The sequence below is a fragment of the Tachysurus vachellii genome, chromosome 4, assembly GCF_030014155.1.
Source record: "Tachysurus vachellii isolate PV-2020 chromosome 4, HZAU_Pvac_v1, whole genome shotgun sequence".
NCBI classification, from domain to species: Eukaryota; Metazoa; Chordata; class Actinopteri; order Siluriformes; family Bagridae; genus Tachysurus; species Tachysurus vachellii.
The window spans coordinates 6,915,568-6,987,656 of record NC_083463.1 but is presented as its reverse complement, the minus strand read 5'-3'; the positions used below and the strand labels follow the sequence as shown (position 1 = coordinate 6,987,656).

General features: G+C 38.2%; 2 protein-coding genes across 2 annotated transcripts; one reads left to right on the top strand and one right to left on the bottom strand.

Annotated features, from left to right (window-relative positions):
- The first annotated feature begins 22,733 nt into the window (after nt 1–22,733).
- rgs4 (regulator of G protein signaling 4) lies at nt 22,734–26,039 on the top strand. Its single transcript, XM_060867500.1, has 5 exons — nt 22,734–22,843; nt 23,050–23,154; nt 23,605–23,666; nt 24,217–24,380; nt 24,908–26,039. The coding sequence occupies exons 1-5, from the start codon at nt 22,800–22,802 to the stop codon at nt 25,151–25,153; spliced, it is 621 nt and encodes a 206-aa protein (XP_060723483.1). The 5' UTR covers nt 22,734–22,799; the 3' UTR covers nt 25,154–26,039.
- A 17,243-nt stretch (nt 26,040–43,282) lies between these two features.
- Nucleotides 43,283–62,741, bottom strand: rgs5a (regulator of G protein signaling 5a). Its single transcript, XM_060867499.1, has 5 exons — nt 62,583–62,741; nt 59,767–59,880; nt 55,585–55,646; nt 45,597–45,763; nt 43,283–44,989 (listed from the first exon to the last, which is right to left on the bottom strand). The coding sequence occupies exons 1-5, from the start codon at nt 62,624–62,626 to the stop codon at nt 44,828–44,830; spliced, it is 549 nt and encodes a 182-aa protein (XP_060723482.1). The 5' UTR covers nt 62,627–62,741; the 3' UTR covers nt 43,283–44,827.
- Nucleotides 62,742–72,089: the final 9,348 nt, after the last annotated feature.

Below are 72,089 nucleotides of genomic sequence, written 5' to 3'. Positions count from 1 at the left end.
TATTTGCATTAATGTGCAAATGAGTGAGGACTTAGTGTTAGTGTGTTAGTACTTATCCTCTGCTGAAAAGGTCTCTGCTGTTGAACAAAATGTGTTTACACTCTCGACAAACTCTTGGCAACGTTAATCTGTGGCGTTGTGTCAACACGGAAAAAAGTCATTTTATTCTGAATGGTGTCGAGTGTTTAAACTGGAAGTTTACTATAATTAGAGCTATACATGTTCGATGTGCTGTGCTCAGGTTTAGTCATCGTTTAGCATCATTTTAAATAACAATTGACGAAGGTCAGGGATCGAGCACATGCACATGCACACAAGCCAAGCAGACACTGTTGGGTCTTTGAGCGAGGCCCTTAACCCATTCTCTGCTCCAGGATGCTGTATCATAGCTGAGCCTGTGACAGCCATATTAACAGCCAGACCTTCTCCTTAGTGCACACTCCACTGGTCAATCCTGTTACATTTAAGATGCAATAGTTGGTTTTATTGCATCTACATACATCTTGCTTTTCAAAAAATATCCTAAAATAACTATACTTACCTAAAGGATAGTTTAGGAACCCATTTACCAAACTGCATTAATGTCTGGAGTACTTGTTTGTGTTTGGATAGATGTCCTGACAGTCATTTAATAAACACTCCCCCATGGCTGTTCACACCATCCTCTGTTCAAAAATGAAAAAAGACTGAAATTGGAAAGAACCCCAATGCAGCCAGTCTATTTTCCTCTGAACAAAAAGACCATGCTGTGTTGAATAAACCTACACCTGCACCTGTTGACTAAAACCTGAATAAAAACTGAAAGCTTTTTAATGTATTCCTGATTTATCTGGACACATTATCCACATTTTCGACTGGAAATGTCTGGTAAAAACATCAAGCAAGGTTCTTTTTTTATGCATGGAAACAAAAGGAATGCAGGGTCAAGGAATGGAAAAATTATATAAATGTTTTTGAAACAATTTCTTTAAAAGTTTGAGCTCTAATCGGTTTATTTTATCAAATCTTTCCGTATCCTCATTTAACCAGAATTTACTTTATTTTCTGGTTGCTGCTGGTGACCATTATGTTAACAGCGTACTGAACTTGTCCACTTAGCAACTGTGTATATATATTTATAGCCTGGACAAATAACTTGGTTGTCCCAGGCTCTCAGGCTAGTGATTTATCCACTTGACAAACTAATATGTAAATTTCCAAGCTCAGAAAGTTTCTTGCACCTTATATTTTGTAGTACAATCACCCAAATTGGATTTGTTTGTACAGATGAGTCCTGTATCCAGAGACAGATGAGAAACTGAAGGAATAATACAACATAAGTCAGGTGTTGTGGACCATGAGATGCCAGAGCGACTTCAATTTACCTTACGATAGATTTCTACATATCTCTGGACTTCTACTGGAAGCAAGAACATCATTCTTCAAAAAGACATTCGCTGAGATTGAGATCTGCTGAGTGTGAAGGCCACAGCATACGATCAAAATCATTTATCCTTTTCAAACCATTAAACTTCTTGTGCCCTGTAAAAGTGGGGCGGAGTCATCCTAATAGAGACCACTCCCATCAGGATAGAAATCAGTTATATATTCATTAATTCATTCATTTTCTACCGCTTATCCGAACTACCTCGGGTCACGGGGAGCCTGTGCCTATCTCAGGCGTCATCGGGCATCAAGGCAGGATACACCCTGGATGGAGTGCCAACCCATCGCAGGGCACACACACACACTCTCATTCACTCACGCAATCACACACTACGGACAATTTTCCAGAGATGCCGATCAACCTACCATGCATGTCTTTGGACCGGGGGAGGAAACTGGAGTACCCGGAGGAAACCCCCGAGGCACGGGAAGAAAATGCAAACTCCACACACACAAGGCGGAGGCGGGAATCGAACCCCCAACCCTGGAGGTGTGAGGCAAACATGCTAACCACTAAGCCCCCCCAGTTATATATATTATAAGATAAAATTCAATTAGAAGAATTTAAATTGATTAAAAGTGAAGCCTGTAAAGTGACCCTTCACCTTCTCCCCAACTCGTGCATATGCATTTTTCAGATAAATAATACAAAATAATCAAATCTACAGCAATTCACCTGTGACTGCTTACTATGAAGAGATTTATATCCTCCATTAATGTGTAAATCCGTCTAAAACCTTATACTGGAAACATCCTTTTCCATGAGTCATTCATTACAATATTCTTTTCCATTCAGTTCCACAATATTCACTCAACTGGTTTATTGAACACATTCACCTCGCTGAAATATTTTGAAGGTCTCTCACGTCACCTCATGTTCAGTGGGAAAATTTCTAAAGAGGAAAAAGCTCCGTTTCTATTAAGTGCATTCAATGAAATTGTTGACTGACGAGTTCTCCTGTCACCGTTCTATCTATAATAATTCTATACAAAATAAATAAACAAAATAACATGCTTTCACATAGATCATTTAAATGTCTTTGAGGTTCTTAAGCTGTTAGCATGTTAGCTTTAATCAGACATTTTCGTATTGGCTAAATCTATGCTAAAAAATTGAAAAATCAAAAACCCAGCTATTTACAGCACCTTTTAAAAAGAAACCTCGCTAAAAACCTTTCTTTTTTTCAGAGACATTAACACATCATCTTTAAATGTTAGTTTAGAATGTTTTTGTAAATACAGAAGGAGGATTTGATGCTTTCAAATAGATTTCATGCTTTCAAATAGAAGGTAAATTCTAAAAGAGTAAGGACTAAAATGCACTGCATAATGTAGAATCAACCATGTTCGTCTATCTTTTTTTAATTCAGCTTTAACACTATTCAGACATCCACATACTTTTGACCACGTCATGCACAATGTTTTGTGACATTTGAAGATGCTCTCAGTTAACCCAAGCCTACACTTCTAAAAAACGTATTATTATGCCTGCATTTGTATGAAAGCAATCAAAATCCAATCATACCAACTCTTCCTCCGATTCATGTTTCAGGTGAGACAATGCGAAGTTCATGTCCATGACCGGTGTGAACCAGAAAGTCATGGATTCAATCTTACCTGTAACTCAGAACAACTAAGGAATTATTTCACTATCTTACAAAGTAAGAACAGGAAATGTAAACCTTTTAACCAGGCATTCGAACTTCTGTTTGTCTTCATGATTACTTCATTGTTAAGTGAAGCTTTGTTGTGGTGAATAGACTTTGAATGGTACTTTGATGAATCTCAGCTCTTTGTAACTGGATATTCAACCTCTCACATTGGGTGAACAATTGCATCTAAGACCTAAACAAAAATAACTTCTATAGGTAAGTCTGCTCAATAATACTTTACTGATACACAGTGCATGTGCATTTATTATGCACTAATGAGGAGTTAAGGCATGTACTATAAGGTTAACATTAACTACCTGAGTCTTATGAATTAAAACGTAAATAACAACCACCTTAAGTACATGTTAGTATATGATTGTTAGTTAATGTATTAATTACCACATGGGGTAAACTAAATTAAACATGCTTTATAAGAAATAATATGAATTAAACGTGAATAATTGATTATTTCTCATATGCAGCATACATAAACATCACTGGATAGCACTGGATTATTTAAAGCATCCTGATTGAATTTAGATGTACTACAACAAAACAACAAACATTTCAGCTCAAACTGTTTTGCATCGTTCTCTATCCATAATATCCCACTGTAGTACTAGTATGTGCCCTGGGTGGCTCCGGTCCGAGGCTCGGCCGCTTAACACGCAAGTCTGAAATCAATACAGTAATATTTATTCATTAACTTATCTACTTAAAACAGGATTGTTCACATACTGTTATTGTAAAGTGTTATTGTCTGGGCTAAACTTCTTATCTTGTTTCCACTGTGACCCACAAAAGGATACATGGAAATATTGAATCAATCGATAAGGAAAGGAACATTTTGTATGTCAGTGCTATTAATCAATTAGTGAATCACACTAGCATACATCCTATGTCACTGTAAGTAAAGCAATAAGCCCACCTTCCTCCCGGGTTTTTAGTTATTATAAGCTGTTTGCTACTATAAGGTGAGGTAATGTTTTGGTTCAACCAACCATCCATCCATTGGTAGTTGAGAAAGAATGGTGCTCAGTGACTGATTATTGAGAAACACTCTTTGTCAGTAAGGGTTTTTGGAAAATATTCTTAATCTGTTACTGTCATGGTGAGCTCACCGCCCACGCCCACCGAACACCAACACCGAGAAGCGTCTCCAGAATACTAGCTCTCCCGGACTACACCTCCCAGAATCCACCACTGACTCTGATTGCTCCACCTCATCAGCCGCTTCCTATAAAGACTGAACGTGAACTTGACACCAGTGCGAGGTCTTGATCTGTTCCGGCAATCATTCTGAGCAATTCCCACGTTTTCTCTGTTCTGGTTTCGGTTTCTGCTTCTGTGTTTTTGTTTTGTGATTGTTTGCTACCTGCCCTGACCATCTGTCTGTCTTACCGTTTCCGATTTCTGTCTTCTCTCTGAGATTGTGTTTACTTGCCCTGACCTTGCCTGTACGACCACGAGTTTGTCTTTATTAAAAGCTGCAAATGGATCATCCACCTTACGACTCTTCGTTATGGTTACTTTTTTTTTCAAAAGTTGTAAATAGTGGGAAAAATTAATGGGAACAAATGCTAATAGTTGTGAAATAGACAAACAATGGAGGACAGTAATTTTATCTGTTGAGAAATGCTTACAAGTTAAATTAAGCTTCAATTAAGCTGCTAAATGGGTCTAAAAAATGGCGAATCTAATGAAAAAGTAACATCACTGTCAGATATTTTCCCAGTGCAAGAATTAGAAATGCATGAGACGCAGGCCTCTTGACCTTGTGATTACTATTAGCTGATTTATCCCTTTAAGTTACAGCTTACCATTAAAACTCTAAAAGGCAGAATGTACAGAATGCATTTACATATACATACATATTAATGTCCATCAGTTTGCCTTGCTTGGCTCTATTCAGAACAGCTTTCTGTAGTACAAATGTTTTAGCAGGTTGCTTGGAATGACTGTACAAATAGCTGTCATGAGTATTTCCCCTTGCTGTTTGTGGTTCATCACATTTTGATGTCAATTTCCTGAAGTGAATCAGCTCTTTAATGGACACCTTAGGGCCATGGAAACTGGAAATGTGATGATTTAATTGGACTATTAAAGCTATTAAATATTGTCAAAATTTTCCATTTGGACTGGATGCATTTTTGCTGACACACCTTGTCTTGTCATCTGCAATGATTAAAAAGATGCTTGTGAAACAGTGTCATAGGTGTAATGAGCATCAAAAAGGTGGATATTTTTTTTCAATTTTATCGTCCTTTTATTTCTGTCAAAAGAAGTTAAAGCTAAACTGAAGTTGAAATAGACAGACTAAGAACTTACTGTCCAATCAAAGTACATGCTAGACAAAATGTCAGAGAGCAAAATGTTCATTTTAGTGATTTCTGTTTGAATTAATTTACGCTGCCATTTGAGACTGCAATTGGTTTATCATGATGGACTGACCCATGCAATAAAAATGTTCTCAGTGATGTAAAACCCTAACACATATTAGACAAAGAATAAGAATTCACCATATTGTACTAAACTGACGGTAAGCTTTTACTTTATATGTGGAATTTCCCTTTACCCTTGTCCTCTATACTGTGCAGTAGTGGAAAGAAACTGACTGGAAGGAAATATAAGAATGTGACAGGTTTCAACCTTGCTTAGTTGTCACAACAATTTGTGATGTGTTGACTGTTTTGTGTCTGTAATGTGTTCAACTGGCTTTTCTTTATTCTTTTCATATGATTCATATTTACAATAAATCTGCTAGAAAGAAAGTGAAAGAAACTGGTTTTAATTATTATTATTTTTTTTATGTTTATGATTTCTATGACAAGCAGGAATGCTAATCCAAAGCAGAGTTACTGTTATTATTTTCCAATACAAACACAGTTTGAAATGTTTTATTCTTCTCATTCCATAGCAATTTGTCAGTACTGACATTTTTAAAGAATTGTCATTATTTATTCTATATTATTACCAACGAGGCATATTTTATATCTGTTATGTTTAATGTTGTCGAAAATCCTCTGTGCGAGTTCCTGTAGCCACTTTAGCTACATTCACACATCGCCAGTTGTACTACGAAGTCATTATTAAGTGTTCCTACTACTTGTAGTTGTAGCGATAACGTTGATCAGGAGGTGGTGCAAGTAGTAATTTTTATTTAGTTTGCTTGCCTCTAAAATGAAAAATTCTGGAGGGAAATTTGGCGTTTGTATGTAAAAGTCATTAAGGTATATAGGTTTGACATCATGAGATGAAGGAAAGCATTGTGAGCTCTTGGCCACGGATCACTTACGCTGTACTGTCTTCACTCCCATTGGTAGTCACTGCACCAATGTTGCTTCACATTTGCATGAAGTTAAACTTCCCAACTTGCCTATATCTAGTCGCCAATAGCTGCTGTCACTGAAAATCGTCAGCTCTCGTTGAAAATGAATTATATCCAGTGTCCCTATATTATAATATATGAGCTGTAAACATACATTTGTTTACCTCCCCCCTTTTCTCTCTTTTAAAGTTATGACAAAGTAAGAAAATGCAAAGTCATCCATCCTGAAAACTTCCTAGTGTCAGAAATCTTCAAGATTTTAGAAGACATAAAGAAATATCATCTAACATCTCTAACCAGAACAAGCATCACACATGTTGTTAATCAGTTTATAAGAAGATGCTACAGTACATGTGGTTTGCCTTGCAGCTGAACCAGGGTTTGTCATCATAATGGAATCCACTGTCTACTAGAAAGTTAGAAAACAGTAAACATATAACTGGAAGCTACATAAATAGGGGTCCCATTGTGTTTCACTGTAAATAATAATAATTCACCTTTCTTTCCTAATTCAGGAGTAAAAGCTGATCATAAACAATATGGTGTGTGATATAAATCTAGTATGATATAGTGCACACTATACTATACTATACTATACTATACTATACTATACTATACTATACTATACTATACTACAAAAGTACATGTGACTGCTGTGGATAGTATTACTTGGAGACAATGGCCACAGTCAAAATTGACTCAGGTCTCCATCATTGAACATTTGATGGAAGGATTTGATGGAACATTTGATTTCACCAGGAAGGAATTTATAGTAAAACTATAGTGAATTCTGAAATTAGGCTGATGCTCATATTTATAGCCATAGACATTATTTATAATTACGTTCTGGTGTCACCCTGATGAGGGTGAGGTTCCTTGACTACACTGTAGGATACTAATCTATACTTTACACTACACATAGTACAGTGCAGTGCAGTAAGGTATAGAGTAGTATAGTGTAGTATAGTATCACATTTACTATACTATACTACACTATACTGTAGTTCACTACACTTTACAATACTACTTTATGCTATATACTATTACACAGTACAGTAGTATAGTATAATATAGTATAGTATAGTAGTGAAGTGTAGTATCACATTTCTATACTCACATAGTATCACATTTCTATACTATACTATACTATATTTTACTGTAGTTCACTACATTTTACAATACTACACTATGCTATATACTACTATACGGTACAGTAGTATAGTATAGTAGTGAAGTATAGTATAGTATCAAATTTACTATACTATACTATACTATAGTTCACTACACTTTACAATACTACTATATGCTATATACTATTACACAGTATAGTATAGTATAGTATAGTATAGTATAGTATAGTATAGTAGTGAAGTGTAGTATAGTATCAAATTTCTATACTATACTATATTTTACTGTAGTTCACTACATTTTACAATACTACACTATGCTATATACTACTATACGGTACAGTAGTATAGTATAGTAGTGAAGTATAGTATAGTATCAAATTTACTATACTATACTATACTATAGTTCACTACACTTTAAAATACTACTATATGCTATATACTATTACACAGTATAGTATAGTATAGTGTAGTATAGTATAGTAGTGAAGTGTAGTATAGTATCAAATTTCTATACTATACTATACTATATTTTACTGTAGTTCACTACATTTTACAATACTACACTATGCTATATACTACTATACGGTACAGTAGTATAGTATAGTAGTGAAGTATAGTATAGTATCAAATTTACTATACTATACTATACTATAGTTCACTACACTTTACAATACTACTCTATGCTATATACTATTACACAGTATAGTATAGTATAGTATAGTATAGTAGTGAAGTGTAGTATAGTATCAAATTTCTATACTATACTATATTTTACTGTACTCACTACATTTTACAATACTACACTATGCTATATACTACTACACAGTACAGTAGTATAGTATAGTAGTGAAGTGTAGTATAGTATCACATTTACTATACTATACTGTAGTATAGTATAGTATCAAATTTACTGTACTATACTATACTATACTGTAGTTCACTACATTTTACAATACTACTCGATGCTATATACTACACACATACTACTATACACACATATATCACAGTACAGTAGTATAGTAAAGTAGAGTAAAGTGTAATATGGTATCAAATTTACTATACTATACTGTACTATGATATACTATACAATACTATATGATACTATACATATAGATACAGTATAGTATATTTACTACATAGCGGAGATGATGGGAAGGTGATGAGAAGGAGGAACGTGACTGGTCAAAACCTCACTTAGTTGTCACAACAGTTTGCGTTGTGTTAATTGTTTTCTGTCTGTAACTCACTCAACTGGATTTCCTGCATTCTGTCGATCAGCTATTTACAGTACATATACGTGAAAGAAAATGACGTCTGGCTGGATTTTTAATGACTTCATGATGTTCAGGGTTTACAACAGTTTACAAGCAGGCTTGTGATTCTCTAACAACTACCACACTTTGTTATGTGAATGTTTAACGTAGAGGTCTGAGATTGTGGGGTTTCACAGGAAAGGATGATAATCAGTGATCAACCTGTTAATTGTTACACAACCAAAGAATTTGATTACTTTCTAAATACTACACATCCTGAAGGTTTATTTATTTTTTTTTTTTAAATAAAACAGCATTTTATTATCATTTTTTTAATTGAAGAACCACATGCTACATATATTCTTGGTCTATAATTATGTTTAATGATCAGATAACAGGTCAGTTCCTGTAATCACTTATGTTATAGCAGTGAAATATATTTCTCTATTTTGAAGTTAATATGACAAAAAGAACAACTTACTAGGTTACAGGTCCTCTAGACATTTAAGTGGTGGCAAATTTGAAGAAATAGTGGTTACAAGCATCTGACACTGGAGACTCCTTCCAAAATAGCAAATAAACCTGAAATTCCCTTTTAGTTAAACTTTACCATATCACCATTTGATTATATTGAACAACTGCCATGCAATGCTCTGTGTAAGCTATAGAAATGATAGAGAATGAGAACAAGTGCAAGTACCAGCATTAAATAAATCAACACTTTCTAATATATATATATATTTTTTTAGAAATAATATTTTTGATTGTTAAAAACAAAAATAATCCACATCCAGAGACAGAGAGTGCTTACCCACTTCCAGCTCTGGGTTTGCTCATTTAGGAATTTTATTGACAAGTGTGGAGGCCGGATAGCTTGCAGACACATGTGCATACACACACACACACACACACACACACACACAATCACACACACGGGAACACCAGATATGAGATGAAAGGAGGCAATGAGTCTTTATGCACCGTCTGGTCAGATATGAATCTCAGGAAAAGTACAGGAAAGCACGTAGCTCCAGACTCTCTAACACTCCCACATCTACACCAACCCCTCACACACACACACATGCACACACACAGAGTCTCACACACACTATTGTTTTCGACAGCTTGTGTTGATCTTTACTTCATTTAAACCTCTCCAGAGATTGTCTCAGCTTTATAAAAAATTGCAGTTACACAAGATGTGCTAATCAGTGTAAGCTGTGTTACACAACTGGCATCAATTGACTGTCTCTAAGTCAAGGAAAACAATGTTCAGCCATGAAGTCATTATACATTTCTCTTTGGCTTACAGTAAAAAAGGACAAAATAGACCATAAATCATGAGATATGCCAGACGGAGAAACCGGTGCTTGGCACCTGCTGACTTTATAGCACAGATATTACTCAGAGTCAGGTCCTTTGTACTTGAATAATAATGTCATCAGGAGGATTTTCTTTATCAGCTCCTGGCATGATGTTAGTGCCCTGTAATAGCATGCATCTGTAAATATAACTGTCAAATTTCTTGGAGGACCTGCGGATATGCTACCGGGATGTATTTCCACACAAACAAAGGAGTCTAATGTTTTGCCCGTATGAGAAAACTCTTTGCTTCTAGAATAGACCCATTACACTATTACACTACATTATGGGAAATGGGAATGAAACACGTGCTTTCGCTTTGAGTCAAAATGGTGTGAAGTTCAGTAATACGAAGTGCTAAAATGTCATTTAGGTCTGACGCTGACGGATGGACAACCTTTCCTTATCGTATGAACTCGGTGACATGTTTGTTATAAATTTCATTTTACAGATGACAGACGCACACACACACACACACACACACACACACACACACACACACATGCACGCATAATAAACACACAAGAGACTAAAAGACTTGCTTCTAGACAGGCGCGACGCAATCACTGAACATTATGGCCTTGACAACACTTGATTAATCGAGCTCTCTCTCTCTCTGGTGTGTTTTTTTAGGCCGAGGCAGAAAGACGGTCTGTTGATAAGCCCAAACACCTGCTGCTCAGTCAAGCTGCTGTGTACTGTGTACAAAGTATCACCTATTCTTAGCGCTGAATAGCAAAATATAAAGCACCACTTTTTCAGATTGAGCCTTGATACCAACAACTTGATTCTAGTTTAAATACAACGAATGCGGAATAGAAATTTTACTCTCTAATTTTGCTCACTATTAAATCACTAATAAATAGTGATTATCAGTACTCCCTAAACTTAGCCTACCTCATGCGGTATCTATCTACCAACTTTGTTTTTATGACTTCCTCTTTTGTCAGCAGACCCCGTTACACATAGCTCACGTACCGCTCATCGTCACATTTAATAGCTCCTGCAGCCATATTGCGGTCTATCAGGAGTGTCCGAAGTTTGTTTTGGCAGAGCTGCACTATATCTGTTCATTTTCCCACATGGTCTCACATACAAATGTTTGGATTAGCATTCATGTTCTAAATATGAGCACCCACAATATAGTATGTGTGATGCTCTGGGAAAACCCATTGGATGGCAGAATTCTGGAAAAAATGATATAAAAGTATATGGTTTTGGATATTATTGGATTTTTCTGACTATATGCTCATTAAATTTTTAACCTGGTCTTAGTTATCACCATCCAAAGGTCATGTTGTGTAAACAGCCAGTTTGCTAAAAAAGCCTGTTAGTCTAAAGATGTCTATAACCTTGTTAGGTAAGTGTGATGTTCCTCACACATCATGCTGGGATAAGGTTTGATAGCTACGTGCTGTAGAGAAACAGAGACAATCCTAATCTAGTCAGTTTGTGATCAGATATTGATTGTAAAAATGTCCTTGAATCTCCAGAGCTGTTGTGGTGTGAAATCTTTAAATGTATATTTCTCTCTTCCCCTCTCTCTCTCTCTCTCTCTCTCTCTCTCTCTCTCTCTCTCTCTCTCTCACACTCTCTCTCTTTAGTTTTGGCTGGAATGTGTTTTTAAAATACTACAACTTTCCTTTGAGTTTTCAGAACAATATTTAGTAGAAAGTGTCTGAATGTTACCTTATGAAGGTTTTTTCCGGACCATTATAAACACATATTCTAAAAAATACGAACATGATATAATACATAGTACATAATTAAGACTAAAGTATTATCCATTTAGCTTCATCACTCTATCTATCTGTCTGTCTTTGTCTGTCTATCTATGTCTGTTTATGTCTGTCTGTCTGCCTGTCTGTCTGCCTGTCTGTCTGTCTGTCTGTATATGTGTACCTAGCTGGTGTGTACCCCCCCCCCCCCCCCCCCAAAACTTTTTTTTTTTTTTTTTTTTTTTTTGACACTCGGAGCTGTTTTTCATCTTTGTTTTCTAAAGGGAAAAAGGGAAGGGAAAAGAAAAGGAAAAAGAAAAGAAAAAAGGAAAAAAAAAAAAAATATATATATATATATATATATATATATATATATATATATATATATATATATATATATATATATATATATATATATGCCCCTGGCTGGGCAAATAAATAAATAAATAAATAAATAAATAAAGTATTATCCATTATAATAATTAACTGAAAAGTACAATATATGTTACCTTTCTTCTTATCAGGAGAAAAAGCATGATTCCGAAAGATCTGGCACCCTAGCAGTTTACAGACAGTTATAAAGGGCACAATTATCTGGTATTTACAGAGCACAAATGTTTGATATCTGACCTTTCTAGATGTATATAGTACTGATTAAAACCACCTGACTAATATTGTTTAGGTCCCCTTGTGGTTTGAGTTTCTCGCACCAAAACTCTGGCAGAAAAGCTTTAAGCCCTGTAAGTTGTGAGGTGAGACCTTTATTGGATGGATTTGTTTGTCCAGAACATCCTACAGATGCTCTATCAGATTGAGATCTGGTGAATTTGGATGCCAGTTCAACAACTTGATCTACTTGTCATTCCTGAGCATTTTTCATTTTTCTTGTACATTATCCTGCTGAAAGAGGCAACTGCCATTATATAATACTTTTGCCTTTGAGGGGTGTATTTGGCATCCATTTTTAGGTATGTTCTACATGTCAAATTAACATCCACATGAATTCCAGGACCCAAGGTTTTCCAGCACACTTACCCTAGACCATGTCACCACCTCCACCAGCTTTCCTTCTTCCTATAGTGCAGGGGTCGGCAAACCACGGCTCCGGAGCCGTAAGTGGCCCTTTCGTCCCTCTGCTGCGGCTCCCTGTAGATTTGGAAAATAAATATTTTATTTAAATTTATTTTATTTTAATTAGTTAGTTTTTTTAAAAAAATGTAATTCTAAATTCTAAGATTATGATGCTCTTGTAACATTAAAATAAACCGTGTTTAATTTTTTTTTGTCGCTCAAAATATGCGTCATAACTGCCGACTTGCGAAATCCGACACACAGAAGCAGGCGCATTTTTGGTTTGCTGCAGACGGCAAGTTAAAATTTTGATGTCATGAATACGAAGAGGACTCATTTAGACATTGAACATTTTATTTGAAAGTAACCTTCAACCCAGCGTCTTTTTTGTTAAGGTTAGTTCAAACCGTTCAAAATATTTTTTTTGCCTGCAGAAATAAAATTTTGTTTACTCGGTAGCAGTTCATTGATTTTATAAATGCAACACACTACAGTTTTTTCTACACTTTCCATAAAGGTAAAAAAACGATATATGAAGTGTTATCTTCATTTTAGATGTCAAAAGGGTTTTGTGGCTCTCTGTGTTTTTTTTTCTGTGGGAAACGGGTCCAAATGGCTCTTTGAGTGTTTAAGGTTGCCGACTCCTTCTATAGTGCATCCTGGTGCCATGTCTTCCAAAGGAAAGCAACACACACACACACACACACACACGCACACACCTAACCATCAATATGATGTAAATGAAAACCAGGCCACCTTCTTCATTTGCTCCATGGTCCAGTACTGATGCAGGTCTGTAATATAAACTGCTGTAAATTCTGAATAGTGTGGAATTGAACATTAGTACAGTAAAGAACGGCTGCTGTAGATTGTTTGACTATTATTTTTTCCAGGATAAAATTAGACTAAAGTTAGAATATAGAGTTTAAAATCTAGAGCAAAGCAAAGGATCAACAAAGTACAAAATGCTGCATATCCTGGAACATATCATAGAGCAAGGAATCAATAAAATACAAAATTAGCATAAAGGTAGAATTATACAACGTTCACAGGATGACAGACAGCCTGATAGCATAATGATAAACTAGCATCTTGCTGGAATTTACAAAGGCGTGTTGGCGATATTATCTAAGGGATTGAAGTAATAACCTTAAATATGCTGACAATGTCAATAACATACTTCTAATTATGACATTGGAACACAATGATCAAATCAACAATCCTTGATTTTGTTGTCTTGAGGGATATCCTGTGGGAGAAAGAGACATAGACTTAGGAAGCCAAAATATGTCCAGGGAGACAATCGTGGTCCTTAGAGATACTGAGAGAACATGCAGGAGTACACATATTGCACGTGTCTCTATGTGTTAGCCACCACAGTTTCGCAAGCTTGTTAGGAATCTCTAATAGATAGAGATAGACAGGTCCAACTATTGACTACAGATAATTCTACTTCTATTTTTATATTTTTATCGTTTCCATTTGTTACTTCTGCAGAAATAATGCATTGTATTGTTTTTACTTTTATTATTATTCTATTTCTATTTTTATTTTTACAACACACTATAAAAATGTATCGCTCCATTAAGTTATCTGAACTTGTGAATTTCTTCTCTGTAACTCCTATTTTCATGACACGTTTTGACTGCTTAACTCAAGTTTATACTTTTTTAAACCTCACACGTAAATTAATATGCTGTCTTGACTTCTGGTGAGTTGAAACAAAGCTTATCTTCAAGTTGAGTTTGATTCATTTTTAAGGCATTTATTTCTAATTCTTTAGACCCTTCAGAGTTATTTGGATAGTTAAATAGTCTTTAAACATTTTCTCAGAAGGAAATCTTGTTATAGAGTTCTACAAACCTTTTCAGAAATGCACAAAATAAACTTTTAAGATGTTATTTTCACTTACAGTGCAAATAAATAGTCCATAGTCAGCAGGTTATTTTTGTATTGTTATCTACTAGATACAGCGTTTGTAGCTACTGCGTTTGTTTCCGCTTGCGTGCTATGAGGAATTAAATTGTATACAATAGAATTTTTTTTTAGATGTTCCATACAAAACATATTTTAGCGAAACATTTCCAACAATGCATTGTGTATATTCCCTGCATCAGTTCCCTTTGAGTGACTCTCAAGCTATGATGCTCGTCACCGAAGCACTAACTCTTATCTCTAACTTTAATATAAACAGCTGTGATTACAGAATGAATATAAATAATGAGCAAGGTGACACAAACTTTCCTACGTGTCTTAAATCAAGGGATAATTAACATGACACGATATGACCTACTGTAAATGGGAGCATTATCATTTGTTAAGTGATATGCTATATATGAGGCCGTCATAATACAAAAAGCACACAAGAACCAAAAGGTTAAATCATTAGTATGTGAAACAAGGCCCTGACGATGCGTATATGGTAATTAAAGTATTCTGATTTAATTCATCACACACGTTAATCTGTGTCTGAAGCCTTCGTGCTTGAAGTGGTTTCTCTATTTTTAGTCTGGATTAGTGCACAACAAAATAATTAAATGGTAAACAAGGAGCTAACATTAACCTAAAACATCAGGGAAATCAACATAGCAGCAATACTTCATTCTCTTTGTCTCTGATCCAGACGTTGCATAAGAATGCAATTTTCCACCAAAAGATCCATTCTGGGGGTTTACGTCATTTTACCTCCCATTTTGTACCAGGATCAGGTCCAACATTTAATCATCTCCATGTGTAGGAGTTAAAGGTATTCAGAGCCTTTAAGTATTCAGCCCTGATCAAAGCGAGACAGCCTGATTTTCATGACCTGCCCCAATTGAATAGAAATGTTAAATACTTGATAGCTAAAGTTCATCAGTTCAGGATGGGATATTAATGACTCAAACAAAGTAATCGCAGAATGTTTTGTACTAGCTGCGAACACGTTAAAAGAGCATTACGTAATCTTTCTAGTTGGCATCACAGAAATATTTCCGTTTGCTTAATGTTTGGACATGTCTGCTTTGAGTACAAATTGAAAATTTCATTTCAAATTCTGCTTTTAGAACATTATTATTAGCTGAACATATTCTGTCACTTCAGCTGATTATCTATTCAGTCAATATTGACACGTAGACTCATACACATTCACTGTACATTTTAGTGTACCGTCAAGGAGCACTTGCATCCATCTATTACACAGTAATGTAAATGCAGTATTATTTACATAATAGTCATATAAGTCTTTATTTTTTCACATATACATTACAGCACAGTGAACTTCTTTCTTTGCATATCCCAACTCTGGAGGTTGGGGTCAGAGCACAGGATCAGCCATGATACAGCAACCATGGAGCAGTGAGGGTTAAGGGCCTTGCTCAAGGGCCCAAAAGTGGCAGCTTGGCAATGCTGGGGCTTGAATCCCTATCCTCCAAGCAGAAACCCAGAGCCTTAATCATTGAACCAATGCTCCCATAGCTTGAGCTTCTTGAGCCACCAATATCCCTATATCTTTACTAGCTATTCGATATGTATATGTATAACATTTGGGCCCAATTCTGAGGTGGAGTGATGAAGCTAAAGCTGAGGAAGAACTCAACACAACTCAACATCTAGGTCATGCACGATCCATGTTTAAATCCAAATCCAGATTCAGATCAGGATATTTGGATCTCTATATACTCTTATTGAATAGGAAGTAGTCAAAAAATCATTTGACGTTAACAATTTTTCCTGTGTAATGAAAAAGTGCTGCATCGCTGCTCCGCACCTTAGCACTATGTTTCCATGCTTAAAAATCAAAGCCAATCAAAGACCTTCCAGACTGCCTGCATTACTGAGCAGATACAATGTTCTTTTCTCACTAATGAGAACTCATGAGTTTTATTGGCCAGAACATTTGTCCATGGACATCAGATGATTCAATATTACAGTGCAGTAATGAAATGTTGTGCTCTGTGAGACGATATATATCACTCTCCTACCGGGACTTACAGGGACGACATGCTGATCATGTGATTGATGATAAGGTGAAGGGAGGATAGACTCCGACCGTGTGTAGATGTGACACATGACGTAGGAGTTTCATTGCCACCACCACCCACTCTCTGCTATCACACTGTTTCATTATGAGCGCAGAAAAGATGAACTCCGGTGACAGAGACATGAAAAATAACTTCTATTTCTAAAATATTCAGACTGATTGTAATAACTTTACTATTATAATTAACCTTTATACCCCGTGTTAACTGGATCGAAAAGCTCTCCATCTGATCCTGGATTTATCTTCAATTTGTGTCACACTCGTTACCAAGACAACGTGAACAAGTCAATTTAAACAAGATTAGATTGCACATTTAGAAGCACTGTCTATCCACTCCATCACTCATTTCTATAAATATTCTATTATCCGCCATTTTATTAGGAACGTGGTCTTTTTCCAGTCTTCATTTGTCTAGAAGACTGCACGACCCTGTGCCCGCTTTTTTCTTTTTTAGGCTTAATGTTCACAGTGTTAGATGTTCTGAGATGCTTTTCTTCTCACCACAGCAGTACAGAGTTATTATATAAGTCAATGTAGCCTTCCCGATAGCTTGAATCAGTCTAGCCACTTCCTTTGACATCTCTTATCCACAAGGTATGTTTTCTGCATCTCTGCAAGGTACGTTTTTTTTTTTTATACTACTAAAATTTGAGAATATTCAACCATTCTGTGTGACTGTTCAATCTCTGGAGATCTGCTGTTGTTCATACTAAAATACTCAAATCATTCATATTCAAAACAATCGATATGAGAGTCACAAAGGGCACAAATTTCTCCCATTTCCAGATATTTGATGTGAATATTAACTGAAGCCTTTGTTTTGTATCTGCAGTATTTTTTGGAAGTTTGTTGCTGCCACATGATTGACTGATTAGATAATAGCATGAATGAGCAGGTGTACAGGAATTGCAATTATTGTTGTTGGTGTGTGTATGCTGCATGATTAATAAATCAAGATCTTCACACAATTGCTATTCCTTGTCTCTGCGTTAATTAAAGTTGTGCTCTTGTCTAAGGAAAAAGTGATTTAAACAAGCAGCTGTAGTAAGTTTCCATTATTCAGTATACATGATATATTAGCTTGATGATGTGAGATATTCTTCATTATTCATATTTTGGATGTGAAAATTAAACACCATGTCCATAAATAAGTCTTTCACACAATTTCTGAATAAAAACAAACCAAAAATTTTGCTATTTAAAATAGAAATGCAGTCTTTATGACAATTTTGTAACTGTGCATGCCTTGCTACCTTGTGTGGAAGGAAAAAAAAAGAAGCTTCTTATATCGGCTCCAGGCTTTCATACCGTTCGCGTTAGCTAACTTGCTGATAAATGTTTTGGGTCTCAAAAGTTCTGCCCTTTCCAGAACAAATAGCACTTTGCAATTATCTCAAACAAGTCCATCCTGCTTCTAATCCAGTTTCCAGATGCGTCTAAAAAAATAAATTAGCCTGTTATAAATGAGCCCAAATCTTGTATGCATCATTTGGTGACCTTAGAATTATAATGTCCTCTGTGGGATAAAAAAATGAATGGGAGTTCAAATCTAATAATAACAAGGCCATGATTTTATCTTGGACCTTGGACATGTAATAATAATAATAATAATAATAATAATAATAATAATAATAATAATAATAATAATAATAATATGAAAATAAGGTTTTGAACCTGTTCACTTACTAATAAAATATACAAAGTGTAAATTGCTTATTATCCTTGTGTGCTCTGAAAGACAGAAGGAAATGACAATGACAAGGCACATCAGTGATTAAACATGATTTTTGTTATCCCGGCTGTCTCGACTATTCATTTGCTCAGAATCAACATTGGTCTGAGAATGTGGTAATAAAGACACCGTGTTCTCAAATAAAATGGTAGAAGTCTGTGTCCAGGTCACGTTAGGACTGAGGGCTTTTCTGAATCACCACCCACATGTTTTATCATTCAACACAACCTTTCGCATTGAAAGGATGGAGCGGTAACATGTGAGTCACCACATAGGTTAATTCATAACAAAACACTGCTTATTTATTGTCACTTATTGGACATTACCCTGAGGTAATGTTAGTGCTCGGATAATGACATAATCTCCAGGTGCCACCGAGCTAAAATAATAGCACTTAGGCTAACCCTCCCTGAAGGCCAGAGACAAGGGACAATACTGAGGCCATCGGGTTCCTTCTGTGAGAATCACTGTCGTCATATCTGACCTAATGACTAATATAGCTTTGCAAGGTTATTGAGAAGAGGAAATACACATATAGAGACAGCACAGCAAGCATAGAAGTAAAGCTCACTGTCAAGTTTAAGCCTATATATATATTGTCTGAATATATAAGTTCAAATGAAGTAAGGAAGTACATGAAGTACATTTTAAGTTTACATTGTATTAAGTACAATGTGCTAGCATGTACACTTAAGTACATTCTAGCACGTTTGCTAATGTATTAATTAACACATGGGGATAAACTCAATAAAACATACACAAACAATAGAAAACAATCTTATAGAACATTGGTTTTAACTGTTAATTTCACCCTTGTGGGTAAAGGAACCATGGACCCGAGCCACCAAAGTGATTTGAAGAGAAATGTTTAGAGAACGACACAAAACAGGTTGAGATGAAATGAATGTGTTGGACATCGAAATTATTACTGCGTCTTTCTAAATTCAATAAAGAAATAATATAAAAGAATAATAATAAGAATTATGAAAATAATTTACATTGATGAAACAACCAAAGAACTTTGTGCATGCAGCTGCATACAGTAAGTTAGAACAGAGAGAAGAAACCTTTATTTGTGTCACATATTTATTACAACACAGTGAAACAGCATCAGTTATGATACAGCACCCCTGGAGCAGAGTTAAGGGCCTTACTCAGGGGCCCAACAATGGCAGCTTGTCAGAGCTAGGGATTGAACCTCAACCTTCCAGTCAACAACAGCCAATTGATTTTGACTACTTTATAAAGTCTACACACACATTCTTGGCATTTTCCATCATTTTTTTATTCGAAAGTTCTACAGTATGATTGTTCAATTCGGAATTAACACTTTAGGACTACAAAAGGTTTATATATACACACACACATATATATATATATATATATATATATATATATATATATATATATATATATATATATATATATATATATATATATACTGTATATATATATATATATATATATATATATATATATATATATATATATATATTTTTTTTTTTTTTTTTTTGAGTGTAAGACTTTTTTCCATTGCCAGTTACATTCATTCTTATGTAAATAAGTAAGTTCCTGTTATCTCTTAAGCAGCTACAAACTTTTTTACTATCTTATGAAGTTATAAAAACTAAACGAGATTTAAATGTTAAATAAACATATCATCAGAGAAGACATGACCAAATTAATGGCTACACACACGTTTAAAATCTGTTTATGTTCAGCGTCCACCAAACAAGTCCCTGAGGATGTTGTTACTATAGAAACGATAACAATTCCAAACAAGCACTTTAACCTGACCCTGTGATTTGTAGCTGCACTGATGATATAATAGTGAACACTTCACTTAAGTGCCCTGTAGTATAAATGTTACAGGTGATATATAGACAATGTCTTTCTGTATGCAATATTTTGATCATCCAATTTACAGCTCGTGATTTTTAGTAGATCATCTACGTCAGAACTCATCCTCTGTGCTGTTATCATTTTAATTTAGCTCCTGATGTGTCTATTAGATCTTCAATATGTGCTGAGAGATACTTAAAGGTTTAATAGACTCCTACGTGACAGGCACCAGATTGTTTGAACCATCTGCATATAAATAACGTGTTACTAAAGAGGTCATACACATTAAAATCTTTGCATGGAATGAATCCTTGAACATTTCAAACATACAAATTTGTAACCAATTACACAATTTAGTTTATATGCGAAGCTACAAACATTCAAGATGATAGATTCAATTCAATTCAATTTTATTTGTATAGTTTTAACAGTGGACATTGTTTCAAAGCAGCTTTACAGAACATAAGAAATGTAGCACAAGTATTATACAAAGATTAATATTATACAAATATTAATTATATAAAATATAATTTTGTAAACCACTCAGTAGTTTTAATCTGAACTAAATAAACCTAAATCTCAACCAAAATCAGACAGACTAAAATAAAATTGAAAATAAATGAATTAAAAAGCGAGGGCACGGTGGCTTAGTGGTTAGCACGTTCGTCTCACACCTCCAGGGTTGGGGGTTCGAATCCCGCCTCCACCTTGTGTGTGTGGAGTTTGTATGTTCTCCCCGTCCCTCGGGGGTTTCCTCCGGGTACTCTGGTTTCCTCCCCCGGGCCAAAGACATGCATGGTAGGTTGATTGGCATCTCTGGAAAATTGTCTGTAGTGTGTGAGTGAATGAGAGTGTGTGTGTGCTCTGTGATGGGTTGGCACTCCGTCCAGGGTGTTTGATGCCTGATGGCGCCTGAGATAGGCACAGGCTCCTCATGACCCGAAGGTAGTTCGGATAAGCGGTAGAAAATGAGTGAGAGTGAGAGAGTGAATTAAAAAGCTGGATTTTCTAATATTACTGGTGCAACCTGAATAAAAATTATTCTGAAAAAGCGTATATATATATATATATATATATATATATATATATATATATATATATATATATATATATATATATATATATATATATATATATATATTTACATATTTTTAAGTCTGTTTGATAAATATATAGTTTAAAAGGAATTAGAAGGATTAAAATAATTCAATTCAATTCATATTTATTTGTATAGCTTTTAACAATGGACATTGTCTCAAAGCAGCTTTACAGAACATAAGAAACATTCATTCATTCATTCATTCATTCATCTTCTACCGCTTATCCGAACTACCTCGGGTCACGGGGAGCCTGTGCCTATCTCAGGCGTCATCGGGCATCAAGGCAGGATACACCCTGGACGGAGTGCCAACCCATCGCAGGGCACATAAGAAACATAATACAAAATATTATACAAAGATTAATATAAAATTAAAATTCAAGATTAGTAACAATAGACAATAGAAAATCTTTATTCACTGTCAATTAACTAGGATTATTAGATATATAAATTCTTATAAGTTAAAAGAAGAAAACAGTGTAATCGGAATTTAAAATATATGAGAATTGGTTTTAGGCCAAGCCACTGTTGACAGAGTTTCCTCTTGAGGTTCATGTTTAATATATTGATTGATTTGTTGATATTATTTAATACTTTGGACTTTCTTTGACTTCCCAAAACAAGAGTTTGTGAAAAGAAGCATATGGTGGTGATGGGAGATGGTAGATGGTAGTGCGTGTGTTTGTGTGTGTGTGTGTGTGTGTCTGTGTGTCTGTGTGTGTGTGTGTGCAGTATATACAGTGCTTATCTACAGTATCTTTATAATGTTTTGAATTTCTCAGAGTATTTTACTGTGAGTCATTTTTGCACGAATAAATGATTCCTTATTAAACACCACAAAGCAAAACTAATTCACTGTTTCTGAAAAATGAACATGAATAATTTTAATGCAATTAAAGGAAATTGTGTGTTCTTTAGGGAAACCTTGGGACAATCCGTTTTTTTTTTTTTCAAGAAGCCCATAAAGGCAAAGAGTTTTTTGGTGCCTGCGTCACAGTGTAAACACGCTCTGGCTCCTGATTGGTCAGCCAAGCTGCAGGCAGGACAGAGCCGTATAAAGCCAGACAGAGAGGAGGAGACTGCTCTAAGACTGTAGCGATCCTTTCCTTGACAACTCCTACGTGTTTCGGTGTATCTGTTGGATTTGTTTTCTCTTCACCGCCACCATGTGTAAGGGGCTCGCAGCCCTACCAGCAACCTGCTTAAAAAGGTATGACCTTCTTATTCCACTCAATTTACTTGCAATCTAAATGTAATTAATGCTTATTAAAACATTAGATTAGGATGATGAAGTAGGTGATGTGTCATTTGTATAAGAACACCAGACAAAGCGAGCTTCTTTTATTCGCACAAATTAGTGAGATTTTTTTTATTTATTTTTTTCGGCAAATGATTTCACATACATTTCCTTTACAGCGCTAAGGACATTAAGCATAAGATTGGGTTCCTGCTTCAGAAGGCTGAGCCCATTCAAGAGCAGAAGCCTGTTAAGGAAAAGGAGAAGCCTGCTGTGGAGAAGAGGTGAGAACTGAAAGAAGACGTCTTACTGTGTGATGCAACACGAGCTTTGTAAAATTTCATTCAAATATTTTTAAGATTTAAGACTAAAACGACTTGAACGCTTAATTGAAATAAACACGTTTGATGGTTATACAATTTGGGTAGCTGAAATTTTCCAAAAGGTAGAATTTAGGGTAGATTTATTTATGTAGAATCTAGAACAATACATAATCCTGATTTCCTAATTGACTTTCATTTTAGAGCTCAACTATATACACGCAGATATACATATTAGCTGAATAATTAATATAATACAGTAGTAATTATATAATTGAATTACTATATAATTACTACTATTCTGTATTTATACTGTAACAATAGATTTTCAGGAATTCTCTAAAAATCCAGAAAACCTAATAAAAACCAGACCTTCCTATAATAATTTGTTTTTTTTTTCTTCAATAATTGCAGTTCTCCTCCGATTGACACTGAGAAATGGAAAACCTCATTTATCCACCTGATTAATCATGATGGTAAGTGAGACATTTTATTAGATTAAAGACATTAAGTTATGAGATTGATGTGCCATTTTAATTCTACCATGTTCCATCAAGAAAAAAGGAAGTAAAAGTCACAGCTAGAGTGAAACTTAGATGAAGTTGGAGTGTGAGCGCTTCTGAGACGGGGCCGACCTTGCGGCTACGTTCTCATGCCTCTAGACGTGTGCTACGTGTCCACATCTTGCCCTCAGTGGCCTCCAAACAGTCCTAGTGTTCTGCTCTGTTAGTCCTTAAGAGGTCAGGCACCACAGGGACAGAACTGAGGAGAGGGGTTTTCTGGGAATCTCCGCAGAGACGGAGCAGTGACCTCTACATTTTGAATGTCGTTAAAGTCCTTCGACCCTCCCCACTCCATTCTCCAGAGACTGAAGTCTGGAGACGGAAGCAAAGTCCATTCAGCTGACATAAAGTTGTGCAATCTGCATTGAGTTATTGAGAAGGGCTAATCGACTGAGATAGTGATATCAGATACACCTGACTCAATCACTGACGTAACAATACGTCTTTGTTTTTCTCTTTCCAGTTGGACGGGCTGCCTTCACTGCCTTTTTGAAGTCCGAGTTCAGCCAAGAAAACATTGAGTTCTGGGTTGCGTGTGAGGATTTCAAGAGAACTCCTGCGCCACAGATGCAAGCCAAAGCCAAGCAGATTTTCAAACAGTACGTCGACGTCGATTCCCCGAATGAGGTGAGACGGTATCCTTTACTAAACTATAATATTATTTACAAACAGGTGAGGTATAAAAGCTCTAATTTGTAAATCCACACTCATTCCACAGAATGAGAGCAATATGTAATCACACGTGACTAACTAGTGCATCATGCCTTACACCTTATGCCTTGAAATTGTGCGTGTGAAATTTCAGCAATTTGTGCCATCATGGGAATAACTAAATGACAACTAAATGACCTATATGTGAAAAATAAACATGAAAAAAACAAACAAACAAAAAAAAAACCAACAATGATAAATTATAAATGAAAAATAGAAAAACACATGCTCAAATAGGTATAAAATTAGTGTTGGAAAAAATAATAAATAAATAGATAGATAAATAAATAAATAAATAAATAAATAAATAAAGAATAAATTAGAGGTTAGCAGCTATCAGCTGCTATCAGCAAAATCAGCTATGTGAAACACTTGCGCATGACCAGGTGTGAAATTGAGGTACGAATGACATTTAATAATTCAACAATCTTCAAATCTTCTAGGTCAATCTGGACTCTGCAACAAGAGAAGAGACACGGAAGAATCTGGAAAAGAGTGACGTGAGCTGTTTCGACGAGGCTCAGAGTAAGATTTTCAGGCTGATGGAAAAGGACTCGTACAGGCGCTTTCTGAAGTCCAAACTGTTCCTTGACCTTTCTCAGCCGCACAGAGACGAGAAACACTGCGGTCTGGAGAGAAAAGCGACCTTTACTGAGTTTAGCCAGTGTCTCCTGTCTCATTGTGCCTAAATCTAAGACAAAGAGCTTTCTTAGGCTTGGAGTTTGGGGGTCAGTTCACTTCTATGAGTTGAGTTGGAAAGTGAAAGGTTAAGGGTTAAGTCAGTGAGGTAAACACAATCGGTCTAACACCAGGAACAACCAATACAAATGTGTTTGAAATGTTTTTCAGGTGTATTTGGCTTTAACGTGTTTAGAATGCTTTGTGAAAATTATTCAGAAGCTCTAGTGTAGCATTTCAGTTTATTTTGGGAATTTTGTACGCAGACAATAAGAAATAAAAGACAAAAAAAATAAATAAAACAAGCCACTTTGGAAACCCTGACAAATGACTAGATTGTGGTAAGAATAAAGCTTACAGTGACTACAGTAAGTGAATAACTGTTACAGATAAAGATGAAGAAGACCTGGGCTGCATAATTATTTAATCTGTGTATGTTATATGTACGTTTGCTGCCCAGTTAGGATAGATCTAGTCTTAGTAATACTAAACGAAGCTCTGGAATATTAACGACAAACAAATGTGATGAGATATATTTATGAAATTCTAGCTGGTGATGTAGTTCATTTGTTACAGTGCTGTACATTTTAAGTCTGTCCTCTTTTAATGTCACTTTGAGTCTTATTAGAATAAATGGATTTAAGCTGTTTACATATTTGTTTACTTTCATGTATTACACCTATTTATTGTTGTATTTATGAATAAAATGTCACATAAAAATGGTCTCTGAGAGTAAATAATGTAGAAAATCTACATTAATGTAGAAATGTTCTTGAGAAGTAAAGAGCGTGTTCGATTGATGCTCGTGTTACGATTCAGAGATGATCGTTGTACTGTGATGCATTTATGAATGTGAAACACAACCAAATAATAAAAGAGTCCTATATCACAAGTCCATACCCTTTAAAGCTTTTCACATTTTCACATCTGTTTATTTTATGGGAATTTAAGAATTTAGTGATGCGATGAGTAAGAACATGTGGAAACTTCTGGACTGTGATACAGAGCAGGAAACTATACATCACCTCCTACAGCTCTAAGCTCTGGGAACATGAGATGACTCTTTAAATAGCCCACTATTTAAATAAAGATGTTGTTATTTGGTCTCCTGAGAAGATTTCTGTCTTGCTTGGGAGGAACACTTGTAAGAAGGTTAAGAGTGTTTCCAGGTGCAAGGGATGTGTGTGTTTTGTCTCTTTTCCAAACCATTAACAAAGTGCACAGGTATCTGATTTAAAACAAGAGTCAAATGTATTCACATAATAAGTAATTATTTATTATCAGCTTTGCGATTTCACTGTATTATTATGATTCAATAGTTTTTCTATATGCATTGAAGCATTCATGCAGAGTTAAAGAATAGTATAAAACAGTATACTGTATACTTGGACCAGTATATATATTTTAATGATGCTTAATGATGATGATGATTAGATTAGAATAGATTTCACTTTATTGTGTTATCATTGTACAGAAGTACACGGCAATGAAATGCAGTTATTATCTATCCAGAACATATATATATGTGTGTGTGTGTGTGTGTGTGTGTGTGTGTGTGAGTGTGTGTGTTTGAAAGTACAATAAAATCAATAAGACTAAATGCAAGGTTACAAGTTACAAGGTAGAGAAGCAGAGACCAGCTCAATGCATGGTAGATAGATGTATAAATACAGTATAGGATATATGATAGATATACAAAAAACATTCCATTTATAAGCATTGACATAACTTTTAAACTTGATTCAACGTCTTTGAATACAACCCTCAAAGACTATGTACAGTATATGCATAAAAAAGAGATGAATCACAGACTGTTAAGTCAAGGCAGTCTCCCATACTTGTTTACTCTACCCAAAACATTCATGAATATGTGGTGTTAATGTTCCAGTGAAATGGGTAGTTAGTAACCAAGCACACAACAGACAGGAGTTAATTGCTTGGTTAATGGTGCACAGATTTCTGGGAAATGTCAGCCCAAATAAGTGACTGAGCCCAATCCTTCTTGCTCTTGGGGCCATTCAACCTGTCTAATTGCCATTGTGTGGTAACCAGATGTTAAACTTATAGACGTTTCGCCATAAAGCTGGACCAAACCCTTGATGTGATCTGAGTGCCTTCATTTACAATGACTTCAGGGTTTTCATACAGTAGTAGCACAACAGGTATGTGAAGAGTACCTCAAATCACAGTAGGACAAGATTTAATCAATGAATGATGACCGTTACAAAGGTATTTGCTTGTGGCTGGGAGATCAATGACCATGTAAAACCAGGATTTCTGGGGGATGTGGGTAAGCGTGAGTGTTGGTGACCTGGCAGAGTGTGTGGTACTATGGCTTGGGCATGTGCAGTGCATAAAGAGATGAATCTCTGGATGTCAGTTAACATGTATGTCACAAATATTTAATTAACAGGTGGCACATCCTGTGTGTGCCTGGACCATCTGCTGACTTCCTTTTCAAACTTGGAGATTTGTAGGTCATATGGAAATCCTAGAATGATGTTGTGCTTAGCAGTAACAGTCATTAGAAATGAATGTAAATGTATTCCTGGTGCTGACCTTGAGAAGGAGGGGTTTAATGCACAGGGTTACGTTTCTGCTTATGGGTGCATCCTTGATAGTGTGAATTTAGGTTCAGAGGATGTTGAAGTGGTAGTGATACAGTATATATGATATTAATTTTCTCTAAGGTGCAATCTGGTCCATATTTCCAGCATTTCAGGAGTCAGTCAATGCTGGGAGAACGGCCAGAATATTCAGGATAAATGGCTGTTAAGATAAATGAGATGGACTCGCTGTAGAGGACCCAGGTGTAGGTTTTGGTACTCTTTGCAAGGACGTGCCACAAAGTGGATAGGGTTACTACGGCACTTCTGTTCTTCTCTTTCTCTCAGTGGCAATTAACTTGACTTGACCCAGCTGTATCAGTTCAGAATGGCTGCTCTTGTGCTGTAAGTTCATTTCCTTAGGCACTTGATGGTTGTGAGTGAGGTGAGCCAGATAAATAGCAAGAACAATGAATGGAGAGGCATTTTCCCATTTTGGCAAGACAGATCTGCGTGGACTTCTGGGTTTAATCCTTGGCAAACCGTGGCCTTGAATGCTGACTCATTTCTTTCACATCACACTGCATTAGTACAGAACTCTTAATGGTCCCTTCATCAGGGATCATTTGAAGACTTTGGAAGGAAGGAATTAGTGTTAGTTCCTCAGGAGCTCTTGGTTGCTTAATTCCATTCGACTACAAACTCTTGTAGCAAGGACATATTTACATTTACATTATTTACTGTCCAGTGTCACATACTGTAAATGAGGATGAGGTTCACTTCTGAGTCTGGTTCCTCTCCTGGTTTCTTCCTCATATCATCTCAGGGAGTTTTTCCTCGCTACCATCGCCTCTGGCTTGCTCATTAGGGATACATGTTAGAGATCAATAGTAACTTAATTTTAAACTTTAAACATTTTTTTATTATGTTTCTATACTTACGTAAAGCTGTTTTGAGACAATGTGAATTGTTATTGTGAATTTATTTAATGAATACTTAGCTGCAGCTCTTTGCTTCTTTTTTTATGGTGAAAACAATTCTTTGCCCTCAGGGAAATGATATTTAGAAAAAATACTTATACAAATTCCATGAAGAGGTTGAACAATGACAGAAGCTGCCCTCATAAGAACCAAACCACTATAGCCCAATGAGCAGACTGATTATTTCTACTGCTGTTATTTATTTGTCATTCTGAGAAATCCTCCTGACTCGACAAGTGGAGTGAGGACTGCAAGAGAAAACCTTTTTGCTGGCTGGTCTCGCTTGAGTACTTGTCTAGATGGGAGATGAGAGAACATGAAGGCACAGCTGGAGCTCTGGTGGGGGGAGATGGCATTAATGAGCATTGTCAGCTATGCATCCAGCTCAACCTGGTGTTATTGATGTTCTCCAAAAGATTTTCTTGGTGTTTCGCCAGTACTGCTCTCCTGCTCCAATTACGTAATCCATGAGAGAAAGCAATACTTTGTGATGGAAAGAGAGACTCATTCAAATGCAGATCTAAAATGTGAGGTAATTTGAATAAAAAAAACAACAACAAATAAACAGGCAAGACGTCAGGTGTACGCAAATAAAAAAAAAAAAAAAATCCAAAAATCCCCAAAACAAAACAAAAAAATATTTTTTTTTGGTTTGGTGAGTTCAGAATAATGGCATAATAAATATTACTTAGCAAATTTTATTTGTTGGAAGTAAATATTTGAAGGTTGTGTGTCATCACTATGACAGTGATGGTGAAATGTCATGATGGGGATTGTAGCCCATTACAACCATATGTTTAAAATATATACCAATCTTTACCGTGGGAAAATACCTTTTATTTAGCATTAGCTCACTCAGACGTTTTCTAAGCAGTCGATTCATATAATCAGAAATTACCAGCATGTAGTTTTAGAACGTCCAAAAGAGGCTTTCATTCATTCATTCATTCATTCAATAATTCATTCATTCATTCATTCATTCATTCATTCATTCATTTTCTACCGCTTATCCGAACTACCTCGGGTCACGGGGAGCCTGTGCCTAAAATAGGCTTTCAAAAAGCCCAAAATATTTACACCACCATTTTTTCTCAATATTTTTTTCTGAACAGCTTATAAATTAGCACTTGATCCAGTACAATGTCTCCCATTTTTTAATTTTAATTTAATTATTGTTAATAATTTTGAAATATTTAACTGTGCACAAAACATAAAAAAATCAAGTTCACTAATGTGTGTACACAATGTTTTCTATTTTATCTAATCTGTCTTATAATTCACTAGTACAACATTTCGAGCTCAGTAACATAATGATGATAGTTTTGTTAAACTCTCCTGTAAAAAAAAAAGGATCTAAACCAAGCATGTCTACTAAAATCTACTAATTTTATTAGAATTGTGATTAGCAATGCTTTATTATTATCCTCAGATGGCATCTTATACTTTCTATGAGTGTTTTTACTGCACAGAACATATATTTCAGCAAGAAAGGCAAGAATTATGTTCTTACTGTACATCATAATATCAGACTATTGCCCAAGACATAATGCAGGTCCAGAGGCAATATTGCAAGACAATTTAAAAATGAAAGTTGCAGCTCTGAGGTGAGAACGCTACCTGCTGTGCCACCATGGTTCTAGTTTTAACCTTTTCTTTTCAAACATAATGCTTCCTGAGGAAGTGTATTTTTCCACAAGATGTGGCTTTCAAGCTTATTCGTTCCCTGCAATTTATATTTAGCCAAGAAAGCAAACACTGGGCCTCAGTTATTTATTTATTTGGAACGTTGTATGTAAAAAATCTTTATTGGCATATAAAATCAAATTTTCAATCAGAATTTCTACCAAAATTACAAACATTTTCATAACAATGATTTTCATCTTGTGCGTATTTTGACGCATGCCGATCATCCATACTGTAAGTGTGTACGCTTTACAACTCGTTTGCACTGAGTAGAATTTGCATGTAAAGCAAGTGTCCCTTTCTCTTTTTCTTGGAGTTCTTTCTTAATTATTTTGAGCCTGAACCGGTGTGATGCAAATGTATAAACTATTTATAACATTCTATGCTATAAATCCTAATAAAGTCACCAATGTACACTCACCTGTAAACATGACAATTTATGAAGTTAACGAACCAGCCAATCATGTTGCAGCAATGCAATGCATAAAATCCTGCAGATACTGGCCAAGAGTTTGGGTTAATGCTCACATAATATATCAGAATGAAGAAAAGTGTGATCTCTGTGTATATATTTAACGTATATTTAAATGTGTTTGTATGTATCCCCAATGATCAAGCCTGAGGTGACTGAGGCAACTATGGCAAGGAAAAACTCACTTAGATGTAAAAGGACAAAACCCTGAGAGGAACCAGACGCAAAAAGGAACCTCATCCTAATTTTGGTGAGACTGGAGGGTGTGATTATAATATACAGTAGAGACTGACAATTGCTTTGATGGGGGGCACGGTGGCTTAGTGGTTAGAACGTTGGCCTCACACCTCCAGGGTTGGGGGTTCGATTCCCGCCTCCGCCTTGTGTATGTGGAGTTTGCATGTTCTCCCCGTGCCTCAGGGGTTTCCTCCGGGTACTCCGGTTTCCTCCCCCGGTTCAAAGACATGCATGGTAGGTTGATTGGCATCTCTGGAAAATTGTCCGTAGTGTGTGATTGCATGAGTGAATGAGAGTGTGTGTGCCCTGCGATGGGTTGGCACTCTGTCCAGGGTGTATCCTGCCTTGATGCCTGATGACACCTGAGATAGGCACAGGCTCCCCGTGACCCGAGGTAGTTCGGATAAACGGTAGAAAATGAATGAATGAGGAGGAGGTTGTTGTCCACAAAGACCACATGGAGTTGGCATCTCCTCTTTAAATGTCCGAAAACTTCATGACGCGGAATCCAACTGGAGCTGGTACATCTCTAGATGCCTTGGGATCCTCACAGGATTGGCCTCATTTCAATAAAGGTGTGAAAGCTTAATCTCTGAATGCCTCGTGATGGGTAGGAAAAGAAAAGCAATGGAGAGGAATTAAAGTAGCTGCTGTTCATAATATTAGCAAGCACTAGATGATAATGTGCATGTACTAGAGCACAAGATTATGAGAAGTATTATGTTTAACACAACTGCATAAATATCTAGGTGTACGGGTGTTCCTAAAAACGTGGACAAGAAGTGAACTTCTTCATACAGACATCCCACAACCCCAGTGTTCTCTCACGTTGTCCCAAATATACACTGGGACATAACAAGCAATCCAAAATAGTTCAGTCAGCTTGTTGCTGGGAAGAAAATGTTGATCTGTTGATTTGTGAATGTGTACATAATAGGGAAATAGTTATAAACCATAGTGGGTGGCAAACCTTTGGGAAAATATCATGTGTGGGTGAAAGAAACCGCAAAAACAAATAATTTTCAAGAAGAGAAACTCACAAGGTTACAGTAGAGCATCCTGATCGGACCGTGCCGTTCATTTGATCGGCGATTTGAGACGGTGACAAAATAAGCAATGCTGTATAATGAGTCCATGATGCTGGAAATTTATTTTGCTGGGAAAAAATGTTTAGACTGTAAAATAAATGAATCATAAGTGTTCTATTGTGGTCAACGGCATTTACTTGTTTTTTCCCAAATAGTACAAAATTAGAATTGATGAATTGCGAGTGAAGAAGTGAACATGCAATACATTATAAATATGCTAATGAAAAACAAAACAAAACAAATAAACAAAAAAAAAAAAACAACAACAACAAAGAAAAGAACCCCATCAGGAATGAAGTGACTAATTGCACATGTACTTAACATTTGACACTGCTAAATTTAATTTCTATTAAATAATCTAATGAGTGCAGGGTATGTTAGTGATAAAAACTCCAATTAAATTATTTATAAAGTTCTAGGAGTGCATACGGAGGTTTCATTAAATCAAGCATTGACATTTTCAATGAGGAGATTGCTTTTAGGTCAAATACTGTACAGCTTCAAAAGAAACAGGATAACCTGTGGTGGTTAAGTGGATGAATAAATAAGGTTCTGGCAGAGCAGAGTCAGATTTTTTTTTCTTGAATGGTTTATCTCTGTCTGTTCTCTGGTTTCTCTCAAGGCTGGATGTTGTGAGCAGACTGCAGGCTACTCATTATAGTGGAACACTGGCCTTGATGCAATTACATGCTGCCCTGTAGCTTTAGGTGTGACAGGCCCTGATAGAACATTGGACTGGCTAGCTTTGTAAATGTCAGACTGACACACACACACACGCACACACACACAGACGCATGGATATTCTGGTAACTCACACTCACTTTCCCAATGAGCAGAACTGTAGTCTAGTTCATAATTAATCAAGGCTTATAATTTCTTGAGAAACTTGAGAACACTCATGTAAATGTTAACGCTGACACATGACAGGGAATAATTCCAAGTAAATGAAAGCCAGCTAGTCTCTACTTAGCTAATCCAGTTAAATAAATCTACATAGGTGATTACAGATGGGCAAGAGAAGCTGAAAAATCTTCTTCAAGCTCTAACAATGTTATCCCTTATTAAATCTCATTACTATAGCATTTAGCCTTAAGCATTTTGTCCTTCTGCACTATACACAATGTAATGTGCTATGTAACATGTTACTGCTGTCTCAACATCAGCTATAATGGAATTAATTGTAGGAGGGGTTTCATGTTAATCCTCGTCATCGATTTAGCCACTTATCTAGTCTATACTAACAAAGTATATTTTCTCATTAAAGTGATTATCAAACCACTTTCGCAGTTTTCACGTCAGCCATTTTCCTACTGTAGTGACACCACACTCAGCTCTCAGAAATACTGGAGATGTGGAGAAGTATACTGTACCAAAGCATGACCAGTGTTCAACACTGATCTTTAAATGTTGAGGATTTTGTGCAGGTTTGGGAAAAACCATCAGGTATTGGTGTAGTTGGGTTTTTTCTGCCAGTCACAGACTTTGACAGCCCTAATGTAAGAAACCACAACTTTATTTCCTAAAAATGATGTGAAAATTCCGTTTTTAATCTTGCTTTTGCCAAGAAAATGACAACCTGCCAAAGGATGTCAGCCACTTAGAAACCATGGTGATGGTTTTAGGACTACAATTTCCAACTGTTGAGTGCACTCAAGTCAAACAGGTGATAACTTCAAAAGGACTTCGTGTTAAGAACTAGAATGAATCTTGTTTATTCTGCGATTTTTTACCATAAACTACACACGTTTAGAAGGGAATCGATCTATAATTGCGCTATCCGGTGTCATCCAGATGAGGATAGTTTCCCTTTTAAGTCTGATTCCTCTAAGGTTTCTTTCTAATATCGTGATCAGATGCAATCAAAAGGCAGCTGTCAGAATGTCTATGGAATTTCCCCCAAATTCACTCATTTAAAAAAAAAAAAAAAAAAAGTATTTTAAAATCCTGCTTGTGGCTCACAAGATAAATGTTGAGTAAAGTCATATATCATTCAGAACTATGTGTATTTTATTATAGTGCGTCTGTGTCTACTGTAGCCTCAGATCCTTGTACTTGGATTGTATTTGTGTGTTCTGAAATGCGTTTCTGCTCATGGTTGTTAAGGGTGGTTATGTGAGATACCTTAGGAAGCTTTAACGTCAGACCTCTCTCATTAACAAATAAGATTGCTGTGGATAGAACCACCCAGAGACATCATGCTTTCTTTAAACTGACATTGCTTTGGTCAGTTTTGTGCTCGGTTCTTCATCAGTAAACATTTGAAGACTTCGGCAGGAAGAAATTAGTGTTAAGTCTGTAATGAACTCACAAATTACGCTGACCTGTTAGTTCCTCAAAAGATCTTGGTTACACAATTCCACTTGACTATAAACTGTCGTAGAAAGGACATTATTTACTGTCCATTGTCATTCAAATGAGGATGAGGTTCACTCCTGGGTCTGGCTCCTCTCAAGGTTTCACCCTCAGTTCATCCCAGGGAGTTTTTCTTGCCACCATTGCCTCATGTTGATTAGGGATAGACATATTTTAAAACTTTAAAATTTTTATTCTACATTTACATTACATTTACAGCATTTGGCAGATTCCCTTTTCCAGAGTGACGAACAGAAGTGCTTAAGTCTCTATCATTGGATACATTAAAGGTGAGGTGCATGATGTTTGAAAGCCAATGCTGACATTTGAAATCACCAAAACAAACACGCCCCTAACCCAAATGGGTCCCACCCCTGTTTTGATAGCTCCACCCCACACATACACCAGTCAAGTATAACCCAAGTATAACCCAGACAACTATTATGGTGGAACCTGCTGGGGCGGCTGGCCGAGGGTATATTTTTTATCAATAAATGAACACAATGAGTAATACTATGGTAATACAGATGTGTTTTTGTAGTACTGTGTGTTGTACCGTGAAAGGTTTAGCTCCGTTTCACGCGGAAGACGACGTTCAACACCTAGAACCCGAGGCAGAGCTAATGTTAGAGGCAGAGGTCGTAACGTTGCTGCTGATAACATGGAAACAGAAGATTTGGAGCGTGTATGCATGTTTCAGGCAAAAAGACTTGCAGTAATGCAAGTAAGTGTATTGATTGATTTAATATTCTGAACTTTAATTGATAGAAAGCCGTATTCTGTTAGTCCTACTTCTTGCCTTATCGTAAGCCTTTCTTTGCTTTCTTTCTTTGTTTTTATCCTCCATGTCAATGTTAAAACCGCTTTCTGCTAATGTCACACATGCGCACTGAACACTCTCTCCGCCCATATTGACAAGACCCGCCCCTTTCGGCTCATTGGCTACACGTTAGTTTTGTTTTTCAATTCAATTCAATTCATGTTTATTTGTATAGCGCTTTTTACAATAGACATTGTCTCAAAGCAGCTTTACAGAACATAAACATAGAACAGAAGGAAAACATAAGGAATAATATAAATAATTAATATAATAAATAAATAAAAATTAGATATATATAGTTCACAATGTGTATGTGTTTATCCCCAATGAGCAAGTCTGAGGTGACTCAGGCAGCAGTGGCAAGGAAAAACTCCCTTAAATTGGTAAGGAAGAAACCTTGAGAGGAACCAGACTCAAAGGGGAACCTCATCCTCATATGGGTGACACTGGAGGGTGTGATTATAAATATACAGTCAAACAAATGCTGTATTGGTGTAAGGATCCCATGGAGTTCAGATCTCTTCTTTAGTATCACAGAGTCCAATTGGAGCTGGTAGGTCTGTAAATGTCTCAGGATTATCACAGTCTTGAAATTCTATGCTTCTAGAAAGCTGCTTTAAGACAATGTCAATTGTTAAAAGCCCTATACAAACAAATTGAATAGAACTGAATTAACCAGGTGGGTATATTTGCAGAACATCCGCTCATCGACTATTTTTTTTCTTCATACCATCTTGTGTTAACTCTAGAAGACTACAATGTGAGAAAATCCCAGATGAGCAGTTTCTAAAACCATCACACCAACTCATGCCACAGACTCATACTCTCTGGTTCATCCTGTGTTTCCTAATTCTGCTGTGTGATATAAACGTTACACATAATTCCATTAATATCCAGGTGTAGAGGTGTAATCATATGACATATTAACTCTCTCTCTCTCACTCTCTCATTTTCTACCGCTTATCCAAACTACCTCGGGTCACGGGGAGCCTGCGCCTATCTCAGGCGTCATCGGGCATCAAGGCAGGATACACCCTGGACGGAGTGCCAACCCATCGCAGGGCAGACATATTAACTGAAAACAAAAAAAATGTGCATGCACCACAGTGCATTTGGCACAAAATGAGTTTCAGGCAACAAACATGTGAAGCATAACATTATCCCAACAAACCCAATCATTTGCTAGCACTTATTTATGACACGCAGAGTTCATCGCCCTCGTATGCAGCTACTTTGGATGTAACAGCCGAAATCTGGTGCACGCTTTTTGACCTACTGACTTTGATAAGCTGCACTGTGACGCACAAGCCCAGTCCTCTCATTAAACAGAAACATCTTGTGTGCTTTTACATGCTGCATTCATAAAAGCATTACTGAATGTCAAATATAAAGAACACATGTGCTTTTTCCTGTTCCATGTTAATCAATTACATGTAAGGTGAATACAATATGTTTTGTATTGATCTGTCGAGCTCAATAATGGCATGGGCAAGGACATTTACAAAAATAAATAAATAAATAAAAATAAGGAAGGGCACCGAGACATTGCATTTATTTGAACCTGATGCTCTCTGTCTGCACACTGAGATCTTCTACAAATGGGTTGTTTACAAGGATTTATATGTAAGGATTCACTGAATGCACTCTGGTTCAGGTTTTTTTTTGTACCTGGAGAACATTCGTTTCCATTTGTGAGGTCTCATAATGGGCTGGCAGTGCACTGTTGTGCTCAGTTTGAGGGTAACGGTTACACTCTTACACCCATACACACATCGAGGAAGATCTCAGACCCAATCCTTCAACAAGGGTTAGACAATTTTCTGTAAAACTTGTTTTTTTGCTTGCTTTGGAAATCAGCCTTCTTGCTTGGAGACTGAGTGTCTGTGAATGTGAAAGAAACAGACCTTTATAAACAAATAGTTTTATTGCTTTGGCTATGATTTGTGTTAGTATCAGTTTGCATTAGAAAATAATCAGGTTTGGCTCCACAGAATCAGGTTTGTCAAGATTAAAGCAACATATAAAATGTGTTAGTCCATCATGAAAGTTCTTAATTTATTGAGATCATTTTGAATGTTCAGTAGTAACAAGTCTAGTTGTACAGACTTTTTCATTCATTCATTCATCTTCTACCACTTATCCAAACTACCTCGGGTCACGGGGAGCCTGTGCCTATCTCAGGCGTCATTGGGCATCAAGGCAGGATACACCCTGGACGGAGTGCCAACCCATCGCAGGGCACACACACACACACACTCTCATTCACTCACACAATCACACACTATGGACAATTTTCCAGAGATGCCAATCAACCTACCATGCATGTCTTTGGACCGGGGGAGGAAACCGGAGTACCCGGAGGAAACCCCCGATGCACGGGGAGAACATGCAAACTCCACACACACAAGGTGGAGGCGGGAATCGAACCCGACCCTGGAGGTGTGAGGCGAACGTGCTAACCACTAAGACACCGTGCCCCCCATTGTACAGACTTCAAATTCCAAATTAAAATTTTATTTGTCACATACACGCTTTAAGTATTCGCATATCCCAGGTTATTATGAGCCTGGGGTCAGAGCGCAGGGTCAGCCATAGTACAGCGCCCCTGGAGCGGGTGAGGTTAAGGGCCTTGCACAAGGACCCAACGTTGATGTCTCGGCAGCTTGTGTGCTTGAACCCCGACCTTCTGATCAGTAACCCGAAGCCTTAACCACTGAACCATCACGTCCTCACAACTTTGCATATGCATTATAAAGTGGAATTGAAGCTTCACACTTTCCTTGTGCATGTTCTTTCTGTCAGTTACAGAAAGAACATGATTTAACCATGATTCATCAAAACTGCAGCTAATAGATGAAATGTTACGATGTTATGTATTTTGAGTCGAAAAAAGAAATTTTTTTTTGACATATGAGCTGCGTTATTATTATGTAAATTACACAATAAGCCCAAGGACAAAGAAGTACAAAAGTGGTACAAAATGTGTTTCTGTTGTTTTCATTATTATTCATAATAGTTAGCATTTGCTCTGTGGATTTTTTTAGTCAAACGTGAGCCAAAAATGTTGATCAGATTATAAAAAAAATCTATGTTAACAGAATCCAAAACTTGGATTTCTCTTTAAATATTTTTGCATTTCTTGTCCATTTAGAGAGAGATGCCTGTAGGGCAGGTTGGTTTAAACTCGAACTTAAAATCAGTGGAACAGGCTGAAGTCTGGCGATAATAGATAAAATGAAATCACATTGGGGGGGGCACGGTGGCTTAGTGGTTAGCACGTTTGCCTCACACCTCCAGGGTCGGGGTTCGATTCCCGCCTCCACTTTGTGTGTGTGGAGTTTACATGTTCTCCCCGTGCCTCGGGGGTTTCCTCCGGGTACTCCGGTTTCCTCCCCCGGTCCAAAGACATGCATGGTAGGTTGATTGGCATCTCTGGAAAATTGTCCGTAGTGTGTGATTGCGTGAGTGAATGAATGAGTGTGTGTGTGTGCCCTGTGATGGGTTGGCACTCCGTCCAGGGTGTATCCTGCCTTGATGCCCAATGACGCCTGAGATAGGCACAGGCTCCCCGTGACCCGGGGTAGTTCGGATAAGTGGTAGAAGATGAATGAATGAATGAAATCACAAGAACTTCATGCAAAACAGGATCAGAAACCAGGTAAGCTGAGCTTAAACTGCAATGTAAAAATGAGTTAGAATCTGAAGTCCTGTGACTATGCACATAGTAGGTGTGTGTATTCTGGGAAGTTAATTGTCGATGTGGCTATGTTTGTAGGCTACGGTGTATGATCGGAATTTGAGGTTGAGGATTCAACCTACCATGCATGTCTTTGGACCAGGGGAGGAAACCGGAGTACCCGGAGGAAACCCCCGAGGCACGGGGAGAACATGCAAACTCCACACACACAAAGTGGAGGCGGGAATCGAACCCCGACCCTGGAGGTGTGAGGCGAACGTGCTAACCACTAAGCCACCGTGCCCCCCCCCAATGTGATTTCATTTTATCTATTATCGCCAGACTTCAGCCTGTTCCACTGATTTTAAGTTCGAGTTTAAACCAACCTGCCCTACAGGCATCTCTCTCTAAATGGACCCCCTGGTAGATAAATCAGAAATTCATTAATTCCCTTTTTCTACCCATTCCCGAGGCATCCAGAGATTGTACCAGCTCCAGGTGTGTTTCGTGTCATGAAGATATTGGACCTTTATTGAGATGAAGCGAACCATGTTAGGATCCTGAAGCATCTAGAGATGTACCAGTTCCAGTTGGACTCTGCTTCATGAAGTATTCAGACATTCTAAGAGGAGATGCCGACTTAATGTGGACAACAACCTCCTAATCAATACACAATTTTCAGACTGTATATTTTTAATCACACCCTCCAGTGTCACCCAAATGAGGATGAGATTCACTTTTGAGTCTGGTTCCTCTCAAGGTTTCTTCCTTTTCCATCTAAGGGAGTTTTTCCTCACCACAGTCGCCTCAGTCACCTCAGGTTTGTTCACAGGATAAATACAAACACATTTGAAAATAAGTCTAATATTAATCTTGAATTTTTGTATTATATTAATCTCTGAAAATTCAAAGAAAAATGACCCATTCGGATTAAAACAGAGAATCCTGTGGGACTTGTGTGGTGTGACTTCTGGTGTCAGACAGGCAGGTTTTAGAAACTGCAGATTTCCTAGAAAAACAGAGATCACACCGAACTGTGTGAAAAAAAAAAAAAAAAAGAATGAGCTGCTAATCTGCAGGTTCAAACACCTTGTTGATGAGACAGGCGAACGGCCAGATTCTTTTAAACTGACCAGACGGCTACAGTAACTCAAATCAGAACCAATCTTTACAAACATGGTGTCCAGAAAACCATCACGGAACATGCTGAATCTTTATGGGCTATAACAGCAGAAAGCCATACTATGTTGCACACTTGGATTCCACAAGCTAGTGTTTTCCCAGTGACAACAAACTGACATGTAATTGGCGTATTGGAAAATTGCATGAATATAGAGGTGTACAGGTTCTCCATACATTGGTTGTTCCTTGTGTCAAGTCAAGAAGATTTTATTGTCATTTCAACCATATATAGCTGTTGAAGTACACAGTGAAATGAGACAACGCTTCTCCAGGACCATGATGCTACATAAAACAAAGACAGAGCTAAGGACTTAGTAAGTAGTCCTAGATACATCAAGTGCAACTGTGCAACCTGGTGTAAACAGTGCAGGACAAAAGACAAACAAGACAGTGCAGGACAAAAGACAAACAAGACAGTGCAGGACAAAAGACAAACAAGACAGTGCAGGACAAAAGACAGTGCAGACATAAAATTACAAGACAATACAAAAAAGACAATAAACAGAAACAGCATTGACCAGTGTAAATACTGTATGTTCAGACAATATTACGTGTGCAGTAATACTAGAATGAACACAGTGTTATAGCAGCAGGTCCCTAAAATAATGTTAAGGATTGTACAAAACAGCAAACGACTGAAATATGAGACAGCATGTGTAAAGGTCAAAAACAATGTGCAAAACAGCATGTAAACAGGTTGATGGATGTACATTGGAAGAGTGTGTATTTGGTGTAGGTCTGTGCAGTCCATACAGTCGATGTGCGTGTGTGTGTGTGTTGTGTTCAGTACAGTTCAGTTCAGTTATTAAGGAATCTGATGGCTTGTGGGAAGAAACTGTTACACAGTCGGGTCGTGAGGGCCCGAATGCTTCGGTACTTTTTTCCAGATGGCAGGAGGGTGAAGAGTGTGTGTGAGGGGTGTGTGGGGTCATCCACAATGCTGTTAGCTTTGTGGATGCAGCGTGTGGTGTAAATGTCCATGATAAAGGGAAGAGACACTCCAATGATCAGTGTATGTTCCTTATCTTCTCCTGATGTTTCTGATATAGCATATCATCCAAGTTGCCTCAAAAAATATCAGTGGTATAACCTTTTAGCTATTAGCTTTCTTGTTCTTTTTTTGAATTTGGTGGTTTGGGCAGATTTCACTGTGGCTCTTGACCTCCGGAGTTTGTGACTCATCTCCTGTTGCTAAGGATAATTTCTGGATAATAGCTGCAGTAAACTTAGAGCTCTTATTATACTTCCTGTCTTCTCTTTGGATTTGGCTCAAAGTGTTTATTAAGAATAAATTCTAAGTCTAAGTCAGTGTTTAAGCCATTTTAAATGTATTTTTCTTTCTGTTTTCTGCTCACTGATGATAGGTGATAGTTCAGATGATGAAAACAGCGGATGTATTTAATGCAAAAAGCTTTTTGATGTTCTTTATTTGCAGAAAGTAATTGGCAATGCCACGGGTTCTCAAACCATATAGGCACAAGTTATACATGAGTCTGTGTTTACGAATATGTTCTATAACGAATGTAGAAAACATTTTTACGTCAGACAGTGTTTGTATTGGCAACGTCTTTCTGTCCTTCTGCTTCATCTCATTCCCCCTTTCTCTCATTCTGTTTTCCACCTTAGGTCATTTTGTTTGGTGAATAAAACCCTAACAAAAACTCACCTTGTTAGTATAGGAAATTGAATAGGCTGTAAAAAAGAAGGCATGGATTCAGGAAGCATCTGGTTTGTTCCTTGTCAAGCTGATGTTCCTTTTCTAAAATTGCTCTTTAATGAATTGTGAGATCTGGAAATAAAATGTTGTGCCATCCATGTACTTCAAGCAATGTGTTTTTTCATGAGAGAAAGGAAATACATACATCTATTTCTTAGGACAAAAGAGTGAAAAGAGTGAAGGGTTTCACATGTTCTCTCTGTGTCCATGTGAATTTCCTACATGTTCTCCAGTATTGAAAAAAAAAATCCGGAAATTGTCCTTGGGATAAGTTTCGGATCCAAAAATATTATCCATTAAATTACTGTCCATTCACGATTCTGCTATATGCACAACCCTATGATTTTAAGAAACAACTACAAGTAAAATATCGTTAGAACCCTAGACCAAATCTTGACTGCTGGAACTCTTAAATATTCTAAGGCCTGAGTGTAGAGAGAAAACTACTGTATAAATATAAATATATATATATATATATATATATATATATATATATAGCAACAGCTGCGCATGATATAAGATGAGAGAGCAAAACTCTAATATCTTCTGACAAGACTGGAACAATGCCCTTAATGCCCTCCTGGGTTTATTATACAAATAAACCCAGGCATTATAAAATAATAGACAGATGGTTCTGTCATCTGTCCTTTGGTGTAATTTATTCTTTCATTGGACAATGTCTGTTTAGTGTAGTCTTTATTTTTTCCTTCAAAAAGGAATGTTCCATACCTACTGTCACTGATAGGCTGTATGACCATACACCCCCCCCCCCACCCCCGCCCCCACCCACCCCAGCACCACACATATTTATACAATTCCATATCAGTCTTTTCCTCTTGTGACCACTGGTGGTGATGTGTGTGACTCCAAAATAATCCACTTTAAAATATCTTAAAATTCCATAGCAACGAATCTGTTGTCCATAAATCCATCCTTCCATCCATCCTTCCATCCATCCTTCCATCCATCCATCCATCCATCCATCCATTCTCTACACCACTTATCCTACTGGGTCTCGGGGAACCTGGAGCCTTTTCCACAAGGCTTTTTCAAAGGCACAAAGCAGGGTAAAATATGTGCAGGATGCCAGTCTATAGCAGAGCACCCAATCTGATGTTTCTGCCAAAAACTAAACCTTTTACTGATATTATTTTGACACCTGGTATAAATTTCGCTTATTTACACCAGTCGCCCTTAAAAAAGGAGCATTCAGAGTGCTCAGAGCATTAATCCTCATCATTCATTCATCTAAATAATAAATAATAAATTGGATAAATTGGACAAAGAAACAAGCCTTCAGACTCCTCACCATTATATATTGACAGAAAATGAATTGTAAAAGATTAGAAAAAAAAAACCTGTAAATTATTTACATCTGAAAATTAAATGTGTTCATAACTTTAATGCACTTATACAATTTATGTGTGGCTACATTAGTACATATACATGTATTTGGTTTAAAAAGAGGTGAGCTATAAGTCCTTAGTAGCCATTTGAATTTAATTTGATGTGATTTTCTCTGACAAATATTTAGTACCCATACTCCAAAACGAACAGAATGTTTTTACTTTTTAAAATGTAGAATAATTTTTTATTTTTTTTTATTTTTAGCTGACCTGCAGTGTTCTAATATTTTATTTTATGTAGCATAAAACTAAGGACTTATGGACCACCTATTGTTGAATATAATGCACTATACTTTATACGATTTTAATGAACAATAAAAAGGTGAGCAAAAAAACCCCAAAAAACATGCAATAATATATTGTATGTGCATATGGTGAGATTCACACATGCAAAATTTAATAAGGGAAATAATTTCATACATATAGATAACATGAATTTGATACTTGGTACTTGGTGGTAAGCAACATGTCTAGAAGTAAGATTAGCTGCTCATGTCAAGAGCATGGAATAATAATAGTAATAATAATAATAATAATAATAATAATAATAATAATAATAATAAAGAGATAATGAGATATATATTTGAGTGATTGTAATTGTTTTGAAAGAAATTCATCACTGCATTTTGCTTAATTCAAGAGGATTTTTTTTTTGGGGGGGGGGGGGGATTATCCCTTATACTTCCTTGGGAATGCTGTTCCTCTGTATGGGAAAAAAAAAAAAAACAAGTTTTCTAATGCTTTACGGAAGATCCACTCCTACTTGATTTTCCCATCTTAGCAACGTACACACCACAACAAGCCTCGTCTCTGGTTTTTCCCAGGGACTCGGTGCATTTAAACACGTCCCTCGCTTCTTTTACTGTGAATGATGATAGGCATTCAGGGCTTAAGTGTGTACCCCTCCTCCCCCCCACCTCCCCGTCCCTTTTATACACGAGTGTTAACATTAATGTGGACGTTTCCAAGAAAAAGCACTCGTCGTTCTCTCCCGTCCCCACACCAGCCGTATCTCACTTCACGGCAGACAAACGAACACTGCGCGCAGATACTTCTTGCATCTCGGAGGCCAGGATGTCCTCTTCAAAAAACATGAGCCACTTGTCTAGTCTAATGAATTACAAGCGGGAATTAGTCTGACTAAGATTTTCCATTTTATTTAGTCGACAGGGAGCTAGAAAAATTCTGTCCCAACAGTTTATGTAAAACAAACTGAACGGTTCTTCAAAAAAAGTCGGCATTACACATGAGTACAATTTGAATGGCTAACAATGTCTTGCTTTTTTTTTTTTTTATTAAGAATTATCAGTAAAAGGTTCTTGGCAAAACTGTAGGGAGACAATTTGGGTTTACAAATTTTGGAAGATTCCAAGATAGTTTTTCTTGTCTGGTTGATTTTAAGGCTCCCAAAATGCTAAGTAAAAGAATAATTGTATTTTAGATGTTGGATTTCTAAAATGATTGCCAAATCCAAACGATCAACGAAGCTTTTGTGTTTTTGTCCCCCTACAGCTGGCGAATCGCCTTTACTTGATGAGCTCTTGGTAATGCTCGGATCTGAGGAAGCGGCCGAAGGAATCCTTCTCCATCAGGGTGTAGATGCGGCTCTGAGCCAGGTCAAAGCTAGCAGGTGAAAGGTCAACCAGGTTCCTCAGAGTCACGTCTTTGGTGAAATGGTCAATGTTCACCTGAAGGGTGAAGAGCACAGAAGATGTTATAGCTAGGGGCACCTTGTGAAATATGATTACAAAGATTAGGAAGGAAATGAAAGCAATTACCTTCGAAACAGAACACGATTTCAGTCTCTCATTAAAATTAAGGTTTTATTGAATAAAATCTTTATTAAGGATGTTTACAGAACGACAATGGAGGATATAACTATAACAGACAAAAATGACATTATCCACATCCATTTATTGAATATTGAAATACTTTCAATGACAAAAAATCTTTAGAAGGACCGACAAGGATTATACTGTGCATCACACTTGTTAAGTCTCATGCTTGACGATAATTGGTTCAATTGGGTATCAAAGCTAAAAAAAAAAAAACATTTCCACACTCTCAGGTGACCTGAAAAGCCACTAGGTCAGCTGGTTTAATGTTCTATGGACAGGAGGAGGCCAGAACTTGGAGGTTCAGCAAGCAGGAAAATGTTTACTGCTGAGAAACTAGACAACTTTCTATTCCTTTATAGCAGGCTTACATACTGCACCACCGATAGAGGAAAACTCTACATCCTCTGGCATTTGTAAAAAGTGAAAAAAAAAAGTAAACTGAATGGAACAAACAAACCTCTTTGTGTCCACCAGTCTGAATAAAGTCTTCATAAATCTTCTTGGCCTTGGTGGTCATTTTCAGTGGAGACTTAGTCTTCTTAAAATCCTCACATGCCAACCAGAACTCGATATTCTCCTCGCTGAACTCAGATATCAGGAAGCTCTTGAATGTAGCAAGGCCATCTGTATAATAAAAAAATGACAGAAATAAATATATACTTTTTTAACACATAATGACTAAACCCTGTGCGCATTATTAAGACGTTTCCCAGCATGTTCCTTGTATCGGCGATGTAGGCGCCTATTCAATAATCAGCGTGAAATCATTGCCTGCAGTGACTGACTGCAATTGGGGGGAAAATGGCTTTTATTGTTTTGCCGTGCTGTCTTTTAAAACCACAACTAGCCTTTAATTTCGCTGAAGTGAATTGAATGCTTTTCTGCAGAGTGCTCCGGATTTAATTGCAGTCCAGGAGGAAAAAAAAAAGGTCTGACAGGAGTAACGATGACAACAACAAAATACCCATAATCACAAGCCAAGGCATGTGTTTAGTCTTTCCAAATGTATACGGCTTCAAAAGCATTTCAAGCATTTTACCGTGTCCCTATTTCATTACACGGGTCTTGCAGTACAAATCTGTAGATCTCAATACATGCATGCGTTATGTATTAAGACACGTCGATTTTGCACTTAATTAATTACACTGTTCATTCTTTATTATTTAGCTATTGATTATTAGACACAAACTTTCTTAAAACGTATTTTATTAGAAACACCAACAACGTTGACACAACAAATGAAATGGCTTGATTATATAAACATTAGGCCCAGGCTTTGACTGGCATTAAGAAGCTAAGCACTTTTTTAAAAAAAAAAATAATCAGCAACTGTAAATATTTTGCATCATGGGAATCACATTGTCTTATTTTCTATTAACACAACAGTATATGAATTATTATTAATATTAGTATTATTAATAGTATTAATAATTAATACATTTTATGTCAATAGACCCTGGAACAACAGCACTACCAACTACCACTATTTTGTTAGTAAAAATACACCTGCAGCTGATTTCTTTCTATTCCAGTGTGTAGACTAATAACAGCTCTTTTTTAAGGTTATAAAGGCATAAAGCTATTTAGCTTTTTTCAGTGCCATGATCACATTGATTAGCAATTAGCAACAGACTGCATGTAGCTTTACTACATGTTTACTAGAAGTAAACACTGTCCAGTTAAAGCAATGAAAAGAAGAAACACATGAGAAAACTGTATATTCTGTGGATTTTGAATAAAAATACTAGTTACTAGCATCCTTTTCTCTTGTTATTTTTGCTGTTTTGGAAGAGACACAGCATGTAAAAATAGTTAGCACAAATAGTCTTTTGCTGATGCTTTTGTATGTGTTTGTGTTTCTATGCTGTGTAAGCCTGTGGAGCATCGTGTTATCACAGGGTTATTCTGTAACATTTAGTATTTCTGAAATAAATATAATGATTAGAGGAAACAGGATGCACCTGAGCTCAGGTTTGAGTGTCATGGCGAAGGCTGTGAATACTTATGTACCTGTGATTCATTTTTTTTATTTTTAATACTTTAAAAATTTCAATCAAACATTTTCATATTGTCATTATGGGGTATTGCTTGTAACATTTTGAGAAAAATAATGAATTTATTCAGCTCATATCATATCAAATCACACACACATATGATCATTCAAACATTATGGTCTATTTAGAAGCCTAAAATAGGTAACGTATACATTACAGCACAATGAAATTCTTCTTCACATATCCCAACTTTGGAGATTGGGGTCAGAGCGCAAGGTCAGCCATGATACAGTGCCACTGGAGCAGAGAGGGTTAACAGCCTTAATCAAGGGCCCAACAGTGGCAGCTTGGCAGTGCTAGGGCTTGAATCCTGATCCTGAACAACCTAAAACCACTTTAGTGATGCCAATCAACCTACCACACATGTTTTTGGACTAAGAGAGGAAACCGGAGTACTCAGAAGAAACCCCCGAAGCAGAGGGAGAACATGTTGTCTCAACACACACAGGGCTTAGGTCATGTGAGTCAAATGTGTTAAGCAGTAATCCACCATACCCGTTTCCGAAACATATTATTTTTTCCTGGAAGTGGTAGATCAGTGGTTAAGCTGTTGGACTACTGATCGGAAGGTCAGGAGTTCAAATCCCAGGACCACCAAGCTGCCACTGCTGGGCCCCTGAGCAAGGCCCTGAACCCTCAATTGTTCTGTTGTAAAAAGTGAAATAGAATCTAAGTAATTCTGAATAAGCAAGTCTGTGAAATGTAATTTTTTTCCTATATATCTTTTTATCCCCTTCTCCAGTCCTGTAAAATATCAATATTTTTCTCTTGGTATTGTGCTAACTGTTTTTCTAATCCAATTTCATCCTCAGTTTAATTCTGTGTGCAGAAAATTGTGCACGAACACAATTTACAGAGGTCCATTTTATTGTATTAGTGAAATATTAAAACAATAAATCCTAAATTAGTTTTCTTGCTATCGTTTTTGATCTTTAAAGATATCAAAATGTTAGCATAATGTTTAAGATAAACACTTCAGCTAATTTAAAAAGCATCTGTAATATATCTAGTACTTTCTTTTAGGGCAGCACAATATCCTCAGTAAGAAGAGCTTTTTGAAACCCTGATGGTCCTTTGAGAACACGGATAAATTTAAATAAAGAAAGGATTAATTAAACAAATCCCAATTCCCATAAAGTAATGTGAAACAATCTCTCCGGAGGTCCTGACATGACAGCTGGTATTCAACAGTTTGACTTCTGCTGCTTTATTAATAGCAGTGCAAAGTTAAATCCTGGAAGGCAGCTGTTAAAGCACTGTTGTTAAAAAAAAAAAAAAAAAGTCATGCAGATTATTTTTCATCTTCCATTTAAGTCAAAAAGCAGACTTAACAGATAAAACACTTTTTTTTCATTTAAATGAGATTTTTTTTTTTTTTTTGGGGGGGGGGGGGGGGGGGTTTTAAGAGTTGTATTTTCAGATCTCTTTAAATTCTAAACCTATAAGCATTTCCTTAGTTTTCCGGGTTTCCAGAGTTTTCCACTGTGCTCATTTCCTAGCTAAATACTCACAGCACGGTCCCTACTGTGTGATATGACCTTGACCTCGTTTGTGTAAACTATAAAAGGCTCCAGTTACATCACGGTCATCCCGTTTCCCATTCTCCTTTTTGCCAAGGAACGGAAAGGGATGATTAAAGATGCTGAATAAGCATGCAGAAATCCTTGTAAAATATTAATGTTCATTCTTCTTTAGTAAGCAATTTATCTTGATCTTGGTTGCTCTGGATTTGGAGTCTATCCTTGGAACACTGGGCATGAGGCAGGAATATACCTGGATAAGAAAGCCAATCTGTCTACATACTGTATAAATTCATTGAAATGGAGAGTGCACTGAGATGCACTTTGGATGAGATGCACTGAGATGCACTTTGGATGATGCCATTTTCCTCTATTTCATGGTACGGTGCTACGTTTTTTGTTCTGCAGTGCCCCAAAGGAATAAGATGACGGACAAGATAAATGCTTAGGTTTCTTGGGATTGTATCGTCGACAAGTGCTCACATAGCCTGGCTTTTACCGCAGTATAATGGCTGTTGTGATGCAGGAAGTGCACCTTTCAAGGCTGCAGAAGAAATGTGGCCTATTAAGCAACTTCCCTCGATGCTACTGTACAGGAGACAGCATAAAATGAAAGAACAGGTGTGACCGCTGGGACAGAGAAATGTTTATGCAAATTGTTAGACTTCATAAAAGTCTGTGCCGTAGGGGTCATCAATTAGAAATGACCTGCAGCACAAAAACAAACCAAACAACATCATCCAAATGTGAGCAGCTAATTTCTCCAGACATGGGGTGGGTTGATAATTCAAGTAAACATTGCCCATATAGGGATTATCCTTGTAGAATGGCATGACAGAGTAATCTGGGTGTTCAGTCCATTTGTAAGCCTTGGAGCTTACTGTATGCCCACCACCCAGTGGTGAAGACAAGAGATCCCTCATGTCTTTCTTTTGAGGCAGAGGTTTAGATGATCAGAGACTTTAATAACCACTGTTCAGTCTATATAGCACCATTGGAATATTATAAAAAAATACTCTGAAGAATTTGGGCCTCCAGGGTTGGGGGTTCGATTCCCGCCTCCGCCTTGTGTGTGTGGAGTTTGCATGTTCTCCCCGCGAATGAGAGTGTGTGTGTGCCCTGCGATGGATTGGCACTCCGTCCAAGGTGTATCCTGCCTTGATGCGAAATGACGCCTGAGATAGGCACAGGCTCCCCGTGACCCGAGGTAGTTTGGATAAGTGGTAGAAAATGAATGAATGAATGAATGAATGATTGATTTACAAAATTTCTTGGTGTTATCTTGCTGATAAATCTCAGATTCACCCACATTGTCACCCCAAAGGAACTATGCCACCAATGCATGCATGGCAATAACTTCCCAACTCTTTTAGCCAAAGTGGTTGCTAACAGAAAAAGAATTTACCAACATTTCTGCATCATGAATAGGCTCATATGGGTGACTCTTAAGGGACTCTAGAGCAAAGTAGAGGTCCTGTACTAAGTTCCTAAGGGATCTCGGGATACAGATGCACATTAATTCTTTTAGAAAGGCTGCTACAAGCCTATGGCACCCCAGAGATCGCACCCCAGAGATCCGCAGTGGTATGTGGCTATGGCTGCCATATACATATACATATATATATATATATATATATATATATATATATATATATATATATATATATATATATATATATATATATATATATATATATATCATTTTATATATATATATCATTTTCCCCTCCTCGAACCGCCACCTTATTGTGGTGGAGGGGTTTGCGTGCCTGAATGATCCTAGGAGCTATGTTGTCTGGGGCTTTCTGCCCCTGGTAGGGTCTCCCAAGGCAAACAGGTCCTGGGTGACAGGCCAGACCAAGAGCGGTTCAAATACCCCTTATGAGTGGTTTAAAAACAAGGTCCGTGACGTCGCCCGGTATGGCGCAACCGGGGCCCCACTCTGGAGCCAGGCCCGGGGTTGGGGCTCGCATGCGAGCGCCTGGTGGCCGGGTCTTACCCCACGGGGCCCGGCCGGGCTCAGCCCGAAGGAGCGACGTGGGGCCGATCTCCTGTGGGCCCACCACCTGCAGGAGGGACTGTAAGGGGCTGGTGCAATGTGGATTGGGTGGCAGTCGAAGGCGGGGGCCTCGGCGACCCAATCCCCGGACACGGAATCTGGCTCTAGGGACATGGAATGTCACCTCGCTGGGGGGAAAGGAGCCTGAGCTGGTGCGGGAGGTTGAGAGATACCGACTAGAGATAGTTGGGCTCGCCTCCACACACAGCTTGGGCTCTGGAACCCAACTCCTTGAGAGAGGCTGGACTCTCTACTACTCTGGAGTTGCCCGCGGTGAGAGGCGGCGGGCTGGTGTGGGCTTGCTCATAGCCCCCCAGCTCAGCAGCCATGTGTTGGAGTTCACCCCGGTGAACGAGAGGGTCGTTTCCCTGCGCCTGCGGGTCGGGGATAGGTCTCTCACTGTTATTTGTGCTTACGGGCCAAATGGCAGTGTAGAGTACCCGACCTTCTTGGCGTCTCTGGAAGGGGTGCTGGAAAGTGCTCCAACCGGGGACTCCATTGTTCTACTGGGGGACTTCAACGCTCATGTGGGCAGCGACAGTGACACCTGGAGGGGTGTGATTGGGAGGAACGCCCCCCCCGACCTGAACTCGAGTGGTGTTCTGTTATTGGACTTCTGTGCTAGTCACAGTTTGTCCATAACGAACACCATGTTCAAGCATAAGGGTGTCCATCAGTACACATGGTACCAGGACACCCTAGGTCGGAGGTCGATGATCGACTTTGTGGTTGTTTCATCTGACCTCCGGCCGTATGTCTTGGACACTCGGGTGAAGAGAGGGGCGGAGCTGTCAACTGATCACCACCTGGTGGTGAGTTGGATCCGATGGCGGGGGAGGAAGTTGGACAGACTTGGCAGACCCAAACGTACTGTGAGGGTCTGCTGGGAACGTTTGACAGAGTCTCCAGTCAGAGAGAACTTCAACTCCCACCTCCGGCAGAGCTTCAACCAGATCCCGAGGGAGGTTGGAGACATTGAGTCCGAGTGGACCATGTTCTCCGCCTCCATTGTCGACGCAGCCACTCGGAGCTGTGGCCGTAAGGTCTCCGGTGCCTGTCGTGGCGGCAATCCCCGAACCCGGTGGTGGACCCCGGAAGTAAGGGATGCCGTCAAGCTGAAGAAGGAGTCCTATCGAGCCTGGTTGGCTCGGGGGACTCCGGAGGCAGCTGATAGGTACCGGAGGGCCAAGCGAGCTTCAGCCCGGGTGGTTGCGGAGGCAAAAACTCGGGTCTGGGAGGAGTTTGGTGAGGCCATGGAGAAGGACTATCGGTTGGCCTCGAAGAAATTCTGGCAAACCGTCCGGCGCCTCAGGAGGGGGAAGCAGTGCCCTGCTCACACTGTTTACAGTGGGAGTGGGAATCTGCTGACTTCGACTGGGGACATCCTCGGACGGTGGAAGGAGTACTTCGAGGTTCTCCTCAACCCCACCGACATGTCTTCCATTGAGGAAGCAGAGGCCGAGGGCTCGGTTGTGGACTCGTCGATCCCCCAAGCTGAGGTCACTGAGGTAGTTGAGAAGCTCCTCAGTGGCAAGGCACCGGGGGTGGATGAGATCCGCCCTGAGTACCTCAAGTCTCTGGATGTTGTGGGGCTGTCTTGGTTGACGCGCCTCTGCAACGTCGCATGGAGGCTGGGGACAGTGCCTCTGGACTGGCAGACTGGGGTGGTGGTCCCTCTGTTTAAGAAGGGGGACCGGAGGGTGTGTTCCAACTACAGGGGGATCACACTCCTCAGCCTCCCCGGAAAAGTCTATGCCAGGGTACTGGAGAGGAGAATTCGGCCGATAGTCGAACCTCGGATTCAGGAGGAACAATGCGGGTTTCGTCCCGGTCGTGGAACACTGGACCATCTCTATACCCTCGCCAGGTTGCTGGAGGGTTCATGGGAGTTTGCCCAACCAGTCCACATGTGCTTTGTGGATCTGGAGAAGGCATTCGACTGTGTCCCTCGTGGTGACCTGTGGGGGGTGCTCTGGGAGTATGGGGTCCGGGGCCCTCTGCTAAGGGCTGTCCGGTCCCTATATGACCGGAGCAGGAGTTTGGTTCGCATTGCCGGCAGTAAGTCAGACTTGTTCCCGGTGCATGTTGGACTCCGGCAGGGCTGCCCTTTGTCACCGGTCCTGTTCATTATCTATATGGACAGGATTTCTAGGCGCAGTCGGGGGCCGGAGGGAGTCCGGTTTGGGGACCACAGGATTTCGTCTATGCTTTTTGCAGACGATGTTGTCCTGTTGGCTTCCTCAAATCAGGACCTTCAGCGTGCACTGGGACGGTTTGCAGCCGAGTGTGAAGCGGCGGGGATGAGAATCAGCACCTCCAAGTCCGAGGCCATGGTTCTCAACCGGAAAAGGGTGGCTTGCCCCCTTCAGGTTGGTGGGGAGCTCCTGCCTCAGGTGGAGGAGTTTAAGTATCTTGGGGTCTTGTTCACGAGTGAGGGAAGGATGGGGCGGGAGATCGACAGGCGGATCGGTGCATCTTCTGCAGTGATGCGGTCGATGTACCGGTCTGTTGTGGTGAAGAAGGAGCTGAGCCGCAAGGCGAAGCTCTCTATTTACCAGTCGATCTACGTTCCTACCCTCACCTATGGTCATGAGCTTTGGGTCATGACCGAAAGGACAAGATCCCGGATACAGGCGGCCGAAATGAGTTTCCTCCGCAAGGTGGCTGGGCGCTCCCTTAGAGACAAGGTGAGGAGCTCGGTCACCCGGGAGGAGCTCAGAGTAGAGCCGCTGCTCCTCCACATCGAGAGGAGTCAGCTAAGGTGGCTCGGGCATCTGTTTCGGATGCCTCCTGGACGCCTCCCTGGGGAGGTGTTCCGGGCATGTCCAACCGGGAGGAGGCCCCGGGGAAGACCCAGGACATGCTGGAGGGACTATGTCTCTCGGCTGGCCTGGGAACGCCTCGGTATTCCCCCGGAAGAGCTGGAGGAAGTGTCTGGGGAGAAGGAAGTCTGGGCGTCCCTGCTTAGACTGCTGCCCCCGCGACCCGGCCCCGGATAAGCGGTTGAAAATGGATGGATGGATGGATGGATATATCATTTTATGTAGATGGGAACTTCCTGTTGTCCATAAGTCCCTAAAGAAAAGTCAGGGTCTTGAGAACAGGCAGTATCAGGTCCAGTTGATAAACACCATTTGAAAAAGAGTTTCTACCTTCTACCTCAGAGCATGTAAGATTCTTGTACTAAGTCCAAAACCCCAGAAACACGTGACCTGGTCAGGGTTGGCAAATCTTACTTTTAAATTTACATTTATGGCATTTATATTGACTGATTCAAAAAACTAGTTGATCTGTCCCTAAGGAGAAATCCCAGATTCAACTACAAGGTTGCTCCAGAATCATTTTCTGTATCCCGTTGGACCAAAAACAAGAATTTGCAGGCTAAAAGTATAAGGACAATTATGGGCTAGATTCTCAGTTTCAGGAGGCTGTTTAACTCTTTCCTTGCCAGGAAGGTGTTCATGCCACCACTTTTAATGTGTGATTAATGTGTACATTGTTCCATCTGCACCTTGCTAAACCTTTCCAAGATCTGGGCCACAACTTCTGGGTGAAGAGGCCACTTCTGGATGTACAGTACATGCTCTCTCAATACCAATATGCCTTGGCTCCCAGAAGAGATTCCATGGACACCCAAATAAGATGCCGTACAAGACAGTTAGAGCTTTTCTACCACATGTTGCTATAATGGTTGAATGTCATGCTCTGCAAACCTGTAGTGACGTCTGTTTATCCTACAACTATCCTACCGTTCATAACAAACCATAATACTTACTGCTCATAAGCAAGTTTGTCAAGTTGAAGGATGTTTATGCTATGATTTATTGAAATCAGATGTTTTTTGTAAAAACAAGAAAAAAACATGGCAATAAATGAATTGATTACCTTCTGCTGACCTCTAAAAATGGTTTAACATTATAAACGTATTTACTGTTGAGTTTCAAAACGAGATCTTGGAAAAATAATGGTTTGGGGTAAAAATCTACATAGAGATGAGTCCGTAGCAAGATTGGATCAGTAGGCCAGCTGGGTCAGTGTGTATATATACAAGAGTTAAACACTACACACACACACATACACACACAAACAATTACATTACATAACAGTTTCAATTGCGAGATCAATACACCCACAGACACACACACACATTTGCATAGACACACTGCTTCATGAATACATTTAAAAATTCACTTCAACATTGAGTTTATTAAATTACATTGATTGAAATGGTTAATATTAAAAAAAAAACAATCCCAAGAAACCTGTGTTTTATGCGACCTGTTTTTCATGCAATCTCTCTAGGATATAAAATAATTGTCTTGTACTCTCACGATTACAAATTAATTTGAATAACATCGTTGTTGGCACCTTCTACACACAAAGGCTGGTATGAAGTGGCTGTCTTATTTAAAATTCTTATTTTTCCTATTCCCATCTTCCTCTTTATTATTCCTTCTTTCATTTCTTTTTTTTTTTACACATGGTCCAACATCATTCATCCTAATTTAATCTAAAATTTTGGCTGTTCAAAAACTGTGTTATTTTGATCTATGATTCTTCTTTAATGACATCACCACTGCTCCAGGGTCAGAAATATCTTCCTGATTTGGTTATCTGATTTGGTGTGATTGTAGGGCAGGTCCATGTTTGGTGATTATGTTTAATATTTCAACTTTTCTATGTAGTATTGATGAGCTCAGCTGTATTCAGGTGCTCACTATGCCCTTTTGACCTTTATTGGAACCTAAAGAAGCCTTAAACATAGATAGACAAAACATGGTTAGGAAAAAAAATGGGGTCTTGCGCACTTACAACTGTTGGAGAGGACTCTGTCCAGAGACTCACGCCACTGGGCAGCCTCTTCAGGAGTTGGCCTGAAAGACACAAACCACAACACATGATTATTTCTTTCAAAGAGTAACAACTCAACAACAACAGCCATCTAATTTGGACTTTTTTCTGTGTCTGTGTGAGAACAAAATAGTTTGTCTTGAATCATTGCATTCTCAAGAGGTGTGTTGCTGCAATAGGCAAACAAATTGTCCCTTGTCTGTCTGGTAATAAGTGAAGTATCACAGAGTAATGGCCAGAACCCAGAAAATGCGTGAGACTCCATGTGCAGAAAGTTTCTTTACAAAAATCCAAGGCAGAATCCAAAAAATGCAGTCTGAACATGAAGTATGAACATTTTCTGACATTTTGGAATAAACCACATAAAGGGTGAATCCAAAGAATAGTTTATTATTACGGTAAGGGCCAAACCACAGAAATAGCAGAATCACAGAATTCTACATGGCTTAGAATTTTACATGAATGTAAAAGTTGGCAAGACTTCACACTAACTGAATATTTGAGTTGGCTTTGTATACTCTGTAAACAGGAAGTGTTTATATTGATGGAGAATGAGTTGAGGATCACCGTTGCCATGGAGGTGGATCTGACACAGGGGATCATTTCCATAATAACATACAATTACATCCAAAGATTGAAATAGAACTGAAAAGTGCACTTCCTGTATTCTCAGGATGGTGTCCAGACATGTGTAATCTTCTGGGTCATAGGATTTATATCAGCTGATTCCTTAATCATACAGCAATTTAGTTGTAGAGTCCTGTATTAAGTGTTCTTAATATTATGATGCTCCTTGTGTACGTATCTCCTTGGGTTAGGTGTCTAGTCCATATAGGGCTGTTTGTTTATATATTTTTAAGTCAACTAACCAACAAGAAATGGTGATATACAGTAAGCACAGATGTGTGAACATTTTTGTGGTATTTAATATTAATATTGGTAAGTAATATTTCTGTCCACTACAATTTTAGACCTTATAGATTCTGTTTGGATCTTTGACTTAATACTGACTATATCCACCGTTAGTGTATTTCACAAGCCACTAGCACACTAGCCATTCACCTAACAGTGTGTTTTGGAAAAGTGTGTGTGTACAAAAAAAAGAGCTACCTTTTTATCAGAAAAACAAGTTTGCTTACATTTAAATGCGGTTTACTATCGCACCTCACATTATATAAGCCATATGTTATAAGAAAAAATCTGCTTTATTATGATAAGATTGTTGAATGTATTGTTCAGTACCAGTTGAATGTATTGTTCAGTACCAGTTGAATGTATTGTTCAGTACCAGTACCATTGCTTAGCACCTCATTTCAATCAAAACAATTTTGTTGTATTGTTACACCTCTGATATTGGGATGAAGTGTTTACATTTACAGCATGTGACAGACACCCTTATCCAGAGCCATTACCCATTATGGGTCTTGCTTAGTGGGCCACCAGCGGCAGCTTGGTGGAGCTGGGATTCAAACTCAAGACCTTCTGGGTGGGAATCCAACACGTTAAACATTAAGCTACCACATCCCTCACTAGGCTACCACAGCCCAAGTACACTATATTCGATACTTCACATATAAAGAAAACAAAAGAAATGCAATGTTGGAGCTTATATTTCTGAACAGGAAGACAGCAACTTGGTTTTACACTCAACTTAATTAGCACTACACTCGTGTTATACCAGCAAATTAGACTTGGAGAAATCTAGGTCACTTCTGTGAGTGATGTTGCACCTCTGAGAACAAAAGGGTATGAAAGAGTCATTCATCTTTGAGCAAAATATTGTGTTACACAAGGCAGCTTTTCATGGTCTTGTGGGAATTACGGTATAAATAATTTCTCTGGCACTTTTATTTTATTGCAAAACGGACTAAGTCACACTTACACACACATGCACACACACGCACTCCTTCTTTCTCTTGTTTTTCAAACTCTACAGTGTTTCTTTTCATAGTGAAGAATAGCAGATTTCTGTGTACAGAGCAAATGCTTTACCTGTCATTTAAAATATATGGAAATCGAAATCGGTTAAAGTGAGTAATCATACGGTGGCCGAGAAGTGCAAAACAAATGAACAAATCCAAAAACACATTAACAAATCCGAAAACAAATTAACAAATCCGAAAACACATTAGCAAGTCAGACAACCCGGAAACGGTAGGTATCATTTTTAAATGGAAACCTGCCGATCATTGGACAAGACACCTGTCACTCAAGATATACAGGTATGGAATCTTATGTGTAATGTGTAAAGTTCTCCATTTAAATACAAGAAAATAACAGAATTAATCCACAGTAATCTGTTCCATCCATCCATTACAACTTTTCCCTGCGGCAGACTGTTGAACTTCATGTATACCTTGAGTGACAGGTGTTTTGTCAAATGATCGGTACTATACCAACCTCTTCCGGGTTGTCTGAATTGTCGTTGTGTTTTCGGATTTGTTAATGTGTTTCGTGCACCGATTCAGACAACCCGGAAGAGGTAGGTATAGTTTGTGATTGGAAACTTAACGATCATTGGACAAGACACCTGTCATTAAAGATATACATGTGAATGAAAAGTGTCGGATTTGTTAATGTGTTTTCGGATTTGTTAATTTTGCACTTCTCGGGCCACCGTATAATCATTAATCAGATGCACTTACAACATCTTATAGGTGTAATAAACTTTTTATGAGTTTTAATAATACAGTGGGCTCCAAGGTCCGAGACCACATTGACAATGTGTGAAATAAACAGAAGGGTTTTAGAACGTTAAAATACTTAAAACAATGAAAGTAAATAGTCAATATCTTGAATATCTAGAATATTCAAGATTCTGCACTAGTTCATGTTTAAATGCAAGTGAACGTGTGATATTGACCATGTGCAGGTTTTCCTCATGTCTAATTTCTGCTATTGAAGCACATGTTCAGATGACAATCTGATAGATTTGATCTAAACTGGAACATAAGCGCAAACCTTTGCACAAAGTCCACGCTAGCTCGAGTACACACCGTCATCAAACAAAAAAGGGGAAAAAAAACCCTAATTTCGTATAAACAGTTGAACGATGCACTGTGTTTAGAAAACACTGTCATTATAAATCATTTGTTTTAAATAAGTATTTAGAATGTTGTTAAAGTGAGGTCACTATTATCCAGACGTTAGTTACAAGCTCCATGGAAGTTCTGTGTATGTGTTCAAGATGCAATAGAGGCTTATTAAATTGATAGTGACAGCACTTTCATTTCCTGCTCTCCAGCCTTCTGTAATCATTTACAGTATGGCACTAGCAAAAGGGAAAAGTGTTGCATCATCTGTTTTCAATTCAATGTCATTTTAAACAACCATCCATCCATTTATCCATCTATCCATCCTTCAATCTGTTCATTTTCTGAACCATGTATACTACCCAGTGTCACGGGCAGCCTGGAGCCTAATCCTGGGGATTTGAGGCATGGATTTTCTACAAATTGTTTTGTTATTCATATAATAATTATAATCATATGATCGCATGTAACACATATGGGATTTTTTTTGTAAGGGAATTCTTAGTAGTGATCTTGTACAAATTAATTAATAAAAAATATAGAATAGAAGCTTTATTTGTCACATACAGTATACATTACACCACAATTGGAGGTTAGGTTCAGAGTACAAGGTCAGTCATGATACAGGCCCCGGGAGCAGTGAGGATTAAGGGCCTTGCTCAAGGGCCCAGTAGTGGCAGCTTGGCAGTGCTGAGGCTTGAACCCCAATCTTCCAATCAACAACCCAACTCTCCCCTTATTTCCAATATTAACTGTCCTGACGTGTTTGTATGCATTCTTTTGAATTTGTAATTGAGGCCAAAAAATCAATCAATAAACCAATCAATTAATTAACCAATAAATCAGTTGATTAATTAATTGAGACTCTGCTGCTTTACTGGCAGAAACAACTCTTTTATTATTGTATGTCTAATATAAAGTATGATGGCGTGAGAGAGAGAGAGAGAGAGAGAGAGAGAGAGAGAGAGAGAGAGAGAGAGAGAGAGAGAGCGTGTGAGAGAGAGAGAGAGAGAGAGAGAGAGAGAGAGAGAGAGAGAGAGAGAGAGAGAGAGAGAGAGAGAGAGAGAGAGAGAGAGAGAGAGAGAGAGAGAGAGAGAGAGAAAATACTTACTTCTGAAGCTTTTCGGGTTTCTTCTCAGGCTTTTCAGGGTACGGGATGATAAGGTCAATGGCATTCTCTGGCTTCTGGAGCAGAGTTCCCAACTTAGTCTTGATCCCTTTAGCCCTATATCGGAAACATAAACACACAAATACATACATACATCAGATTTACAGTACAAACTGTTTGCTCTTCCCTGACATCTTCTATCCTTGCATGCTTTCTATTCAGAATGACTTTTTACGTGAAGACAAAATAATATTAGACAGAGGAAGCCTGAGTAAACACAGCTGATTGAACATTTCCAGGCTTGATTACAGTCCCTCATACTGAACCATATCATCAGCCACTCAGAGATAGGGAAATTGTCAGAATCAGTCAGGAAAGGGATATGAAAACATTGTAGGACCTTGGGACAGCACTGAGCCTAATCAGAGAGCAGTGATGAATCTTCCCAGGGCGGTCTGGTCTGCCAATATTTCTCAAAGGGTGTAGAATCAACTCTTGTGGGAAGTCACAAAAGATCCCCAAAGAACTCCCAACAAACTGCAGGCTGCTTTAAATTCAACTACGGTTAAAGTAGACAGTAGGCAAAACTTGGATTCATGGGAGAGTAGCAAGGCGGAAACCGCAGTCAACCAAGAGAAATACTGTACTAATGTCAGTGGCAAAATCAAAAGCAGCTGGATGATACCAATACCAATGCATTTTGCCATAACATTCTAAACAGATACATCATTTGTACAGTATAACACACATTTATTTATTTCTGACATTCAATTTAAAACATTTTTAAACTCTCATTGAGATGCTACTTGCACTGCCTCAGACCTGGATGACTGGATTTTGGTGAAAGGATCATGAATTCTGTGCAGTGTCACACAAAGCATCTATGAAGAAGAAAAACAAGTCCACTTGGCAGAAAAGAAAGTAAAACATACTTTTGGAGTGACATAGTCAAACTTCCTCATAGAGTCAAAGAGACAATACGTGAAATGAGCCTTTTATTTGTGAAATGGGCCTGAACTGAACTGCACAGAAGTGTGTGGGCTGTAATTCCTCAACACTAACATTATAGACTGATCAGATGGTAGGAAATGATGTATGTTGTAGGTATATCACAGGTGAATTAGAGAACTCGATGCACCCTGGAGGGAAAGATCGTCTATCAGGGCATTATACACGTACATTTACACCTAGGTGCAATTTAGAGTCACTCGCCCATATATGAGTATGGTTTTGTGAAATTGGAGGAAACCAGGGAACCTGATAGACTCCCACAAGGACATGGGAGAACATGCAAAAGTAAAGGTTTACAAAATCTGAGCTCAAGATTGAGTTATTGCTCTGTTTATGAAGGTGAAGTGCAACCTGATATTACGTTTTAAACAAAGGATTGAGGAAAAGAAGGTAAGAAAGAAAGAAAGAAAGAAAGAAAGAAAGAAAGAAAGAAAGAAAGAATTATCTTGCATTATGTTACTTATATGATTACTTGATTATTGTTGGAGTTTGTAATGTGATCTTGAGCTTATTATTATTATTATTATTATTATTATTATTATTATTATTACTGGTAACAATAGCAACAATACTGCTACTATGACTAATTGTAATAATAATAAAATAATATGGTTTTATTTATTATGTATGATGATGATTATTCTGATTCTTCTTCTTCTTATTATTATTGGTAACAATAGAAACAATACTACTACTACTACTACTAATATAATAATAATAATAATAATAATAATAATAATAATAATAATAATAATAATAATAATTTTATTTATTTATTTATTTATTTATTTATTTATTTATTTATTTATTTATTTATGTATTTATTTATTATTACCACATCCCAGGTTTCCTTTGCACAATTAAAACATCTAAAACGATTTAACCTCCTAAATCCTGTGAAAATCCTGAGGGGACAATGTTTTTGTCATGCATTTCTGAAGGGCCAGAAAAATCTCTCTGTCTCACTCTAATCTGCCAGGTTAAAAACTAATCCTTCACCATTTGAAATTCATCCTGCCATTTTTTTTAAATACTTACTTATTTAAGCTTACGTACTTCATCCTGCCTTATTGAGACCATACCTTACTTTATTAAAAACAAGCCCTCTATACCATTCCATCCTTTTCTGAGACAGACTGAGAAAATCCTGCCTTTAATCAGCACTGGCAGATATTTTAAACACATGAGTCTTAAATTTCATTAGAACTCACACAGACTTCATGCTCTACTTTAACTGAGACGTTTAAGCTTTTTACACGACTGCAGAAGGAAAATGGGTTGATTCGGTATACCAAAAGTTTTGTTTTTCTGTTAATGTAAAATTTTAAAAGGCAAAACTGTCAAGTATTATAGAAAACATGACAGAAAAAAAGGAACTCAGCACAAGATCACAGCTCTTACATTCAAGCACATTCTCAACTAGAGAGGAAATTTAATGCTATCTTAATTTAAATCGTTAACGTTCAGATTTCTGAATTTTCAGAAAGATTGCAGAAGAATACTAATTACTAATTACTTTTTTTTTTTTAAACCTACCACTCTTATTAAAACATTTAACAAACTGTAGTAGAAGTAAAATCATTTTTCATATTTATATCATGTGTTTTATTTAAGCTGTATTATAGCTGTATATAGATAACAGAAAAAAAAAAAACACTTTCATGGAAGGACAGTTTAGTATTGCTAAATCTTTAGACTTTAGTCTCTAGCTTGAGTCTTTACTGAGTGAAGTAGAAAGTATTATGTTTGAAGCAGAAAGTATTATGTCTGAATCTGGTACAGTAAACACAAATTGTGTGTCTGCTTACCTCTCCAGACATGTCTGAGGAAGGGCAGCTAATCCTTTACACATGGTTTGGACTCTTTAGTATTGGCTTCACAGGGTTAATCCTCCAGCATAAACGATTCTTTTTCCTTTTTGAATTTGTCCGTGTGCTCCGCTCTGTTATATGGAGACCACTTATTGGATTTAAGCCAGCAGCTCAACAGCCAATTGAGCTTCAGTTTACGATTACGCCATGGCTGTGTGTGTGTGTGTGTGTGTGTGTGTGTGTGTGTGTGTGTGTGCGCGTGTGTGTCTGTGTCTGTGTGAGATCTAGAGATGTTAATAAATCCAAAAGGAGCTTTGTATTTTTTCAAACCCCTGTCCAAATGTCTCAAGCACTTTCTGTTGAACATAAACAGAGTTTAGGAAAAACCATCAACGTATCGTGTATACTTGAAATAGACTGATTGAGTGGCTTACAGTTTAATCCCGTCTTCATTTATTTAAAAGTTATACAGAAGAGATTTATTTACGAGAGAGAGAAAACAACAAGGAATGCCAGAGGCTTATGAGTTCAGTGACAAAGATAGATCTATAGATGGATAGATAGATAGATAGAGAGATAGATAGATAGATGGATAGATAGATAGATAGATAGATAGATAGATAGATAGATAGATAGATAGATAGAGATCTTTTTAAAAGATACTGAAGAAGGCATAATTAGAGAGCACACAAGAGAGAGCGAGAGAGAGAGAGAGAGAGAGAGAGAGAGAGAGAGAGAGAGAGAGAGAGAGAGAGCACACAACTCTCTCAAAACTTTTTTGATATAATTAAGTCTGTTATAGATTATTTGATAGACAGATAGACAGATAGATAGATAGATAGATAGATAGATAGATAGATAGATAGATAGATAAAGAGAGAGAGAGAGAGAGAGAGAGAGAGAGAGAGAGAGAGAGAGAGAGAGAGACTAAAGACTATGGTTATACTTTGTGTAAGTATACAAAGCTGATTATAATGAGAACAACTGAACATCAGTCACCACATTAAATGCAGATGAACAGCTTCAAAACAAGAGAGAATGTTCGAAATTATGTGGCGTCTGATTGGAGGTCAGTAGGAGCTAACTGAAAACAGATGGGAGGAAGTGGTGTATATTACACTAAGGGTTGTCTAAGGCTTTATCTGTGCTTGTAGGTCAATCAGTGCAACAATATCAACATTACGTTACACTGCAGCTGTTTGTGCTGTTTTGTTTACATACACCCTAAACTAGATGTATCTGTATTTACATGCACTATATCAACCAGTTCATGTCACTGGATGCAAATTTCTTCCAAAGTTATAACTTCGGCCTTCATCGCTAATAATAAGGTATTAAAAGGAAATTATTCCTGCCATGTAGTTATGTTAATTGCTTACATGGACCTTCATAAATGAGGGCTTTTATGTAACTGAACCGTTATGAACTATAATTAATGTTCACGTTCAGCCTCGTCGGGACTTTATGAATCCTGAGGAGATGACAATCATTCACAGGGGTGTAAAAGAACAGAATTGGCCAAAAAGGACAATCATCATCTGTTGTGTGTCAATGAAATTGATGCCAGACAAGATTGTTAGGTTAATAGGTTATTAGCAACTCGACGGCATGCAGCATTCGAGAAAAACAAACAAACAAACAAAACAAGCATGTCTGGCTTCACATTTACTGTGAATACAACCATTCAACATTTCCTTATACATTTACATTTACATTTACAGCATTTGGCAGACACCCTTATCCAGAGAGACGTACATAAGTGCTTAAATCTACAGCATTGAATACATTAATGCTGGCTCACTAGGTTACATACTTAAGATACTATGAGTTTAATACATTTGTTCAGTTAGAATGGAAAAGTGTCAAAGTTTTTTTTTTTTTTTTAATGCAAAAGATAGGGAAAGAAGTGCTAGTTGAAGTGTTTTCTGAATAAGTAGGTCTTCAACCGCCGCTTGAAAATAACCAGTGACTCAGCTGTCCGGACTTCTAGGGGAAGTTCATTCCACCACCTTGGTGCCAGTACAGAGAAGAGTCTTGTAGTATACTGTACTTGCCTCTTACCCTGAGAGATGGTGGAACCAGTCGAGCAGTGCTGGTAGATCTGATGGTGCGGGGTGCAGTGCGAGGAGTGATGAAGGCTTTGAGGTAAGAGGGAGCTGGTCCATTTTTGGCTTTGTAGGCCAGCATCAGTGTTTTGAATCTGATGCATGCAGCTACCGGAAGCCAGTGGAGGGATCGCAGCAGCAGGATGGTATGTGAGAACTTTGGCAGGTTGAAAACAAGCCATGCAGCTGCATTTCAGATCATTTGCAGAGGACGGATTGCGTTCATAGGTAGACCTGCCAGCAGTGCGTTGCAGTAATCCAGTCTAGAAATGACAAGAGATCGAACAAGTACCTGAGCAGCCTGTGTGGACAAAAATGGCCGAATCCTTCTAATGTTGTAGAGAAGAAACCGACACCTTATCTTGGACATGCAATACTCATCCCTTTATTAGGTTGAATCCATGATTAGGATGCCAACAATTAATAATTCTGTCACTGTATTTAGCATAAATAATAATACTTATTCTTCACAGACGATGCCATTGCCAAAGCCCTCCATTTAGCCCTCACCCATCTGGGCAATAAAGACACTTATGTACGAATGCTGTTCATAGACTTTAGTTCAGCATTCAACACAATCATCCCTCAGCACCTGATTGGCAAGCTGATCCTGCTGGGACTTAACACCTCCCTCTGCAACTGGATCATGAACTTTCTGACTGGGAGACCTCAGTCATTCCGGATCGGGAACAGCATCTCCAACACCACCACACTGAACACTGGAGCTCCTCAAGGCTGCGTGCTCAGTCCACTGCTGTTCACTCTGCTGAATCATGACACAGATCAAACCATATCATCAAGTTCGCCGATGACACGACTGTGGTGGGTCTCATCAGCAAGAACGACAAGTCAGCATACTACCTACCAGGTTAACTACCTGGTGTAGAACCAACAACCTGTCTCTGAATGTTGATAAAACTAAAGAGATGGTTGTTGACTTCAGGAGAGCACAGAGTGACCACTCTCCGCTGAACATCGACGGATCATCGGTAGAGATCGTCAAGAGCACCAAATTTCTTGGTGTTCATCTAGCGGAGAACCTCACCTGGTCACTCAACACCAGCTCCATCACCAAGAAAGCCCAGCAGCGTCTCTACTACCTACGAAGGCTGAGAAAGGCACATCTCCCTCCACCCATCCTGACCATGTTCTACAGAGGGACCATTGAGAGCATTCTGAGCAGCTGCATCACTGTCTGTTTTGGGAACTGCACCATCACGGATCGCAAGACCCTGCAGCGGATAGTGAGGACAGCTGAGAAGATCCTTGGAGTCTCTCTTCCCTCTATCATGGGCATTTACACCACACGCTGCATCCGCAAAGCTAACAGCATTGTGGATGACCCCACACACCCCTCACACACACTCTTCACCCTCCTGCCGTCTGGAAAAAGGTACCGAAGCATTCGGGCCCTCACGACCAGACTGTGTAACAGTTTCTTCCCACAAGCCATCAGACTCCTTAATAACTGAACTAAACTGTACTGAACACAACACACACACATCATCTGTATGGACTGTACAGACCTACACCACATACACACAATTCTAATATACATCTATCAACTTGTTTACATGTTGCTTACATTCATCAAACTGCTTACATGCTTACTGATTACAAACTGTTTACATGCTGTTTTGCACACTTTTTTACTTCTTTGCTCTTTGCACACACTGTCTAACACATCTTATACACTATCTCAGGGACCTGCTGCTAAGAAACTGTGTTCGTTCATTCTGTTCATTCTAGTATTACTGCATGCAATATTTTCTGAACTTACAGTATTTACATATAGTATTGACACTGGTGGGGGGCATGGTGGCTTAGTGGTTAGCACATTCTCCTCACACCTCCAGGGTTGGGGGTTTGATTCCCGCCTCCGCCTTGTGTGTGTGGAGTTTGCATGTTCTCCCCGTGCCTCGGGGGTTTCCTCCGGGTACTCCGGTTTCCTCCCCCGGTCCAAAGACATGCATGGTAGGCTGATTGGCATCTCTGGAAAATTATCTGTAGTGTGTAATTGCGTGAGTGAATGAGAGTGGGTGTGTGTGCCCTGTGATGGGTTGGCACTCCATCCAGGGTGTATCCTGCCTTGATGCCCAATGACGCCTGAGATAGGCACAGGCTCCCCGTGACTCGAGGTAGTTCGGATAAGCGGTAGAAAATGAATGAATGAATTGACACTGGTCGGTTGGCGCTGTTTTTTGTTTACTGTCTTTTGTGTATTGTCTTTTTTGTATTTTGTGTATTGTCTTGTAACTTTTTGTCTGCACTGTCTTTTGTCCTGCACTGTCATGTCTGTCTTGTCCTGCACTATCTTGTTTGTATTGTCCTGCACTGTCTTGTCTGTCTTGTCCTGCACTGTTTACACCAGGTTGCACAGTTGCACTTTATGTATCTAGGACTACTTACTAAGTCTTTATCTCTGTCTTTGTTCTATGTAGCACCATGATCCTGGAGAAACATTGTCTCATTTCACTGTGTACTACAACAGCTATATATGGTTGAAATGACAATAAAAGCTTCTTGACTCTTGACTTGAATTGTTATTAAATTAAAGGTAGATTATGCTGCACATCTGGAGTGTAAAACCTTGACAAGGATTGATGCAGTTTGGGGAAAAGATGAGTTTTTTACTCTCCCTCTCTATAAAAATACTCTGCATCCTCAAGGCTACCTGTGATCTGTTCTCCCAGTCAAACGCCAAAGCACTGTGTGGTGAGGCAATGACTGGGTGATACCAATTTTTTGAAGGGGTGGGGGTGGGGGTGGTGGGGTATGTGTGCAATGACTAGTTCTGGCTATTGTGGGGCAGTCGTGGCCTAATGGTTAGAGAGTCTGACTCGAAACCCGAAGGTTGTGGGTTCGAGTCTCGGGCCGGCCATGACTGAGGTGCCCTTGAGCAAGGCACTGATTGGCTGCGGGTGTGTGTTCCCGGATGTGTGTTTGTGTTCACTGCTGTGTGTGTGCACTTTGGATCGGTTAAATGCAGAGAACAAATTCTGAGTATGGGTCATCGTACTTAGCCGTATGTCACTTCACTTGTGGGTTAGATTCCCAAACAAATGGCTTGTGAAGTTTATATTATATTAATATATACAGATATATTTGTATATATTTCCATTTTAAAATATTAAAATAAAATGTAGGTGTATTGGGACATGACAGGCACAGATGTTGGATTATTCATTCATTCATTCATTTTCTACCACTTATCCGAACTACCTCGGGTCATTGGGCATCAAGGCAGGATACACCCAGGAGTGCCAACCCATCGCAGGGCACACACACACACACTCTCATTCACTCATGCAATCACACACTACAGACAATTTTCCAGAGATGCCAATCAACCTACCATGCATGTCTTTGGGCTGGGGGAGGAAACCGGAGTACCCGGAGGAAACCCCAGAGGCACGGGGAGAACATGCAAACTCCACACACACAAGGCGGAGGCGGGAATCGGACCCCCAACCCTGGAGGTGTGAGGCGAACGTGCTATCCACTAAGCCACCGTGCCCCCCGATGTTGGATTGTTTTTTTTTAAATAATGTACGTAATTAATCCAAAACTTCCATATACTGTAGATTGTTGTATCGAATAAAATGTGTGTACAGTAAATGTAAAATCTCCAATTGCACCCCAATCATGGAATCAGCCATTAGACTGCTCCATTGTTTTCTATGCTGTAACTCTTGGTTTATCTTGATGGAACATGAACAATACACCTTACAGACACCGCCCATCTCCCACAGAGTGCTGATCTACTGTGATAAAACAAAGTCAAGCGTTAAATCACAGACAAACAGAAGCTTCCCCTGTGCTGACTCTTTGTTTCTTGTTTAAATGTGATTGAAGATAAATCATAATGGTATTGAAGCGTATAAAAAGCTTTGAGCAGTAGTCGAAGTTGGCCATGTGAAAGTAATTAACGCACTCTAGAGCCATGTTTAGCAGGCTGGAGCTACAGTTGTGGAGCCTAAACAAACATAAAGCAGCTAACTTTTGAGTGGCTTGTTTGCTTCATTGCAGAGGATATCAACCAGTTTCCTGCCACAATGGACCATTAAAGGAGCTGATGATAGATTCTGCCCCATTGAACGGCTGCACGATTTGCAAGAGTGCATGTTTAAACGTTCGCTGAGGCTTCACTCATCTGTGAAGTGAACACATTTGGCAACAGAGCTAACAGTGCTAAGGTGTGCTTTAACTAGAATTCGGTGGAATCAACAAGTTGTTATCTTCTTGTAAATGCTTCGCTTGCATGAGTCAGGGCTTGACAGGATGCAACTCTGTTTAGATTCAGTTGACAGGTGTTTTTATTCAGAGTGAGGATTTTCAGAATCCAGCGCAAGGTTTTCAGCTGTTTAATGAACTGAGTAATAGCAGTGCCTGAATTTACACCAATGACAAAGTTAAGGGATAAACAGTGAATAACATGGAAGAACAGCCACAAAAGCTAAACCATTTCAACACCATAGTGATGGAATAAAATAAATAACTAAGGAAAGAAGATAGATATGAGAGCAGAGCAGAGGAAAGTTGTTTATAACAGTTTATAATCACACCATTCAGTGTCACCCAAATGTTGATGAGGTTCACTTTTGAGTCTGGTTCGTCTCAAGGTTTCTTCTTCTTCCATCTAAGGGAGTTTTTCCTCACCACAGTCACCTCAGGCTTGTTCATTAGGGATAAATACAAACACGTTTAAATATAAGTCTAATATTAATCTTGAACTTTTTGTACTATATTTCTTATGTACTGTAAAGCTGCTCTGAGACAATGTCCATTGTTAAAAGTGCTATACAAATAAAATCGAAATTGAATTGAAATGTTAACAATTCTTAATAAGAATTCTTATTAATGACATTGCTTCCAGAGATTATCAGTTTCAATTACAAACACAGTCTGGTTAGCATCAGAAAAAAATGGGTAAGATCATAGATCAAGCAATATTTAGAACACGATTTGTTAAGTCAAGTCTCATATCGACAAACTAGCAAGGGAAGCTTTCTCCCAGCACCCCATGTATGAGATAACAGACAGCGATATCACACTGACTAATGAGGTCTGATATTTTCAATCCTAAGTGTTAAACTCAACACTGATAAAACTGGACAGTAGCATGCCAACATGAAGAAAAGGCCATAAATTGTATTGAATTCCATTGTACTGTGATGGTAGTTTAAAAAAAAAACAACATTTACAGTTGATTGCCTATTGATTGAGAAGAAGAGTAATAACAGGGACTCCAGGAAGCAATTGCAATGTAGTTCATTTCAAACAAACGATGTACTGTTGAAGATGTATTCATTTGGAATAATCTGAGAAGCCGTTATATTAAACATTAAATATTCCTTCATATCACTGGTTCCTGATTGAACTCCTAAAAGTGGCTTCATATTTAAGGAAACCCTTCATCACAGATAAAAGGTCCAAGCTCACCACATCTATTCTGTGGTGTGCTGGGGAGGAAGCTGCAAAAAGAGAGATGTGTCACAAATGGACAGACTGGTGAGGAGGAGAAACTCTGTGGTTGGAAGAGAGGACCTTTGGAGATGAGGACTGTTCTCCATCTTGGACAACACCCATCACCCTGTGCACTGTATATTCACCTGGCAGAGGAGTGTGTTCAGTGTCAGACTGCTGTCTCTGTCATGCTTCACTACAAGACTGAGGAACTCTTATAGATAGATAGATAGATCAATAAAGATCTATCTATCTATCTATCTATCTATCTATCTATCTATCTATCTATCTATCTATCTATATTCTTGTGCAGATACACTTGAATTAAAATTACAAATAGTAGTAGGGCCCTTTCAATATATATATATATATATATATATATATATATATATATATATATATATATATATATATATATATATATATATATATATAACGTTAATATACAAACTAAAACATTTTTAATACTAAACATCTGAAACATGGTATTGGGACTGCTTTATTTTAGCTGTGACTGTAACTATGGTTAAGATACAGAGTGATTCATAGATAGCACAAAAAAAGAATCTATTCTGGCACCTTCAGAAAAACGGGTGTCTTCATGGATAAAATTCAGACCCAAATGCAGGGATAGCTAAAAACACATGATTAATTAAATAAAAACGCAACACAAACAAAATCAGGAAACCCTGGAGGAAAAAAAACAAAACTCAAAAAAAAAAAAAAAAAGACAGATCACAATGACTAAATAACTAAATAACAGATCACTATGATAAAACAAAGACGAGGATACGGATAAATAGGGAAGACAATTAGACAGATAAGGAAAGGGTGAGCTGAGGCAGGAAGGAATAGACAAGGGCGGCATAGACACGTGAACACAAAACGTAAACAAAGATTTCACCTTCTGGTGCAATAACAACCCAAAGCACAAACCCAAGTCAAGAAATGAACAGCTTCAGATGATGAAGATCGAAGGCCCAGTCAAAATATCAGAATGCTGTGAATGAACTGAAGAGTGCTGTGCACAGAAAATCCCCTTGTCACTGAAAAGTCTGGAGAATTTTTCACCAGTATTAAAAGTCTTCATTTGGCTTGGGTTCACTTTCATTCATTCATTCATTCATTCATTCATTCATTCATTCATTCATTCATTTTCTACCGCTTATCCGAACTACCTCGGGTCACGGGGAGCCTGAGCCTATCTCAGGCATCATCGGGCATCAAGGCAGGATACACCCTGGATGGAGTGCCAACCCATCGCAGGGCACAGGGTTCACTTTTAAAATACAAAATACAAAACTGCTGTTTTAATATATGGTGTGCAGACTCCTTGTTATACCCCAGTTTATATACTGTTTTATTCAATATATATAATTGCAGTAAATTCCTCCATTGAATTTTAATATATACAACAGTTTAAGACTAGTTAGCTAAATGTATTCCTCTCAATATTACCAAATACAGTAGTTGTGCATGTTCCCAGGTCACATGTGCAGATAATTTGACAGCATATTGTCCTCATAAAACCTGCTACAGATTTGATCTTGTTTGTGTAATTTCACTGCTGGTCACAACCCCAAATATGGTCCAGAGCTTTAAGACTTAAACTTTGTGATCTTAAAACAATGATGTCAAATATTTGCAAAAATTAGTGTGTACTAAAATCTTGTCTGCAGCTAAATAAAACACAGACCTATCAGATATGAACCAGGCCAAATCAAGATGGCTGCCAAAACATTTTCTAATTTGTCTTCAGGAATTCCAGCTTCGGGCTGTTCTAACAGCGTCACCTCTAGGTTCAGTGGATCCTTCGACCTGTTCCTTCTACAGAAATCAAACATAAACCCAAGGTTTTTTTTAAAAAAATAAAGCCTTGTATCTGTTGTATGAATTATTGTTTAATGATGTTAAAGTAGTTAATTGAGTAATT

What these genes read in the sequence shown, in the direction of transcription:
- rgs4 (XM_060867500.1), top strand. Translation starts at nt 22,800, where the DNA reads ATGTGTAAGGGGCTCGCAGCCCTACCAGCAACCTGCTTAAAAAG. An exon ending in CCAGCAACCTGCTTAAAAAG is followed by an intron (nt 22,844 to 23,049) that starts GTATGACCTTCT and finishes TTTCCTTTACAG; the next exon opens with CGCTAAGGACATTAAGCATA. An exon ending in AAGCCTGCTGTGGAGAAGAG is followed by an intron (nt 23,155 to 23,604) that starts GTGAGAACTGAA and finishes CAATAATTGCAG; the next exon opens with TTCTCCTCCGATTGACACTG.
- rgs5a (XM_060867499.1), bottom strand. Translation starts at nt 62,626, where the DNA reads ATGTGTAAAGGATTAGCTGCCCTTCCTCAGACATGTCTGGAGAG. An exon ending in CCTCAGACATGTCTGGAGAG is followed by an intron (nt 59,881 to 62,582) that starts GTAAGCAGACAC and finishes TTTCCGATATAG; the next exon opens with GGCTAAAGGGATCAAGACTA. An exon ending in AAACCCGAAAAGCTTCAGAA is followed by an intron (nt 55,647 to 59,766) that starts GTAAGTATTTTC and finishes TGTGTCTTTCAG; the next exon opens with GCCAACTCCTGAAGAGGCTG.